This window comes from Lottia gigantea (genome assembly GCF_000327385.1).
Source record: "Lottia gigantea unplaced genomic scaffold LOTGIsca_172, whole genome shotgun sequence".
Lineage (NCBI taxonomy): Eukaryota > Metazoa > Mollusca > Gastropoda > Lottiidae > Lottia > Lottia gigantea.
Window position 1 is genome coordinate 4896 of NW_008708171.1, and position 54632 is coordinate 59527.

At 32.1% G+C, this 54632-nt stretch overlaps 2 protein-coding genes across 2 annotated transcripts; one reads left to right on the forward strand and one right to left on the reverse strand.

Annotated features, from left to right (window-relative positions):
• Nucleotides 1-4772: 4772 nt before the first annotated feature.
• LOTGIDRAFT_141992 (hypothetical protein) lies at nt 4773-33243 on the reverse strand (the record flags this gene model as incomplete). Its single annotated transcript, XM_009051854.1, has 13 exons — nt 4773-4925; nt 5531-5653; nt 5864-6124; nt 8499-8684; nt 9183-9275; nt 10770-10915; nt 12233-12533; nt 13261-13476; nt 13584-13673; nt 14008-14127; nt 14362-14474; nt 14753-14996; nt 33151-33243. The coding sequence occupies 13 exons, from the start codon at nt 33241-33243 to the stop codon at nt 4773-4775; spliced, it is 2139 nt and encodes a 712-aa protein (XP_009050102.1).
• Nucleotides 33244-43739: 10496 nt separating this feature from the next.
• Nucleotides 43740-48627, forward strand: LOTGIDRAFT_238811 (hypothetical protein; the record flags this gene model as incomplete). The annotated part of the gene is made up of 7 exons (XM_009051855.1): nt 43740-43808; nt 45130-45273; nt 45449-45551; nt 46365-46458; nt 46817-46883; nt 47217-47283; nt 47930-48627. 7 exons carry the CDS (start codon nt 43740-43742, stop codon nt 48625-48627), a joined length of 1242 nt encoding a protein of 413 aa, XP_009050103.1.
• Nucleotides 48628-54632: the final 6005 nt, after the last annotated feature.

Sequence of the window (54632 nt, forward strand, 5' to 3'; positions counted from 1 at the left end):
GGTTGCTCATGAAATATGGGTCAAAGTGAAGGATTCATAAAGAAAATCGAAATAAACCAATTTTAATTATTTTGTAGAATATCTGAGGAAACATCTAAGACATTAATTTTTTTTTTCGGTGTTTTAACTTTGACGAAATTCGGTGTTGAATCCTTATATCCACGAAAATAGGTTACACCACTGTAATTTAACTTATTTTAAGATTAGGTGACTAAAACATTGAGATCCTGATAATTTGTCACACCTTTGATTAAATAGTCTTAGATTCAGCACAGAAACAAATGAGGCATGATTTATAAATTAATTTATAAAGCCTTAAAACAATTACATGTTCATTAAATGGGGTGTGTTTCGATTATTAATCGATTATGCCTCTCCGATTATTTCGATTAATCTTTTCATCCGATTGACCATCACTATATGCAATCTGCCCATTTGGACTTAAAGAAAATAATTTTACATAACAAATAAGACCTTTTTCTGCTGTTAAATCTGATTCGATTACCATAATTAATCAAGCGAATCAGATTTAGTCTGCAGGATATATGAAACTGAATATTTTTCAAGATGGCGGCTAACCATTATAAAGAATTAATATATATTGATGTTTTATGCCACTATTATCATTTAAAGTAAAGAAAAAAAGTCATACTGTTGTATTGATGACTCGGGCCTCCAAGTTTATGAGTAACTGAACCAACCCCTGTACAATACAATATTCAAAAAGGCCAAGCATTAAGGTAGGGATTGATTTTTATTATCAGATCAGACTTATGACATTCAAAAATTAAAGGTAACCAATACAGTACATTGTGAAGTAGGAATTACAGTAAAAGGCATAAAAGAGGATGAATAGTTAATATCACAGATTTTAGGATTCTCGCAAGAGTTTGTCAGCAGTGACTGGACAAAGATCTGAAACAAATTTGCTAACAAAGTATCAGGTTCAAATTAGACATTGTTTAAAGCTATCATGTTCTTGCTAAAACAATTGTGAATGGGTGAGTTCATTGTAACCATTGTTGTTTTTTCCAAATCAGGAAATTTCTTTTTCTTTAAAAACATGATGGCTTTATGCTTCCATCTTTTTTTGATCAAAATGTCTATCATCTATAGCCCAATCACCAGTCCATAGTTTGAAAATGTCTAAAAATTGAGGCCCAATCACTATTCCTTAGTTGATCATGTCTAAAACAAATGAAGCCCAATCACTATTCCTTAGTTTGAACATAATTATTTCAAATTAAAGCCCAATCAACACTCCAAAGTTCAAACAATCTTTCATTATTAACATATATAATCCAATAAACAGTCCTTAATTTGAACACATCTGAATAATAAAACCCAGGCAACAGTGCTTAAAACATGTCCTACAAATAAAGCCAATCCATGATAGGCCTATATAGACAAATTATTTGACATGTTAAACATACAGCTTAGGTTTGAGGATGTCAATCAAATAAAGTCGAATCAACAACCCTTGATAATTTGTTAATTAAAACATGGAAAACCATTAGTTAGCCTCTAAAGATCAATAGAAGCAATAAAGGAAAACACATTGAATAGTATGGAATGCTGAACATATAACTGTTTAAAGCTTTCAATTTTAAATCATAAACACTTAAAATATTTACAATTCAAAGGATTGGGGTTGAATCATAAAGCATTTATTTAACCCACTAATAAGATCACATACACAATGAAATTTGTGTATCATGTGAAAGATGTATAGATAACATGTCATAAATTAAAAACAAATCGTATCCAAGATGTAACTTCATCTACAGATTACAAAAGCAGCATCATAACAATTTCTTTAATTTCTATTAAACAATTTTATAGTATGGTACATTAATTTGAAAGCTCTGAGCTCCCTTGTGTATCCTACTTTCCAATGGCGACAAGAAGATTTATCCCTTTCACTGCAAAAATAATTAGAATCATACTAATTGAAATCCATGAATGGTACTGATAAGAAAACTAAAAGCTAATACTATCTAATAAAAAAATTTCCTGCAAGTAGACTTAGGATAAGAAAATGTAATATAAAAAGAATAAATTAAATATTTAAAACGTTGTGACTTCAAATTAATATCAATAATAATATGCCCGTTTTTATGTCAGTTGGATTTCTGGCAAACGTTGATAGATGTGTCTAAAATTATTGCTGTATTAACAATTCAAAGGAAATAACAAGTGTTCTGCTCTATACAGAAGTTAGTGTAGAAAGTTTCCCCATCAAATTACCATCATATTTCAAAGAAGTTTTCAATATTTTGAAAGTGAATTGTGGAGACTTGTGTAACATCCTTCTGATCCCCTCAAATCTTCAGTAGTAAACACAATCTATAATGATTCCATTCAAGAGTTTTGAGATAGTGACATCATAATCTGCTTACAATTTAATAAACAATATTGATTGCAAAAACCTTCAAATCATGTACAAAAATTTTAAAATTGTTAAAAACAAATCTTAAACAACCCTGATGCAAGCTGTAACAAATGTGCAGACAAAACAATTGAACACAAAAATATGAACTAAAACTTAAATTAAATGCTCTATATTACAAAATGAATGAGGTATTGATAAAACACCAAGGTATCAATTTTATTGTCCACCAAATGAAAAACTACTTGGCTTTGTAATTCATGTGCACTCCAATTAACCAGATAGATCTGATGTTGGAAATATTCAGATATCATAAATTTCAATTTGTAAGTGAAAAAGAACTCAAAAAAAGATCCAGTGTACTTTAACCTAATCTATTTATTAGCACCCTTTCTATCTGGGACATCTTGAAAGTTATACTTGATTCTAAGTAGTATCTAATTGTATGACATTCCCTATAAAGGTTATGATATAAATATATACAAAAGATTATATGTTTATTCTAAAGCTTTCTAAAGGGGAAATCACTTGTCAAAGATTGTCATAGCCTTCTACTTACAAGAAAATGCAAAATAAAATAAAATTCTGTGAAACACGAAAGTGTTACTTTAAAAGAAATTGTGACTTGTAAATTGTGGCCTCTAAAATATTGAGCCGAGTCATTGCTTCAAATCAGATAAGTGTGATACATCGTCTGTCTGTAATATGCTCTGATACCTATCTTCGGAGGTGTGGAAAATCCCCATTTAACAGGGTCTTTTTTTTTAACTATTCCAGCTAACAACTGTCAAAATATTTATCAGAGGTTGGAATAAAGGCAGATGTTTTAGACCTAAATAAGGTAACAATTCTAGACAGATAGCCTAAAACATTACTCTATAAACTAAATAGTTGAATAAAAAATATGAAATATGATAAAACAAGGCAAAATCATAATTCAATAAATATATACTCATTGAGTATTACTCAACAAAATATGCAAACACTATTTTTAGGGCAAGCCTGTTCAAAATGAATAACATGAAACAATTCATAAATACTTTTAATTAAGGTTTAAATTCTCTGTTTTTTTTTTTTTGCAGACAATATGCTTTAGAGGGAATAACTTTATCATTTAAACTTGTCAAATATTCAACCCATTAAAAAGAATTACATAAATCACACATGTCAAACTGCATAAAAATTAATTGCTTTAATATGTAGAATATTTCACTAGATTACCCTCTCCTACAAATTAAATTTCTGTCTGAGATAAAAAAAAAAATCATGTCTTTACATTTTTAAGTTAAAAGCCTAGTTGTATATAAAGGGAGTTTTGAAGTTTATTTGTATTTGAAACAATACTGACAGAAAAATTCCAAGAGTCATTCCAAGCAAGGTTTTAAAATCAACAACACTGTGAACTGACTGAATTAAAACAAATCACTAACCATTTAAAACACGGTATTGCACCTTCCGAATATGAATATCAAAACTCAAAAAAAAAAAAAATACTGCACTTTAAATATAAATACATCTACTTAAAAAAACTAAGTCAAACACAGAAATCTGCTCCAAATTCTGACATCTACAAATAGAATATTATGTCCGTCTTCTAATTTTATAGCTATTATAGCTATAAGATATTTTTCTAAAATTTTTGTCAACTTTGTTTAGGCAGTTGGAACAAGTCAAACAGCTGAAATTTCGAGCAAGCTAAAATATTAGTTTCTCTACAAACAGTTTAATCTTGGTTATTAAGTACTTCATGTGTTGTAACCTACAAATCAACAAGTCTTTCTGACTAAATTAAATCACTTGATTCTCAATTCTCTTTTTTCAGAAATAATGATTTTGAACAGGTATTTCAAGCAGATTGGTTGGCTTCAACATAAAAGTCTAAGCTAAAAGAAATTTTTCGTAAAATTGCCACATTCCAAACATTTAGCATAAAATCTATAAAAAGTTGCTGCACCCTGGATGACCCAGTTGAAGTTTGTCATGAACAATGTATATTACGACTGAGTGATGCACTTCGGTAGATATCAGAATGTGGAGATAGACCAGAATCTGTATCTGAGCCACTAGATCTCATATCAAACTGAGCTGGACTTCTGTATCTCAGTGATAAGGAACTTGGAGATGATCTGTAGTCAATATTATACTGAAATTAAAATGAAAACCTTGTGATTACTTTTTATCTAATTGGACATGTGAGGATATTATACACATAGGGAAAATTCTTTCAGAACTCCATTCTAACAACTATTTATTATATAAGGTTCTAAGGATTTTCAATGCACTCAGTCAGGAACACTAAAAGCTTCTTTCAATAAGTAGTCACGCACACAAGCATAAAATTCACTTTAGTGTACACAGTATAGACTTGGTGCAGATCAATGACTTACTCAAAGCGAGTTTCATTCCTTTTATATGTATGGTTCCAATATAGTTTTGTTAATTTGGTGCTTACCTTAGTTGCACAGATAAAACATGTTGTGACTATTTTAGCTATAATGTTCATTAAATTTTTAGTTTCTTGGATAGTGCTGTCAACCTAAAAAATATGTTAAGAAAGAAATTCAGTTTATTACAGTGACTTGTGGTACAACAATTAACAATATTTAAATACATCAATATTAAGGAGACTATTTATAACCACCAGGCCTCTTGGGCCTATAAGTCACTTTAATAGAGAACATTATAATCTTGTTAATGAATGTTTCTGACATAATTATAATGAATTGAAATTATTCAATAAAAGGCAAAGGTTTATGTGAACACGCAAAATGATGTTTTACTCTCAATTCAAATGCACTGTTATAAATCGCACATATAATCTTGGAAATTAGAACAGCGTAATTTAGTATCATCCTCCAGATAGTTGAAACCATTAACATTCAACTTACTTCAAAAATGTTAAGTGTTTTCTGTTTAAAGCAACAATAAGTGGCATCAATGTGATAAAAGAATCATGACCTGTAACTCAATTATATTGTGAACATATTCCTACAAAAGATATTCACAAGACACTAAAAGTAGATGTATAAATTCTTGAAAAGGTGCGCATTATATTCACAATTATACAGTAAACTGCGCTATAAATAAAACATTGATTTCAATAATAGAGTCTCAACTAAAACATGGAGTTTCCAAACTCACCTTATTAAAAGTTGGTGTTTTGCCAAATGTGGATGATTTCAGATTAAACAGTATCTGTTGACAACAGACAGGAATGCGTTCTAAATACGTTAATAATTCTTCTTTAACAGGACACACTGGAACCTGAGGGTAAATAATTTTCATGATGTCATAAGTATACAGTGTCTCCACTTTCTGTCATTCGATGATATTTAGAATTTGAAATTAATTGAAAACACAAATTTACAAGGGATAAGTAAACAGAAATATGGCAAAAATGTCCAATGTCCTAAAAACAAACCCCAAAAAAACAACATTAATCAGAATATCATTTAATAACCCCACCCAACTTACCCTCTGAGAAAAATCACGGACAGTTTTATAAAGTTTATTTCCCTCTTCAGCAAAAAATTCAGCTTGAACGAAGAGGTCTTGGGTAGTTCGTAGCGCACCCTCACCACGAGTAAAGAGGTACATAGAGAAGGCCATACTGGACATATTTTTAGCTCTCTTGACAATTTCATTATCTGGTTCCTCCCATTTATCTGTTTCTGCATCCATTTCTGATGTTATTAACTTCATTTCCAATCCTAATTTAGCAATCTTTGCTTGCTCCTGAAAATCATACAATCTCAAATGAAACAAAATATTGGCTATCAAAAGGTGAATTTTATTAATGCTAAGCAAAAACATCAGCTAAGTTCCCCACAAATTTCCTTTCCTTATGATTCGTTTCTGATTTTATCAAATATCGAGTTCTATAAAGTTCTTTTTGCAACACTTTTTTATATCAAGCAATATTTTTAGCAAAATATAGTGGAAAAATTTCATAAAAAATTATTAACAACTCCTAACACAATAAATCCAGTTGTATTACCTCAGCATCCAATCTAGCTGGACGTAATGATCGTGATGTGGTACCATGTTTCTGAAATAAGAAAAATCTCTTTTTGAAGCTCGAGCACACTATTCACTATCCAATCTTAGTAAAAGTGGTGGATGTTTCTCATAAAACAGCATGCTGATACTTAAGGACATCTGGACCTTTCAGAGAACCCACAGAGCAAATGGAGTTGTTTTGCTATCATATTAACATTCTGGATGCTTAATGCCATCATTGCATTGTCATTTTAATTAACACAATCAAAGAGCATAGCATGTTCTTAGAAACTTTATCAAAGTATCTGCTTATGAATAAGAGTTGAAGGAATATAACATTCCATTTCTTTCCCTCATCTGATATTTCACATTTATTATATTTTAAGTTTATATAAGTTTTCAGAAAACAAATAAATGGTGCAAATCTTAAAACATTGTACAATACAAAATATAATGAAAACATGAAATTTGAATGTGTCAGATAATTAAAAGAAATACAATAGATTCATCAGATAAAAAAAAAACATGACAAAAATAGTGGTATACTCATAAAATGGAAGTGCTTGAAAATGACTTAAAGAAAAAAAAGGTAATGCCAAGCCTTATCTATATGTTTATAACAGATCAGCTTTCAGGAAAATGAAATGAAATGGAGTCTTGCGTCCTTCTTTTCTGCACCATGGAAGTTTTGCCAGGACAGTGGCATTAGCCTGCTCTTGTTCGATTTCCATTTTAAGGAGTCTGTAGTACACAGGGCCTCAGTTTATTGTCCCATCCAAACAACTTGATGCCTTTCCCTTTCATGAAAAATCCGAAGGGATCATCTTGACCCATGCCGAGATTGATTCCTGGACTTTCAGGTTAGCGAGCAAGCGTCTAGCTCACTGAGCCACTGCGGCTCCCGTCGGCTTTCAGGAATCATAGAATTCAATATTATGATTCTAAAAATTCTAGATTTCATTAAATCCTTTGTTCCTTCAGGAGAAAAAATTACTTTTATGTAAGCTGAAAACAAGTCTTGAGTCGGTTGTAGAAAGGTGTACAACTTTTGATTCTTAGCAACTCTAAGAAATCTGATGGGGCATTATCAACACTGTAATAATTTTAACCAATCAGCATTCTAATTACTGTACAATATCTTAAAAACAACAATCTCCTGATCTGCTATAAAAATGTAGAAAAAAGCATGGTATTGTCTTTTAACATAGACAAACAACAAAATATGTTGATATTGTGGTTATAACTTACAGAAGATGTTAAGCTCGATACCTAAGATTAAGCAAACATAAAATAAAATACACTATGAAATTCTACTGTTACAAAAACAGATATTAGCTCTTAGGTAAGAACTGTTTCTTTTCTATGGTCACATTCACCAATACCACCAGTCATAACTTACTTAAATATACTTGTACTGCATTCATTAAGATAATGCCAAACCTATAGCCTGAGACCTTTTTTATGCAAATCAAGTTTGACAGATAATATTTGTGTTAATTGGAATGCCATCTTTAAAATAGAACAGATCGTTTAGGAATTGATTAGATGTAAATTTTAGTCAGATTTAAAAAGTACATATTTTTGTATATATACAATTTATGTCCCTTAGAGAACATTCTGATAATAGGCTGAATTTTGTAAATATAAAATATTTCCATTTGTGATATGTCAACTTAAGTAGAGTTGTAATAAATGCAAAATTCTTTAACCAATAGAGTAACCTCTTTCAAACCAATGAGACAAGGAACTACATTTGTAGAGAAAGATTTTTCAACAAGAGCAAAAAAAATGATGTTTACATATGAACATTGCATTATAATAGCAGTATTGATACATTTGGATGTTCCTTCAAAAATATCTCAAACTAGGAATTTTTTTTTCAATTTCTATATATGTCTTTTCAATATATGGCAGGATCTCAAAAAAAGACGACTCGTCTTTTTAACTTTCAAACGTGATTAATTCTGGACAAACATGAATTTGTAGGCTGAAATTTCCATGGTGAGCTGTGAACACTATTACTAAAACTTGGCATTAACTTGTGAAATTATTATACTAGTGATGTAGGCCCACTCATTTGCTCCCTAGATTTGGTTGAAATTATGCTTACCCCGGGTCTTGGTAGTGACAAATAGACGAGTTTATCCATTTTACCCAAACAGACGTCATTGACTTCTTTGACTAGTATGGAGAGATCATTGATCTGGGATTCCCATGCATCGGCAAAAACATCTAAATTCTCTCGAGCTATTTTACTATTGGGATACTGGGCTAATGTCTGTGCTGAATATAATGTCTGAAATTTAAGATCAGAAGAATTTGAAACCATTTTTTCAGAAATTTTTTCAGTACAAAAGACTAATGGTGTTTCTACAGGGGGGCCATCATGTCCAAACCACACCCCTAATCGTCACACTTCCTCAGGGTCATGGTAATACAAGTGAGGAAAATTACGTATCCATAGATAAATATTGTCCAATTAAAATTGGGCCTGGAATCTTTGTAGGAAATCTCAGCCAAACAAATTTAACCACTCATTATGACAATATGTTCGCGAACGTAAACAAAACAAAAGCAGCGTGTCATCAAATGTTTTTATTAATATGAACGATACAGAATAAAGTAAGATGTTCAGTAAAGAATTGAAGCTGAGAGAAAATAAAACCTTTAGAAAGTGGATACAACGTAATCCTATCTCTTCAAACGACTGGTGCCAAATCAATTATGTATTCAGGACATATGACATATTTTCCTTACAATTTGAAGATTAAGACTTAAAAGAATTCTTACTTACCAAAGGACCAATACTATGTATAAATGTATCATTATGCTCTGCTGTTATCACTAGTGGCTCTGTTGTAGCCATGTGTCGAAATAACTTACACACCTGAAACGTATTAGTCAGCAATGGTGAATTCAAAATGTTATCGATTGTTTCGACATTAAAGTGGTTATTCGAGGGTAAACGAATAATGAATATATCTGAAATATCATTCCTAGAGTTCCTTATTTTCTGTAGGAATCAAAATAAATGATTGATAAGATGATTCCATTTTGTATGCTAAATAAATCAAAGACCTTGAAATTAAGCAGAAAATTTTACTAGCAGAGGCAACACAAGATTTTGACTGCAGACAAAATAAACACGACAAAAGAAGAATAAGAATATTAAGAATCAATAGAAAGGAAAATTGTTTATTATATTGTTTCTACAGCACAATGCTAAGTTTAATGGAAATTCCACTGCCATATGTCACATTGCATCATATTTCACATTTCAATTAATGAAATTTTGATGTGAATTGAGATGTCACTAAATTTTCGTGAAAAATTTGCTCAAAATATGACAAGATTTCAGGGGTTTTGGGGAGAAATTTCTGGGGATTTGGGGTGAAATTTCTGTGATATTTTGATAAATTTCACTGAAAAAATTAGTCATAGTTTATTCGAAAAATAAAATCCTACATGATATAGTTGTTCGTGGTCGACTTGACCCCACCGATGATGTAGAGTGATCTAACAGAATTAAATATTCTCATTTTATTAACTGTCTTTGTACTTTATAGTATATAATAGTCTAAAACAATTTACTTTATATACCTGCAGCCATTAATCGCTTTTCTTCATCATTCCAGAAATTTGAAGCAGTCAGAGTTTTTATGATTCTGTATTTTCCACAGACAATTGTCCCAATAATGTTATTTCCGTAAATGTAGTTTACAAGTATTATGAATTTCTTTGTTAGGTCAAAGAAGATTTATAGGATAACCGTTATGATCATCTTTGATTTAGTTCATTGCATATTAGCATCACAATTATTGTAAACATAACTTTAACCCTGTGCCAGTGCCTTATATTGAATAGTAACTTGTTACTCTTCCATCACCCTAATCACTGATATTTCAGTAAAATTTTAATAAAATTTCATTGAAATTTCACTGTCATTTTCACTGGGGAGACAGTGTCAGGGCACAATGTTTTAAGCATTTGAGCAAGCCCAAAATTAACCCCATTTCAATTTGTCTTCAATGGCCTCAGCGTTAATCAAGATTGGTTGAGATTCGATTTCATGATATATTTATATTAAGCTATACATTGATTGTTGGTGCACTGATCTCACATGAGAATATATTACAGTATGCATACTCTATGAATTCTGGCATCTGAGTATTGCATCAATCTGAGATCTTTCTTTTTAGTCCAGATTGACTTCCTTCTTAAGTCAGTAAAAAACCTCTGAGTACTACGACACACTGTATATTCATATTCCCACACAAATAAGACGAAATATTCTGTATAATCAGACATTGATAATCCAACATCAAAGTACATGAAAACAACAAATCATTTGTTTCAATTCTGATGATTAAAAATTTCTTACCTCCTCTATCTGCTCCTGATGTTCATCAAATTTAATAGTTAACTCATCAACATACTCCACCTCACCATTAATACCAGCTCTCTGTAATCCACGTAATAATTCATGATCTTCATTCATTTTAAAAAGGTCTGATGCTTGTTCCATTGCTGTATCTAACAACTAAAATATAGAGTATTTATGTATAATATTTATCTTCTGTTAAGAAATATTACAATGTACACTATTTTTTATTTAAATAATTTTCGGCATATCTATAACATTGACCATTGCACATTTTTCCTAAAATGATAGTTTGTATCTGGATTTGCTTTTAACTGAATAATAATTTTTCTTTGCATTTAAACACAATTAGACACATTTTCAATGTTAGAATTTCAGGAAGAAGGAAATAGGTTGAAACACCTGAATAACATCTTCTTAGATCCAATCTGAGACTTAATCTTATTCCAATAAATTGGGCAAGTGCACAGACAAATAGGTCAAATTTTATTACAGGTGCTAAACCAGAAATATTCAAAGATACAAAGTATGTGGTGCCAATACCAACCTGTTTTCTGAGAGTTTTAGAGGATTCTATTGTTTTTAATATTGCTGTTTCTAATTCTGGTGTACATGACTGACTTCCTTTTGGACTCTACAACATAATCATTACAAATTCATTATAAAGATAAAAAGGTAAATATTCTAATTGTATGAATTAGTCCTAGTAGTTCTAGAAAGCCCACACTCTATTAATGATAATAGCCTTGTGAGCTTTATGAGAGGGCTGTTGAAGGTTGAAGACACAATATTCTATATCAAGATAGTAATAAAATGTTAAAATAATGCTTAGAAGCATGTTTCAATAATTATCTAGTTTAATGGATATATCGTCTAATATAGAGGTTCTATTCTTTAGTCATGGCACCTGGCAAGTCCAACTAATGAATATGTTGACCAAGTTTGAAAATTTTATGTCCATTCTTCGATTCTTTAAATTTTATCCTTTGGCAACAGCTGCTTCATAGGCTGGTCTGGAATTTATCACACAGTTATTCAACTGTTAGAGCAACCGCTGAAGGCCAGACTCAATAACAGATTTTAGTACAGATAAATTACTTTAGTTAATATTTTTACTTTCTGGGACTATCACTTTAACTAAAAGATTATCAACAAAACAAGAGTATATAATTTTGTTTTATTTGTTTCAAATGTCTGATGTACGTGTCATGTTTAGGTGACAGTGTCATGAGCCTCGTGCCACTGTTTACCAGTATCAAATAATCTTACTATTGACATTACAGCCACCCTTAAACTTTAGTCAACTTATCTTATGTCAATACTGATTTTCTATTTGATTGTAAACATACAAATCTTCATCTTTAAGTTCAAAATAAGATAATTAGGCAATCACTGCATTTTAGACTTTGTTTTGGGAGAAATTCAAAATACAATAGAATATTTTCAACAATATTCTTCAATACAAATGAGCTTTATACATTTATACATTTCTTTCCTGAAATTTTGTTGGGATATTCCGCTGACAGCAGAGTAAAAATTGAGCTTGTAAAATATTCTTACCATATTATGGCCAGTTTTTAATAAAGCTTTGAGTTGATTGCGTAGACTGTCGGTTAAGGTGACTATTTTCTCTCTGTTATCATGTGAGGTATAGGGAGAATCTGTGAAGTCTTGGACACCTTCTACCACTGCATCAATTCCAGCCTGGAGCTTCTCTTCTGTTGCTGGTCCAATTAGCGTGATCCTTGTTAACTCTACTTGATCCTACAAAACAGATTTCCATTGGTGCATCAAAACAAGTTTTGCTTCTTTTCAGTCAGTTCACTTTGCAACAGTAGTATTCCATCTTACACTCCCATGCCATATACACATATTATGTGTTAGCATATGTTCACCACTCAGATACTGCCAGGTCATTGTCAAATTCAGGTCTTTCTTCATTCATTGTATTTCTAAATGCAATTACCATAAAAATTGGAATCAAGGAAATGGTATAGTTTATAACCATTTTAGAATGTCCCTTCACTGTAGATGTGAGTCCACACCTAATCAACAGATTTGCTGAACTAAATTAAAGATGGGTTCCCTTATTTTCATTTATGAATTGAAAATGCTATTACTGATATGAATAGAAATTAGAGGTATTCTAATGACTTGGAAGTTTGTCTACATGTCCATAATTAATTCATAATTAGCTAAATTAGAGGAGAATTACCAGCAGAATTCCAATGGGTGACCGATCAAGAAAGGTCCAAAAAGGTTTTTTTTTGTTTATCCAGACTGTACATACATTTATGATTAGTTAAAACACTTAATTATATTATGCAATAAGAACAAAATGATATGATTAAGAATACATGATAATTTATTAGAAACCAAACTAATAGTTTGCTTAATTTGACACTAAAAATTGAGGAAACCCATCTTTAAAGGGATTAGGGGCAAACTAATTGTCATATAAAATCACGTACAATATTTATCTTGTACTAACCTCAAAATCTTTAAAAGCACGACTGGCAGTAGGTTGAGAAGTGTTTAAAGCAATACCAGAATCACCATTAGCTGTAGGAGAGGAGTTTCCATTCATGAAAAAACCTGTACCGTCAGTTACTATATGTTGTAATAAGTCTAAAGCTCTTTTCATTTGTATAAAAACACCATCCCGATTCCGTCTGGCTGCTTGACAATCAGGGTGACGTAGGCAAGTCTAAAATAAAAGAATTGTGAATATATATGAGGTTAATATTTAGAAAATCACAGACTAAGAAGCTAAACAAATATAGCAATCTAACAGCAGCAGTAAATATTTCCTACCTTAGAAGCTGTTAATAACATCATGGTAGATTTTTCTAAAATGGCTCTAGCTGATCCCATCTGGGCACGATGTTTCTCACTTTTTAAATCCTGTAATAAAAACATTAAACACATGAGATTATTATTGTTAAATACATGTCTAATGTCTGCTGCATGACAATAATAAAATCAGTTAGAATCGGAATACATTAGATTCCTGATGTAAAATTAATAATACCATAATCTAATAGGGTTCATTATATATAAATATATTTATATATCCTATTTTTTTTTAAATCTTGAACATTGTATAGAAACTTGGAATGGTTCAAACTGAAATAATACACACACAAATGACACACAAATCAAGAGTACAATCTTTTGTTCAATTCTAAAGTGTTTTCTTCTTATCAAAATTTGTGTGTAGCAGTTAACAGATACTTACATTTTGTCGATCACCAGAGAGATGTGCCAGTTGAACCATGTCGGTACCAAACTGACTGAATGATTTAACAAACTCTGTAAAGCTATTGACTGACTCTACCACTAATAAACTTTGTAGTACCTAAATAGATAGAAATAAATAAAAACATGCAATTACTTTGTAGATTTTTTTTGTCACATTAAAAATGTAAATTTGATATATTTTGTAGTTTGTTCACAAAAATGATATGAAAATACAAAACAACTCTCTTCTAAATTAAAAATGCTTTTGGTTAGTGACTTTTCCTGTATGATACTTGGTGAAAAATAAGTCTTAAAAGGTATGGTAGGGAAAATAAAGGAGCATGCATTATACCTTATCTTTAGCTTGTAACAACTGTTTGACTACAATTCTATCAGCTAACAATAATACTTTAGTAATGGCTGACAATAATTGGCGAGCAGAACGTATCATAGCTGACTTGTCTGCTAAATGTTTAGCTAAAGCATCCATACCATTCTGAATAGGGTGATCTAATCTGGTGGCACTCTCTATGTTACATCCTACAAACAAATAAAAAAAACATTTATATCATGTTGTTAACTTAAACCACCAAAATATTACCATGGAAGTTATTTTTAGCAAAATCTACATTTTCAACATATTCCTTTTTTTTTTCCATGTCATTTTTCTTCAACTACAGATGAAATGATCCAGATACCAGAACTTCATTTTGGAAAGTGTTATTCTTTGTGGTCCTAGCAACATATACTGATTAAATAGACACAAATCTTAATTTGTACACTATTTTCATACTTACCTGCCATTTTAGCTTCAAGGCAAGCATCCAGCATGTCATCTCGTATTTCCACATTTTCATCAGCTATTGACTCTCCTACTACTACAAATCTTTCTACAGCTATATTCACTAACTGTCCAACTTTAACTAAGGCTCGCTGTGACTTCTCACTTACTTTCGTCTTGTCTTTATGATTCACTAAGGTGGTGATCTGAAAAAATATAAGCCAAATCTAATTAAACTGTTGAAAGAAAGTTGGTTGTAATAATTTCAGACAAAATATAATCAATAATAAAATCTTGCAGAGTAATAAAAATCATCCTTGAACATAATTAATGAAAAGCTTCAAAGATTAAATCATATCAGTAGACAATCTGATCTGCTCTGGCAATTTTCTAGTTTGTTACAATTGGTATGCCATCAAAGTTTATAAAACTTCTGGTAAGACATAACTAAATCAATCTAAGATAAACAACTGAGACTATTACAGGAATCTTACATTACATAAATACAACCAAGCAACAAGCAAAAAATACAAGCTGTTTCATTCAAACATTCATTAAGAATGACCTAATCCCAAATGTATAAATTTTCAAGGTATAAAGCAACTCTTTCAAAGCTTTTGTCATTGCAACAAATATTTTCCTAGATCTGCAAAATTCAAAAAAGAAAATCACCAGTGATCTTGGCCTTCCTAAAACCATATCCAAAATTCATAACACCAGATACATAAACAATGAATCACCGATTGAACTCAATCAGTAAGGTGGAAAGTCGGCTTGCAGACTGAGAATCAGAGATACGAGACAATTCCACTGGCACCAAAGAATGAATCATTGTCATAGAATTAACCCTTAAGCTGCCAGTATTGAATAATACAGAGTACAGTCATCAGTTTCACTATCAACATACCCAGAGTCAATTCAAATTAACACAAGGTTAACACAACAGTAAAGTGGTTAATGCAAGGTCCATGCACTCTTTCAAGATAGATAATTTGGCTGTTTTTGACAGTCTGATTGGAGCATTGAAATAAGCAAAGTTAAAAATTTGACTTTAACAGTTCTGCAAAGGTTGGTGTCTTAATATTAATAACAGAATGTTGATTTGACTATCGTTAACAGTTACTCATATTTCTCAGATATCATAACAGTAATAGGCAAAAATGGTCTACTTCACTATCTGTTGGGAAAATAAAACCACAGGTCCCACAATTGCTACACATATTAAACAGACAGACAATACGAATACAACTGTCCTGGTCAATTCCCTCATTGTACATGGTTTAATTGACTACCAGATTGCTAACTTAAGGAGAAAAGGTGAAAGAGTAGATTTTGAATATAGAATCCAAGCTAGTACCAAGGTGTTTCATCAGAGTCATCTCTTTACTCTCTCCTATAATGTCATGATGTCCTTAGACCATAATAATCATATTCTACTAGAAAATAAGTCAATCAGAAAAAAAATCAATTTTTGTCCTGGGATATAATTCTGAATAATATTCACTTGATTTATTCAGAGTATGGTAATCTTTGGCTGTCAGAACCAGGAATATTGTAAATGACAACTGTTCCTTTTGAAACAAACACTAATGATTTCATGCACATAAGAAAAGCAAGAAGGTCTTTATTGTTTTTCAATTCTTTCAATACATGTCAACTTGTTCGGTTGGGTTATCGGAAGAAATTTCTAAATTCTGAAAAGAGTAAGCTCACTCTGCCTTAGCTGACTTGATAAGAAACAATGAGTTGGAGTACCAACTATGTTGTCGGGTCCTGCAGGATTAATGATTAATGATTCTTTATCCTTTTATATGATAATCTTATCAAAAGCAGATTATCACAAAAATCAATGAGGTCAATAAAAGAAGGCAGCTTAAGCACAGGATGACCACATTGATTGTTGATAATACCCATACAACAAGGAGATATAACATAAAGACGTGAGTAAACAAGGTAAGGTGTCCAGTGCAATGTGTCTGACTATATAGATAGTTTCTATGGAATGCATATTTGTGCAGACTACTTAACTAGCCTGTTTTTTTAAGTTAATCCATCATAAAGTGATTCAAGAACCGTGGACCATCTTCAAAAATAGGTAATGCTTAGTATTCTTAAAAGCAATAGGAACACCTGATAAGATCTATATTGATTCCTTAGAAAACCAAATAACAGATCCTTAAAAATTTGAAGAAAAAACTGCAGTGATAACCAACTGAAAGAAGAAGAGAAGACATAGCCATTAAATGTTTTCCGGATTTGGTGATCTCTAGAAATGAAGGAAGAAAGACAATGATTGATTGAATGTAGTTTTATTCTCAAGACATTTAACGTAAGGCCACAAAATATCTTAACTTCGTTGCTCGTCCTGCTTCCAGACAAGAAGACAGCCTAAACAAATATCTGCATTATAACATGACATTACTTACATCCACAAAATAATCAAACAACTTTATCCTTGTCAAGACTAAAGACTTACTCCATTTTGATCACTCAACATAAACAAATCATTAACTAACTTCACTCTAACCAAGATAAAACAGTCCTTATATAATTTCTGGCAGACAAAAGTAATTATTTTTATTTTCTTAATAGATGAAAATTCTCATTGTGTCTTATATCATTGCTCTTTATTTATTCAATCGTGAATTACAGACTTCAAATTTCCAATTGTAATTGTAATGGAAATTTGTCTTGTCATTGAGAAAATTCTGGAGAAGTAATATGTACTTCCTAATGGCTATAGAATTTTTGGTTCACATGTGTATACTTATGTTTGAAATGTCAAGAGACGTAAAACTAGACCCTGACTTAAAATAATCAGTTACAGAGTGTATAAGCCAATCATGTCCCAGTTGAGCTCAAAGTGATCAGTTAGCCATGTTAATGTTAACAAAAAGTTTCAAAGACAATTTGATATCTGTCAATGTCCAGTAGAATCATTCCGCAGTCAGGTAGATTAAGATGTAAATCAGGTGTAAATTTCTATAGGTGGTGAAAAACGTTTGGTGTTCGAACATAAACACCTTAGTCATGTTTATTTCTGATAAATATTTACAGGTTACAGGTTAACTAGAGTCTAAACACATTTCTTTCATCAGCAACAGAAGGCAGGCAGATGAGACTTACCCCAGTTAGCAGCACTTCTGTAAAGGAGACTGGAAAACTTTAAATTGTTTGCCTTGGGAATGAGCAGAAGTGGAAAAGAAAAATTGATCCATTTTTCAGTACAAAATTAGGGAGGTTTATTATCTCCAAGTGGGGATATTCATATTGATATCAATTAGAAATGTCAGAATAGGGCCAACTTTCCAAAGTTTTCTGTTTAAACAAAGCAAAACCCACTTGATTTCTTGAAAGCAGATATGACACAAATGAGGCCAGTCTCATTTTATATATATATTATAATAGTGGCCATTCACTGATCTTCTGATTTTGAGAATGAAAACAAACAAGGAAAATGTGCTATTACTATTGAAAAATAAACAGAGAGTGTTACTATACTACAAGATAAACATGTTAGAATTGTAGAGTACATGTTGTATAAACAAACACTCTGCTAGACAGACTGGCAGCAATCAATTTTCATAAATAAACTACAACAATAACTTAATGAGCTTTAAATGCATAGGTTCCTTATTTTTGGGAGTAAGCCTCACCTTGGTCTCAAAAACAGAAATTGTTCAGTTTAACTAAACAGTAATAGTATTCACAGCTTACAGGCGAAATGTTAGTGTTTCTATCCATACTTATCCATAATTAACCATGTTTGAAAGTTATTTTATCAAGTTAACTTTTTAAGAGCCTCCATTTTAAACTACAATAAAGACTTTATAAATGAAAAATTATTTTACAGAAATGCCATTGGTATTTTCTCTTGTAAACTTTATCAACAAAATATACAACTTTCAGATACCACAATTTTCAGCATTGGGATAAGCTTGTAATCGAAATTTATATAAAGATAGCTTGCCAGGCAAGATAAGATTATGCCCACTACCAGTTGTCAGAAATAATAACAAAGTTTTTAGTGGCTAAATAATTAAATAATGATTTTCAAATAATGTCTCATAGATACATAACTCTGAAACTGTTCATCCAATTATATCCAATTTCGAAATAAACCGTTATCTCATCAATATATAAATTATTACCAAGTTACCAAGATTTGATCAAATCTGTAGTTTCTATCGTGCCTACAAGCTAAATTTGACGCTTTTACTAAGTCAAGGGCAATAACTCTGAACCGTTCACTCTGAGATTGTTACAAATTTCGAATTTGACCGAGATCTCATCAATATATACAAGCATACCATGTTTCATCAAGATCAGATAAAAACTGTAGACTCTATCGTGCCTTTAAGCCTAGGACAATAATTCTGAAACCATTCATCCAACTATTATCAATTTTGAACTTGACCAAGATCTCATCAATATATAAATACGTACCAAGTTTCATCAAGATCACATAAAAACTGTGGTCTCTATTGTACCTACAAGAAATGTGAACGGACAGACGGCTGAAAGTGAAATTTCATAGTAAAGGCCCAAATCAATAAAGATGAAATATAAGAAATGAATAATACCAAATGTCTTAACAGATGTATATAGTAATTAAAATCTATTCTAATGAAATATTTACTATTAATATAACATAGCTACTAACACCTGTTGGTTAATACATCATTAACATATGCCTTAATATCCTGTCTGATACCTTGACCTGCAAATCTTGAGGGCTGGGTATGAGACTGATCAATAATCACAATTATGAATTCATAGCAATTCATGATCATCATCATTATTTTAGTGATAGTGATCTGTGAGCTATCCATACCAATTTACTTTTCTCCCAGTGATCAACTATGGTAAATTATTGTGGGTGATTATTATACTGATGAAATATGATCAACAAAGTTTATAATTAGCTCATGCCAAAAACACTTCACTTGTTTACACAATGTTATCCAATTTATGACTTGCCAAAAATAATATCATTTATTAATATTGACAACTTATCTATTTATAATTACATTGAAATACAGAACTAAAAATAGCATGCACTTATCAATTTGAAATCTTAACTCAAAGCAAAACTTAATACTCATACTCTTATGAGTAAAAACTTTTTTAGCCAAAGTAAATAGATTCAGACAAATGAATTTGTTCCAGAAAAAATCTATCAAAGCAATTAAATGATTCAATGCCTAGGATTCAAGGACAAATAAAGAATTTATAACCAATTTATTCCAATATAGCATTTAATACTTTACACACATTCTAAATGCAGATAGCTATGATACAGTTTCTATGGTAAGCTGTGAACACTATTACTGAATAGCTAACCATGTTCTTTCAAGACCAAATTTCAATGGATCACACAGATTGTGAAGATGTCCCTTTCAGGAACAAATATTTGACCTTAGTCCATGTATGCTAAAAAGCTAAAAGAGACCTATGTCATAGTTAGATATGCCTGGGATGAAATAAGAAATTTACATCTGAAAAGAAGGGAGAAACACAATTCTAAAGTAGTATAGTAAGATTGAAACAGACCTATTATTACTATCCACTTCTAGTGACAAATGACATGTCTATTAAGCCTCATTAAACCATCCACTGACCTCAACAAATCATCATTACTAAGATTAACAACATTTTGCCACAGTTGGATGTTTTATAAAGTGTATACTGTAACTGGCAACTGAATTTGAATTTGTTTTCGAAAGATTTTTTAGTAAATTAGTATATTGCACAGATAATGACCATTTTTGTAGTCTTATTAGGTTGTATTTGGGATTAGGATTATTGATATTGTACATCATCCAGGGAACTACTGCAAATATTTTGAAGAGTGCAAGGTTATGATGTCCACCACTGTAAAATGCTGAAATAGGGTGGCAAAGGCAAATTTGGCTGACAACAGCATCTGTTTGGATATAAAGCAGAAAAACTTTCGGCTTTATATCAATGAAATATTTAATGACCAACTGTGGTCATCTGGTTTTTTTCTAAAATCTCTTCTCAACATTCAATTCCAATTAACTGTAAGCATGGTATTGAATTAAACATTTCAAATGCCATCGACTTTTTATCAAACTACTAACTTCAACAAATTTAATAGATTGAAATCAAAGACTTGTTACAAACTATTTAGATATTTAAAGAAACATGCACCATCTCTTCTACCATTTGGCATCTGCAATTCCTGGAACATGGATTGAATGTATTTGCACTAGTTGGCAAAAATCTAGTTTTCCTGAAACTATATCTCTGACGGGCAATCAAAATAATATTGCTATAAATTGTCTGTGATATACATACAAGGCAATCATACACCATTATAAAATTTAACAGGAGCAAATATACTAACTTCAGTAGAAACCCACCTTTAAAGACATGACAAACTGGGCAAGAAATTAAAACTCTGTAAGATGGAAATCAAGTCAAGATTGAGAAAAATCTTCCAAATTAAGATGAAGCGATTTCCGTTTTGATCAAGGAATATTTCCTGATAATTTAACCAACTCCTGACAACTCACAAGTTAATCAACCAATTTCTCACTTCTGATTCAATTCCTGCGAGACAGAAGCCATTTCAGGATTTCAACAAGAGATTAATGGCCATGAATTTAAAGATTGACATTTTTAAAAGGATAAAAGTCAAATCAGGGAAATTTTAAAACACCTTAATGAATTGTAAACAATCTTCCGTGGTAGGTTTTTAAAAAGCTTTTGAGTGGTGTTTTGTACTTTACCATTCTCAGTAAGTCTCAAACCAGCTGCAGAAACTACTTTCATTTTTAACAATATATATATTGTAGTACAGTATATCCTGCTCACGCGACCACCTTTATTAAGCAATCACCTTCAATATGCGACCACAATAAAATCCCCCCTACGAGTTTTCAATGTAATTAACGTCTGATAAGCGACCACCTTCATTACGCGACCACCGACCGTGTATTTACACTCCCGTGTAATCATATTGAGTCAATTAAGCGACCATGACACTTATTAACTCCCTTGATTAAACATCACGTTGCTTCACACATCGGTGAGATTAATCGAGATTATCGCTAATCGGTCTAAGGATTAATTTTATAGCTTGTTAATGATTAATGTCAGTCTATTATGTATATAAAGATAGCTTGCGTATGGCCCACTGGCAGCTGTCAGAAATAATAAAACAGAAATTATTTATGCTGAATAATTCCACAAAATTTTTTAAAATCAATATCAATAACCCAAATACAACAAACAATTAAATCACACAGCTCTAATCAAGGGCAAAAAACAACTTTTGACGCGTGTTTACAAAGTCAAGGGCAATAACTTAAAAAATGTTCATCAAAAATATCTCTTGTTAGAACTTGTCTGAGATCTTATCAATTCCAATGATCACACCAAGTTTCATCAGAATCGGTTGAAAACTGTGATCAATGATCACACCAAGTTTCATCAGAATCGGTTGAAAACTGTAGCTTCTATTGTGCTCATGAATAAATTTTGACGCGTTTTTACAAAGTCAAGGGCAATAACTCGAAAACCGTACATCAAAAATGCATCAAGTTAGAACTTGTCCGAGATCTTATCAATTCCAATGATCACAACAAGTTTCATCAGAATCGGTTGAAAACTGTAGCTTCAATCCTGCTCACAAACTATTTCCATGCATTTTAACAAAGTCAAGGGCAATAACTCAAATAGAGAAAAACGTCAAGTCAGACACGATATTTCGTTGAAAAATTATCCGATCATCATGAAAATTAATAGGGATCATCTTTATAATGACATTGACACACAAAATAAAAATCAAAAGAATCTGTAAAAAATTGTAGCCTGTAGAGTGAGCACGAGTTGCACAATATAGCTAATAGAGAAAAACGTCAAGTCAGACACGATATTTCGGTGAAAAATTATCCGATCATCACGAAAATCAATAGGGATCATCTTCATAATGACATTGACACACAAAATAAAAATCAAAAGAATCTGTAAAAAATTGTAGCCTGTAGAGTGAGCACGAGTTGCACAATATAGCTAATAGAGAAAAACGTCAAGTCAGACACGATATTTCGGTGAAAAATTATCCGATCATCACGAAAATCAATAGGGATCATCTCCATAACAACATTGACATACAAAATAAAAATCAAAAGAATCCATAAAGAATTGTTGCATGTAGAGTGAGCACGAGCCAAATGTGAAAGGACCGACGGGGTGATTACAATATACGCCCATCTTGCGTGTGGGCGTATAAAAAGGCAGCTAAGCAAGAGCCATTCATTTTCAAAATGCCGAAGCCTACACGTAAAGTTTTAACATTAAATGAAAGGGTCAAGGTCATCAACTTGGCGAAAACCAGGAAAAGTGATCGGAAACGTGTGAAGCGGTTCACCGGCAATGAAGAAATCAACAAATTAACTTGGGAGTTTTTGAAAGATTGTCGCGCCCGGAATGCCGTAGTAAATAGACCATTGTTTAAGGCCAAGGCTTTAAAATTGATACTTTTTGCAATAGAGTTAAAAGGTATGCAGAGGAAAATTCAGAGTTAGGGATGCTGCATACAATTATGGATTTAAAAGATATAACAGTTAATAAAAAAATTAATAGAAGTAACTGACAAACTTCTATACAAGATTTCCTAATTAAAAAAAATGTAAATAATATCTATAATGTTATATTGTTATTTTGTATATTTCTAATACATAGAATGAAATAAAGGAAATAAATGAAATTGTTTCAGATCACTCAATTCTCTCATAAGAGAACACTTCCATTAACAGACCGTTTTTGAATTTTCCCCTGCGTGGTCTCTTAATACAGTTTTTACTGTATATCAATCTTGAATTGGAATGGTGGTTTCACTTTGCATTGTCAATATTCAAATATACTAAAATAATTTCACTGCAAAGTCTTCAGTACTATTTTGATGTTCAAATTCCAATTCTTATATCAAATAACAAATTTTACCTCTAAAGCAAGAAAACAGTAGACTTGGTAATTCCTGCAATATTCCTATAAAGCAATTATTTTCTGGTCAAAAAAATGAAACAGTTAACCATGCATACCATGAGTTAGAATGAAGTTTGAAGGCTTAATGAGGTTTAAATTAAGATAAAAGAAATTGTTCTAAAAGATTCCACAAATTCTCCTTACTTGAAGATAATGTAGTTTTTACTGAAACAACTCTCTAGTCTGTCATAGTAATTATCTCTACTATGTTTTACTATATTAACTATTTATAACTTTAACATAGATTTTTTACAACTCATGTATTAAAGAAAATGTACACCATTTTCTTACAAAATAACCTTTAGAGAAACTGCAACGAAGTGAGGCCCACAAAATGTACACATCGTAATGAGAGTGTATAAAATTCACAATTGGCCTGAAATCTAGATGCCTGAAATCTAGATGCCTATCAAATTAGCTATCCAGACCACAAATTAAGATTCACAGGGCAACAAAATAATTCCAATAGACATAATTACCCCTTGATTTGAATCTTAAGATTAGGTTGATCTAGAAATTACCAAATAATAAAGGAAAAATTTATTTCACAAATCAAGTATAAAATGACATCAGGTGTATCAAAAGAGTGAGCATGTTCATAAACAACTTTATATGTATAAAAGTTCTTGTTCCATGGCCAGTTACAGGGCTTCTAACCACAATGATGAAGAAACTGGAAACACTACTTTAATAATGATGTAAGAAACTAATGACTATGTGAAGAGTTGTTGGTTTATGTGTTTCATGTCATGTTGTTACATATACCAAGGTTGAGATGACATAATTCATAATTCAATACTAATGGGATAATGGTGAAAACAATTCCTACAACTTATAAATAACAAATGAATATTACTATGTTTGTAGATTCAGGGTGAACATACCATTCACATTCAGTGGATCAAAAACCGTCAGTCATACATTTGGTTTAGTAAGTGTATGGGACCAGGTTTTATAGTCCAAACTAATGACAGGATTCTGCAAATATTTTGCACTGAACAATAAATAGGTATTCCCCATTTACAGCATAATGTCAACAAGGCCTTTAGCTATAGGTTACTTTGACTTGATTATATAATAGAGCCAGTGAAAAGAGTTCCAATATAAATATACACACTCCACAGTATATCTATTGAGTAATTAGTTGGTTTAGTAAGGGTAAGCAATGTTATGCAGCGTACACTGGGAGAAATTTGGCCTACTCTTTTTTAATTTTTAACTTCAGGAATCCTTTGTGCAGAAAGCCTGTTGTGTATGGGACCTGGTTTTATAGTCCAGTCTAATGACAGGATTCTGCAAATATTTTTCACAGAACAATAAATAGGTATTCCCCATTTACAGCATAATGTCAACAAGGCCTTTAGCTATAGGTTACTTTGACTTGATTATATAATAGAGCCAGTGAAAAGAGTTCCAATATAAATATACACACTTCACAGTATATCTATTGAGTAATTAGCTCTGTGATAACCCAGTTCTCATCTGAACAATTACAGTCCCGGTTGAATTTGATTTATAAAATAAACAACTAGTCATTCAGTCTGTACAGGATTTTGGCTTGAAAATACAATGGCATTATTTGTAATTATGGCATCATAATCTTGCTGGATCACATGAACCACAGATTCCGACATAGAAATATCAAACACTTATATGCATGAGTATCTAGACTTTTTGAGTGACAAAAGTATTTGACTGGTTGTTTCAATTCAGTTATATTTGATCAAAATATCCGAAAAACAAATAAAAGAATAGAGTCAAAAATCAAAACAAAGTAAAGCTTCAGAGAAAACCCATACCATAGGGATATCCCAATTTATACATGAAACTGATCGTTCATCATTAATTTAATAAGAAACATAAAATATATTAACATCAAACACCATTTATAACATATTAAACACCTCAAGCGTCAAACAGCTTATACACCTATAAATCTATATTATCTTTAATAATCTATTTAATTTACAGAGAGACCTGCTTCATTAATATCTTATAATTATTTTACTTTCAGAGAATCAAAGTTCTATATCCTTTTTCTGCACTCATACAAATTGCATTCTTTCAGATAAATCACTTCCCGATATCAATGTCTCCTAAATGACAAAATATATGTTTCATATCTCAAGTCTTTAGTGCAGCCAATATACAAGAAGACTATTTAAAATGTCCATGAACCAAATAAAAAAAATAAGCTGTGTAGAGACTATTGGAAAGAGTGGAAGAGTTGACAAATTCATTTGCAGAGTAAACATGCCATCACAAAACTCAAAATAGTGAAGCTCATCACTTTGTTTATATCACTGTTTTAGTATTTGCAGGATCGAGTTGAACTTGGCTGGTAACTAATATTATCGATATCCCCGTTTTAATTTATTGAGTAAGTAAGAAATAGCCAAAATGTTTTTTTTACCTATCTTCAGCTCTACTATGATTATCTGCATCATGATGATATATGATATCTCAATCAACGAATGGAATCATGACCTGTACATGCGTTTGGATAACATCAAGTCTATTAAAAAGTAAACACCAAACTGTGATATCAGTGTTATCATAATTTACAAGGTGTTTTCTAGCTCCAATATCACAGTTATCAGACTAATGAAATCATAATGTGATAACCACACAGTAATTCTATATGTAGAGATCCAGTTAGAAATTGAGATGATAAACTCTGCAAGCACTGGCCATGACATATCTTACGAATTTAGATGTGTTCTTTTTCTCAAGTATCAGAGATATTCAGTTTAGTGTGATAATCACACAGTAATTCATTTTATATAGATCAAGTCAGAAGTTTTGGTGATAAGTTTAGCAAGTGCTGGCAAAGGTACATGTATGATAGTATACATCATAATTTTTATCCTTATATGACATGATAAACCTTCTCAAGCATTGATCAGGCACTTGTCAAATACCTTTTTGAGTATCTTTTTTTATATCCCAGTGTATTACCTCTTACCATCATTGGAAAGAATTAATTCTAAAATATTTAAAGTGCATGAGCAGCTAAAATATATTTAAACTGCATGAGCAGCTTCCATTTAAGTTAAATTGCAAATGAAAAAATAATGCCACCAGGGCAACAAAGACATACAAAACCAATTCATCAATCATTTCAATATAGTTTAACCCAAATATCCACATTGCTCTAGTTTTTGTTGCTGATTACCATACTTAAGTAAAGTAAGGCACTAGTCTAGCAGAATGGTATCATTAGCAGTCGTTAAACAAAGCTTTGTATGAGAAATCAGACACTTGGTGAGATTATTCTGAGTAAATACAACCCAGCTGCTAGTGGCCTCCTATTTGTGGACTAATAAGAGTTTCATAACATTAAATACTTCAACATCTTACAAGGAATTTTAACAATTTGAGGTGATACAAATTCTTAGTTTTAGATTCAAAAATTTGTTACAAAATATTCAAACTTATAGAAAATATTTTCCAAATTTGTATCATTATTTTCAAGACAAAATAATGTATAATATATATAATATCAATGTAAGCCCACATTTTAACTTCATCATTTTTAACTTTTTCAGGTCTAGCTGGTATAGTACCTCTGATACAGTTGAGCTAAGATATTTTGATAATAAATAACACCTCCCACCAAGAGACCAGTGTCGACCATCAGGTAACAATTTAAACCACTGATGAAAACAACTAGTAAAATAGAGGTGAATCTTGCTCATTTTTGATTCACATGGCAATAAAAGAGCACACAATTCTTAAGTTCTCCTCAGCAAACATTTGTTCTGATGCAAAAAAGTACCATTCTATCATATTTTTACATTTGAAAATATGCAAAGGATGTACATTATAATATCAGCATATAGGGGTAGAGATCACATTAAATAGAAGAACACAATTTTATGCTATATAGATATATCTGCAGGCAATTTCTTGCTTTAAGTCCAGATCCAACTGTACACTTTCAGGTCAGTAAGACAGAATCTAACTCACTGAGGCATTTTCATGATAAATGATGAAACTATGTCCATGTCAAACATTATACTGCATATATCTGCACCAATAATGACAGGAACGATTAACGATTTAATCATGTAAGAAGGAATTCAACACGCTGAGCTTGGAATTATAACAGCTGCATGACTCTTGGAACAGTTCCAATAAAAAACTTCATTTCACTCAATTTTTTCAAGAACATTTTCTGTAAAAGTGATCACAGACAGTTCAGCAGTAGGTTTTCTGTAGCTAGGAGTGGTTGGTAAAGGTAAATAATGATCTGTCTGTAGGTTTTATCTCTATTACTCAATGAAAGCCTGAAGGCTATGGTTAATAAACCATACTTTTGGTTTTAACAGTATTTATAGCAAAACAATGTACAACAAATATACACTTCACAAAAATAAATTTGGCAATGATTCACAGGCAAGCATAAAGTCTGTCTCCATTGTAGTTATTTCTAAATTTGTTTATGAAAAAGAGTAATAATTGCAGGTTATTTAATATCCATAATTTTGGATTGTCATTTTGTATAGCAATTACTAGTGAGCTCATCCTCCAGTTTTGAGTAACCTGTAAAAATCTTTTGTTGAATCACAAACTGTGATCAAAAAATATAGTTTGAATTGTACAAGCAACAACAATAGTTTATAAGCTAACTGAGCCATCCTGGTTCAATGAGATGAGATAAAAAGTACACAAGACGATATCAAAACAAAAGTTGTATGCATGGAATGATGAAGTCATAAATACTTGATTAAAGATAGCTTGCCAGGCAAGGTAACATATGCCCACTACCGGCTGTCGGAAATGATAGTGGCCTTATAATGAATTTTCAAATGATCTTATAACTTAATATTAAAGATCTTAAATATTTTTATGTCAAGGCAAAACTTCAAAAACAGTATCCCATATTATAATCAAATTCATGAACAAGGTCTCATGAAAAAGGGCAATGACTCCATAACAGGTCATTCGATTGAGATCTGTACTGAGATCTCATCAATAAAAAGATGCAAACTAAGTTTCATCAAGATGGGTTAAAAACTGAATACCTACAAGCCAAATTTAACACGTTTTTTTATTTAGTAAAGGACAATTACTCCAAAACCGTTCATCCAATTGTTACTAATTTCGAACTTGACCAAGATATCAAATACATGCATACCAAGTATCATCAAGATTATATGAAAACTGTAGTCTCTATTGTGCCTACAAGAAATGTGAATGGACGGACCAAGGGACTGGGGCAACAGCAATATAGTTCCACATTTCCATGAGTAGATGACTATTTAGTACTAATTACACTATAGAAATTAGAAAAAAATTCTAAAAGACAAGCTGGTTGGTAAAAGAGAGTCTTCAAAGAGTTTCTTACATTTTAGATATTCTTAGATGTTATTAGTTGATATACCTTTAGAAAGAGACAATTGTAGCTTATTGAAAACTGATAGTCCCATGGAGGTTTTTAAAATTTTTTCCTTAATTTTCTTGCAGATACACGGACATTACAGTCCATCAATACAACAGAGCAATACTCGGATGGGTCACAGTCCACCAATATAACAGTCTAACAGAGCAATAGTCACAGTCCATCCATATAACAGAGTACTACTCAGATGGGTCACAGTCTATCAATCAACAGAACAATACTAGTTTGGTCATGGAAGGATTGAAAGTTAATTGATGTGAGAATAGATTACAAGAAGTTTTCAAAACAGGTTTGTTCACCTCTAATTAAGGTCAATGATATGAAATTAATTATCAATAATTAATCCACTACTGTTGGCACCAGCATTATGATTCCATTTTCAATAGAGGTTATCAAGATTTAATTCAGATTGAAAGTAAATTGTGGTTATAATCTAAATCTAACATGTTTAATGACAGACCACTGACAGCAAACAATAGCATAGACCAATAATAATTATAATTGACATTCACAATATAAAAGATATCATGCGAAGCTAATAATCACTGTATGTATTTCTCTATAAATGAATGAATATTTTCAACAACATTAAACCAGAACAAGTTGTAGTTTCAGCTTTACTAAGGGAAATTACAAAATGGCAATTATTTTCATATAATCTATCATTATTAGTTTTGTATGGCAATATTGATCAATACAAAAAGTAGCAGTTCAAAAAAAGGCTTTTAAGCATATTATGCAGGGGCACTTCAAGCTTCTTCTTGCACAATTCTGATTACCCAACCAATATTTTGTGTTCTTATGTACAAGAAAAGACCACCAAATAATAACAGTTATAACATACCCTGCCTTACCATTTAAAGCAAATAGTATATATTTGATCTTGATGCAAATAAACGATACAAGAAGTGACATTGATACATATACTACAAGCCCTTGATGTTCTGTCAATATTAATAAAATATTGGCAATGGGGAAAAAATAGTGTCAATGTATGTAAAAAAAAGATGGCACGACAGGCACAATGTAAACAAAGCTGTTTATCAGTTTGTGAAAGACTTCTGCTTTACTTTTGTGTTGTTTTTGAACGAAGGACTGTTACTTATGACTCGATGTACTTTTTACTGGAAATCAATAAATCAGTACTAGATAAAAACCACATTTGTCTTTTTTTTGAAAATAGTCAACTTCCATGAGCAAAACATCAGTCCACTGCATAAGTGTTATGGCATTTTCCTCATGGAAGTTGCCTATTTTCCAAATTTTCCGTATTTATGACTATTTATATATATTCTCGACCCCCTAATATGGTGCACTCTTCACTTTAACATGTATCAATGAAAATTTAGAACTGATCCTAAAGACTTCGACTTTGTGTCTCTATTTTTGGAGACCTACATATTGCATAGTTATATGGAATGACCTATCAGGTTATATGCCTGAAAGAACAACTATATAATTATTATATGAAAACATGATCTATATCAAACAATTGATTGATTTACCAACAAACAATAATTGATAATACATGTACCATTAACAATTAATAAATCATGCTTGATTGATACCTGTCAATATGATAGAGATACAGCTAGAGTTGTGGATAAAGAAGAGATCCAGTTTACATATATCTTAAACCAATAACTGATCAATATATTTACTCCACAAGAAAATTCAGAGGCCAATTTTGCCTTTACAGTGCAAGAGCATTGGCAATAAATCATCCATATTGGTAGGTCAATAACCCCAAATCAGAAAAACTTGTTGATGTAAAATCACCAAATTTCCAACACAAGCAAAATCATGGAACTTTACAAAAATTTAGCTGTTTTATTAGTTCCTTAGTAAATATATTTCAGTCTATTCTTCCAAGTTTGAATGTTATTTACTTCCAATCTATCATAAATATGACCTATATTTTCAAAAGGAAATTTCTAATCCATTAACAATAAAATGTTTGCAACAAAGTCATACAAATTCTTCCATTAAAATCCATTTACAGATAATCCTATTGACAGATAATTAGTCTTTTTAAACCAGTATATTTCAATCAAAAAACAATGAGGTATTTAGATTTATGGTGTTTTGCTTGTTTCTGATCCTTTCTTATGGACAAACCAATCAACAATATCGTGACTTTGGAATCTTCCAAGATTTATCAAATAAATGCATCACTGCCACAAAAACTATTTCATTATTTCTTGATGAACCTGGAGTCACAATATCAGAGAGAAGAACTGAATGGTGCAAATAGAACTAGTCCCTGAAGTGACCCTGATAAATATAAAGACACTAAGAAATCTTAGTAAATACCTTTTTTTAATGATGAGAATTCCAGAGACAAAATCTGAAAATTTAAGAAACTATGGATTGAATACTTTTTCGTTAAAGAGGCATTTCAGTTTTTCTTTCTAGGTAAAAAAAATTGTTTCGCTCCAAATTGTGAAAAATTTACACCAAAATTTAGAGAAATATGTCATGTCTCTTATCATATCTGAAAGTTTTTACTTAAAAAATCCAACCATTAATTAACGCCAAAACTATTTCAAAGTTTATGTAAGTTTAAAGTTAGCACACTTTCTGTAAACCCTGATACAGTACTCGAGATTGGTTGGTGCTTCATATTACCAGTAATTAAGGCAATCTTAATATTTAAGTAGTGTTTGACTAATTATCAAACTTATCTAATGTTACATATCATATAAACAACAGGGTTAAGAATTCACCAATTTCAATTCGAGAAAGAATTTTACACATCGATGCGACAAAAATGATCAGAATATTGACGAGCCTTTCAACATTTCTTTTCCTATTTTAGTGACTTACAGTATCACAGCTTGTACTAATTTGCAACTATCAATCAAAGAGACTAAGGGATGAAATACCCTAATTTTTGACTTAAAATAACTGACTGATAAATTTTTCACTATCAAAGCAGGCTTATAAAATGAAGTTTAGTCATAGCACATACTTATTCAAAATCAAGGGAATATTTTGGTATACCCATATATAATAGGCTATTGTTTTAAATAGTAAAAAACAAAAAGGGTTTCAATCCAAATCATTCTTGTATATAGCCGCACTTCAAAATCATTTCAAATAGAACACATTTTCAAATCTGACTTATGTGTTAAGTATTGTGACTGATTGATAAAATCTATACCTACTACAATCACCAACCTATATACTATTATAGTCACTATGATTGAAGATAATGGCCCCAGATAACTGGCCTGTATTTAATGTAATCTACCTCACTTATTACAAAGTGTCAACTTACTGTGGTATTTACCAGAAATGTGTTATCTTGACCAACAGTTTGCTCATTTCATTAATGGCCAAAAATTAGGAGATGCCTAGGCTAAATGGCTTACAGTGGTTTCCCCCCTTTACAAGTTCCTCCCATAGTGGATGTCAACTAAATAGGCATTCCCCTAATCTTAATATTAATCAAAATATTTGTATCATATATTAAAATTACTTAATAAACCTGTCCTTTTTTTTATCTTATATAACACATTAAATGTGCAGGTAGTTAAAAATATTTGTAAAGATCTGCATATATCAAGACAATTGCCAATGCTACCATACAGAAATCTAAACTAGGGATGTTTCAATAATGAAAGAATAACAATGAAAAAGGTTCATTCGGTACAACAATGAACTGAATTGTAGGTGGAGAAAATTGACGCAAACTGTTTATAAAATTAAAAACTATGAAAATCTTACTTTCAAATTAAAATACTGCTGCAAAAGTATCCTTCACCACAAAAATTATTACATTATAAACATGTAACCACTATGGCAAAACCAAAATGTCAACGCCGAGCAACATTACCACATCATTATCATGGATTAAAATAAAGAATTAAAATTAAAATATGAAATCATGAATGAATTTTCGTGAAAATTTCACAGAATTTTTAAAATAAATCACTTACCTGGCTGACCAAAGGAATTAAAGTTTGCTCCACAGATTTAGTCCGAATTTCTAATGTAATGTTGGAATCATTTTTAGACAGTGAGCCTGCCATTTTGCGATGAGGCCAGCCTCACTCTGACAACCATGTGTTGAAACATCGCTTATGAAATTGTTGTCGAAATTTTAGAAAATCTAAAAGTAGGAACGTCATCCCTTTAAATTTGCATTTTAATAAATAAAATCAATAAATTTCAAGTTGACATTCGTTACATTCAATAAATCTATTGAAGAAAACCAATTTGCAACATTGTTTTAAATTGTTTTACTTTGTATGGATATAAGCGACTATATATGACTTTTTACTACCGAAAAATAATATGATTGCCAAATGCCAATTTAAAGGAGGTTGATTTCAAATTGTCAATAAAAAATAAAAGATCTCTCAATGAGATCATTGTTCCAGGAAAACGCATTGTTTTCTGATTTGAATTGAAATACTATTAGGTATTGCAACATTGATCATTCCGCTTATCTATGATATATGATATAGCTTCATGTCATTGTAAAACATTCAAGGGACGGATGTGGTATTTTGGGGGGTTGGTTTTAGTCTTGAAAATATGTAAATAGTCTTCAGGAGTACTAGAAATGTACGAAAATCGCATAATTAATTCAAGAATATCTCAAAATAGGAATTTTACTCACTATTTTCATATTACGTCTTTTCTACATAATTATCACCGAGCATGTTCCGTCATTTTAACATTCAAATGCGGATAATTCTGGACAGACATGGATTTGAAGGCTCAAATTTGAGCGGTGAGCTGTGAACACTACTAATGATTGTTAAAAATTCCCATTTCTGAGACTAAAGTATAATTAAAGTGTAAATATCAGATCAGCATTGACCCTATTAACACATCCAACAAGTTTATTGTAGATGAAAATATTATAAACAACATTTAAGCTATTTCCTTCTATATATATCTATATAAAGCAGGTCTTTATTAGACTATAACTTATTTTATGCTATCGACGCCTATTTCGGATGCAAATCCTCTTCTATACGGTACTTTTGGTAAAAAGCAAGCGACCTAGCTGTTTATGCGTAAAAATGATAATGTGTGAGACCAATCAGTGACCCTTTTCAGTGCTTTATATCCATAGCAGATGTAAAGTGACACTGTATGTATTGATGATGTGTGGGATAGTCTATGGGAAAGGGAAGTGGGTCAGTGGTCAAGGGATGTATGGAATGACCGCACACATGTTAATGGAAACAAACTCCGGTCATACCGCATGTACAAAACTGAATTCGGAACAGAACCGTATGTCAAAATTATTAAAAATAGAGCTCACAGACGCGTGTTGTCCAAACTTAGAGCGGGTTCACTCCCTTTGAGAATTGAAACTGGAAGATTTGTTAGACCTCCCGAACCTCTCTGCTTAAGGAAGTGTCTTTTATGTCATAATGGAGAAATTGAAAATGAGGAGCATTTTATTTTTAACTGTAAATTATACACTGATATAAGAAAAGTTTTATGTACCGAAGCCTGTTTTATTAATCCAGATTTTTTATTTTATAATAATGTAAATAAATTGTGTTTTTTAATGACAAACGAACGAATTTTACCATATTTTGCCTCATGTATTTTTAAAATGTTTGAACGTAGAAAACAGACTGTGATACCCTGAGCCTTTTTATTTATCATAATGTTTATTTTACTTGTATATTTGTGTTTTACCTGTCTCATTGAATGTAGTTTTATGATATAATTCTAAGGTGTCTCATAAGTCGAAGCCGGCTGGCGTCCATTTTATAATGCTGTAATTATTTTATTGTTGTTATTCTCTGTATATATGGACGGTGACACTTAAATAAAAAAAAATTTATTATTATTATTATTATTGTAAAATGGATAAAAGAAGAACTTGACAGAAGAAGAACGAAGTGTCCAGACACAGAAGACGACACATCTAGAAGAAGAAGAAAATACTAGGAAAAAAGGCTAGATCGTGTCTTTAATTTCCAACTAGTCGGCGCTTTCTGCAATCTTCGGTAGTCAAAAGTCATTTGGTCGGCGGTGACATCAAAGGTGAAAGTTCATCGATCCATGACCGAGTAAAGACGGGTACACACGACTGTTCAACACCTGTCAAAATCTCGACAGGCAACACGGCAATTATTATTAAAAATGGATTTATTAAAAATTGAGCGATGAAATAAGATGCTGTGGTCAGGGGAAAGGAAATCCTCCTCGAGCCTGACAGACGTTATTCCTAAGAAGGTGAGTAACAGCGAGAATTTATTTATGCGTTGAATTTATTAAAGCGCTCTGCAAATGTTGTCATATTTGCGTAACATTAAAAGAACAAATATAACCTTTTTTTTGTTTTCTACTGACTTAAGACATAGATTTTGCGAGATAAATAGAAATTCTTATGCCGTTTTGTTTTTTATTCAGCTGTCAAAATGTTAATTCATGTACAGTGTATCATTTTGAACTGTATTTTGTAACATCATATGGGGGCGTTTCTCGGTTGCCAGCCATAAAAAGTCTATGAAGTAAATGATAAGTCAACGTTCAGAGAGGCCAGTGGCTGGTACTGTGTGGCTGGTCAATGTAGTTGTTTTGAGTTGTGACTATTGTCTTCTTCTTGATATTTTGTAGTTATTTGTGTCAATATAGATAAAGAAATGATCAAAGAGTTTTGTTTGAGTAATTGTCAAGTTTAGAATAGAAAAATATGGAGGAACCATAAAAGGGCACTTGTCATCACCATAGACCTTGATATGCTTGAATATTTTCTTGCTCTGGCAAACTGCGTTTTCAATGACCTTTAAGGACAGAAGCAGACAGATTGCGAGTGTTAAAACATTGACAGTAAAATCTCTCTCATTTGATAAAACAAGAACCCTGTCATAAGCATAAGGAATGGTGGAAACTAATTATGTCAAGTTGTTCTATAAACCAGGTAGCCTATATGATATATCACATATTGTTATAGAAATATGACACATGAATAATTACTGTATAGACTTTCAAATAAGATTTATAATTTGATTATACACTGCTAATTTTGCAATTTTTGCATTGATTTTTAAAGGAAACCTCACCCAAAAAATTTCTGGCAAAACTATTTGTTACAAGACAGTTTCTAGGAAAAACTTTCTAGGAAATCTAGTTGAGGGCCGAGCAGGGGCCACAAAATTTTCCATAGGGGGTCACAATGTAAATTGATAACAATAGAGAAAGTAGGTGGGCCAAAGCCAAAAATGTATCAAAATCTATATTTTTTTTATTTTGTACAAAGCCTAGCACTGTAAATGAATCTGCTGAACTGAGAAGGTTTTGCTGGGCTTAATTCTCGCTTGCTTCACCCTAATGACGGAGCTGCATACAGATAATAATATATCTCTGAGGCTATTCTCAAGTCAAGTCCGAGTCAATGTTAAGCTTTAAATTATAATGTATATCTCATTTGAACAGGCAGAGGGGCACCAAAGACACTAGTATAACCATATAAAAGGAGATAAAAGTAACTTATAGCAGTACCGTATCTTTAAGACATGATTTTTTGTCCAGGGGTATAAGCTGTTAATTATGATTAAATCATACTGACATTTTTTAGACATATAAGGTTACATACAAAGGTTACCTCATTTCTTATATATATTGTATAATTTGTGTAATAAATAATAAATAAGTGAAAATGGCTTTTGGATTAGTGTTTTTCATGATGCTGCATTGATTGGTGTATAATAAATAGTTATTTGAGAATATGCTGTTAATTAAATTCCACAGCTGGCCGATGCCGAGAGTAATGGCCAGTTGGAGTGTTGTGGGAGAAGCGTGGTTGGTGGCGTAGAAGCTGGCATTGGTTTGAGCAAGTTCTGTTTGTGGAGTCAGCCCTCAGTTTATTAGCTTGAAATATCCATAGGGTATCTTCTGAGGGTATAGTATTGGATGAAGCCAAGGGCATGTTATTGGTTGTCTGCCCCTGAAGAGTTCACTCAAGAACAAAACCGGTCGGGCTACCATACCTAAGAAAGGGTTTTTTAAGGAAGTCACTATTTCCATCTTAAAATATATCTATATCTTTATATTTCGACATGGAATTCTACAATCTAATACACAATTCTTTTTTTTATGAAACTTCTTCTGGATAGGTTTTTGTGTTTAAGAAGAAATAAGAGAAGCTTATGAAAATAAAGATGCCTAAAATGATAACATGTTAGGTAAGACTTGACCTTGAAATTACTGACAAGGCCTTATTTCATGCTGACATGAAAAGGTACAAATTCTCATCAGGGCCTCCCAACTAAGGCAAGTGAGCAAGATGTGCAAACTCAAAAGATTATTTTGTAATTTCACGAACGTATATGAATAAACAGAATTTGACATCATTTCTATTTCTAAATCGCCAGATTTTCTTATTGGGTGGGAATTCATCTTTAAAATAGCTCTAAATAGTACACATATAATATACACACATATATAATGTTTCTTGCATGCTTTCTTGACTATTCAATTCAAGTGGTTATTTATAGGTTTTGAAAATTGATATGAATATTCGTATAGACTCAATCAGTTTATTTACAGATCTTCTTTTCTTCTTTATGTCAATACAGAAATAATGTAGTGAAATAGGTCTCTATAGATTACTGTAATAAATACTATATAAAATATTTTAAATCTACCCAGGGTTGTGGATATAATAATATTAATTGTAAAATTTGTGATGAGGTATATTTGAAGGATTATTTTATCTTAGATATTTAACTTGTACGTAAGATGTAAGTTTGAGGCTTGGCATGATGTTGTCCAGACGGGTCAATAAACCATGGTGCTTATGTGGTCGCCTGTTTTACGTTAAAGATGCCTCAGCAGTATGAAATAGAAAAAGAGTAGCTTATGCTACTCTCCAAAAATCTTCATCAATGTATACTACTGCATGACATTGCCCTGCATGGGGAGCTGCGGTGGCTCAGTGAGTTAGACGCTTGATCGCTAACCTGAAGGTCCAGGGTTCAATCCTTGCATAGGTCGAGATAATACCTTTGGATTTTTCAACTCGGTTTCCTGCTGTCAGTGATGCAGGTAAGAGGGGCTGACATGATGCAGAAAAGTAGGCCGTAAAACTCATTTCATTTTCATTTCATTGCCCTGCCATCATGAGCTGATCAGCTGTAGAACAGTATGATATAAAATTCATGATAGAAATTAATTTTTACCCTGAAACATAAATAGAAGCCAATATATTTATAGGATGTGACTATATATAATCAGTGTAATTGATAAGTTATCTAGTAAGAAGAAAGTAAAGCATTATAATTAATTATCTATAGGAGATAAGAGTATCCTAGTCCGAAACTACCTTCACATGATAAACACATTACATAAGTAAAGCAACTGTTCACATTTGTGTGAGGATTATTCAAAAAAAAAATTTACAAGAAGAAAGTACCTAACCATTAAATACCATCACTTTGATACAATTCAAGGTTCCAGAGGCCCAAACTTTGGTTCAGTTTTATTTGAGCTTCTATTTTAAATATAGCCACTCCAGTTAGGAAGTAAAGGTTGTAACTTTGTACTAATGACAAAGTTATGAAAGCAAAGGCACAGGACTTAAAAGTCTTAAGTTCTTCAATTTGAATAAACAAAATGTGTGTTAATAATTTAATATTTGTTCTGTAAACTGTAGATAATCTGGCCCATGGAATGTTGAACAAAGAAAACAAAGGAAAGTATTTTGAAGAGAAACGATAAATTGATTTCGGCAATCTATTATTAAAAATAAAAGCTAATGAAAAAAAGGTACTATGGTTTGGTCTAATTTTAATTGATTTTCTTCAACAAAGATGACACTTGTGTAGTGACTTTATACTGAAACCATTAAACAAAATCTTTTTCTTAGGCTCAAATGTTCTATGTTTGAATGAATTAAGCTAGAAATTTTGTGAGCTCTTTTCTTGTCTTAAACTTTTTGACTCTTGCTTTGATCTTGGCTGTAAATGTTGACAAATGTCATTAAGGTAGAGTCAGAAAAACAAAAACTGTTTGAGAGAATTTTAGCAACAGGTCTTAATTGCATTAGAGTTTCAGACTACCTCTATCCAAGTATAATGATATGATGATGAAAACAGTTTCATTCTATCATATTATTACCTTTCATTATATTCTATGATGGACTACCTATTACAGGTAATGTTTCTCTCTTCTTTATATTTCCCATCATGTAACAGACAAATTCTCTTTTGTATTTAAATGTACTTTAAAATTGAATCTGGCAAAGTGTTTGCTACAGATAGCTGAAATGGAGCTCTATCAAATCATAAAGCAAATATTTTGATGATTATATCCTGAGTGAAGAAGAAATAAATGAATTAGATGAATGAATAACCAAAGCAAAGCATGACTGATTATTAACTGGTCACATTTGATGTTTTTTGTGTCAAGAATTGTGTTTTATTAGTATTTTTAAGTATATTTCCAGTACATTAAATACTATACAAGTATCTAACTAGTCCTTTAATTGACCACATTATGTTCTTAATGGGACTAGTATTGTTTGTGGACTGAACCAAGATAGATCTACTAACTTAGATTTATGGTTCAGAGCTTTCAGGTTTATCATAATATCAAATAGTAATGGTCATTTAGTGTAGTAGGCCTGCTATAAAAATTTGACACAATATCTTGTCTTTAAGACATAAATTTGGTTTATAAAGACTTTGAGATATTTTGATATTCTGTTTGTTATATAGATTCTGGGGGGTAAATTAAATATGAATGTTTAGAAATATAAGACATAAATAATGTTTTTTATGGTTATTAAGTTTTATCTACTGTATTTCATATACAGGTGAACAATTTCTAAAGAATGCTATTATTATCCATGTATCTACTTGATGAAACTGAATTTTTTTAAAAGTATTAGTTAAAAACTAATTGTTAATTAAGCAGTTTGACCTAGTTTTGGTGTTTTGCTTTATAATGGCTCAATCGATATTTTGTGATACTGTACAAGAAAACTTCATAATGATGTCTAGGTATTAGACCAAGTTTGTAATGCTTTTGATATTGTGAAGATGCCCCTCCGACTTGCACTGGGAAAATAGTCATGTATGCTTTAACATCTGGAATTGTTCTTTGGCAAGTTTTCTTTCTTGATGTTTAAAACATGAGTGCCCTTTAATTTACACTGGTTTTCCTATTTGATATAATGCCAAATATACATATTTAACCAGCCATATTCTGACTCAGATTGATGGTGATATTCATGTAATTGAATATTTCTAGCTGTCAAATATCATGCACCAAGTTACTTTAATGGTTATTATTGTTTTAAACCTTTTAAAATTTAAGTATGTAAAAGGATATAGATCTTGATATCAAGACATTTTGTCTCCTGTTATAATAGGTCAATGTGACATTTAAGTCTGTAATATGTTTTAATTTCTTAATCAGATTTCATCTTAAAACTTTAAGACATTTATTAAATACCAACTGGATCAAAAAATATATTAAGTAAAATATGCCATAAACATTTGCTATGAATTGTTTCAATCAAAACATATTGGAATATACATGTGTAAGCAATTGCATACTTACACTTACATCCCTGCAACTTTCAAAAAAAGAAATTAAGTTTACAATGATCAGAACTGACATTAGGAATTCAGCTAGGAATCCCTACACTTTTCTTTTAATGAATGGATATATTAACGATAGCAAATGACAAATTTTCATCTTGATAAATAATTCAAATATATAATTCCAAACAATTTTTCCCATTGACATTTTTTGGATGTGGATGTAACTTAGAATAATTAAAATTTTCAAAAATGTAATACTGTTGTCTGTTTTATATGTATGTTATATGTTAGTATTATATTTTGAAAAAAAAGGGATTTTGACAGATTAGGACTATTGTTCCTTGTTACATATAATTTGACTGGTTTTAATTGTGCAAAATGTCAATGGTTTATTATAGGATTACAAATAAAGAGATTAAGGGATTAGCATATATTTTTAATCTATTAATTAAGAAAATGGTCTAGTTTTGATTTTTTAAATAAATCATCATTGTCTTTTAAAGTAGATTGGTGTAAGGGGCTGAAGAATGAATACTTGGTTGGTTGTGTACAGTTGCTAAGATGCTTGAAATGTAAGGGGATTAACATTTAAAGCAAATTCAAAAATGTCAATAAACAACTTTTCACTTTTCTGGCTAATAACTTGTGTTTGAAGAACAAAAATTGAAATGTGTGTCTGGATGAAATTTTCTATATCAAAATATATTTTTCAATGAAATTCACTTTCGAATCATGAATTCAGTGTGGAAGAAACTTCCTAAGCCTAAAAGGAAAACAGTAAGCTTTTTCATATCATTCATTTTCTAATTTACTCTTTTATTTCCTTGTGGCATCTTTTTAATCTGCATAGTGTGGGTGGTGCGTTTTATACGCCCACATAAAATGGGGGGGGGGGGGGGGGGAATATTGTTGTCACCCATGTCCGTCCGTCCACAATTGCTCTACAAGACACAATTCTTGATGGATTTTGACAAAACTTGGTATGAGTGATCGTAATCACCCAAGGATGAACCCTATTGAAAATTAGAAGAATCGAAAGGGTATAAGTTATTGCCCTTGTTCTTGAAAACGCTTTCAATTTTTAGCTCGTAAACACTCTAGAAGGAACAATTCTTGATGGATTTTGACGAAAATTGATGTGAGTGTTCATAATCACCCAAGGATGATCCCTATTGAAATTAAGGTTGAATATTTCATACTGGTGAATGTAACTGTACTGCTAAATTTTTTTATTTAAAATGAAAGCTGCCAGTGGGCATATATTACCTTGCCTGGCAAGCTATCTTTTATTAACAAGGAGACTGGGATTGGGATGTATATCTTTTAGAGATTTCGAACAGTCTAACACACATATGATCTTGACACCAAAGTCTTTTATCCATGTTTGTCACTGCATCCTTCGTCACAGAAAGATCCAAACAAATGGTGACCAAATCTCTGCTGGGATGGAATGTCTAGTCTTTACTCAATCTCTCAACCACCACACCTTTCATTAGTCAGACTGGAGTATGTATGTAAATAATGTGATACTGATAATAGATGTAATTATAACATGAAATATGGATGATGTTTAATTAATGATATATGATATTATACCTGAAGCTATAATGTGATTACAGGTACACAGGTAAATTATAATGATTAACTACCAATCGGACATAAAATACCCCCAATTTACCAGTTATAATCAGCTGATAACTGATCTACTTCCCTCTCGACTTATCTCAGTTGTTTTACTATCCTGATTTGTGATTTATGATGGAACTATATTGATCAAGATATGATATCTGGCTAGAATGTGGTACATTTCCAAAATGTGTTTTGGTGATAAGGGTGGTTTGTTATGAAACACTAAGGGAAAGGATAGGAGAAAATCTTGAACAGGATGGTTTCATTTTTCTTGATATATTGGACTATTTTTTTAAATGAATATGACTAATAATTCATTTGGACTCCTTGAAAGGGAAGTCACGGTTTAAGTCCTTTAGGTCCTTGGCATATATTTTGTTCATCATAACAAAGGGCTTTTGTCCAAAATGCATATTTACTGAAAATGTTATATGATTGGAAAAATATATTCCCAGATTTATTTTGTGCAACACTAAAAAAAATTCTTCTTAACTCTCAATTAAGCATACCATTACAATAAAAAATGTCATTGTTTTCTTACCTTTGTAGTGACTTTTGTTAGAAGTTAAGGAAATGAAGTATGATATTGAGAGATTTTGTGTAAAATGATAAAACAATATGATTAGACTATTGTCTTTATTGTATGTTGTTATGACTTTTTTCATAAGGAAATATGACAGCCTACACTTTTGTTAAGTTTGAGGATGTACTCAGGTCTTTTTTTCTTTGTTTTAAAGGTATGTTGTCTCTAAATTTGAATGAAAGTATTTGTTTTGAGTATGCAGGAAAACCTGATATCACTCTGCAACTTTGGCTATGGACGCAACTAACTGAAACCAAATGGAATATTTTTGGTATATTCAAGAAAAAAACTAAAACCTCTTTTACAGCTTCATTGTGTATTCACATAATGTGTGAAGTGGCTTTTAAAACTACTGCTAAAAAAAATTAAGGGAGAACATCACTTTAAATGAAAGTATTGAAGTTGTTTTGTTCTTTCTTTATCTAACCTTTAATTTGCAATGAAATAGGCTTGTACAGGATATTAAATGTGAAGTTCTTGTCATTTTTGACTTGATCTGATAAGATATAGTATGCCTACGTATGTTTTTTATCACTGTATTTGACCTCAGTTTATGGATTGGATACTGAGGGCCTAATCTACATTATTACATCCACTAGAAGGACATGATAAAAATTTAGAACTTCCTAGTTGTGCCTAATGTGTAGATAATTGGTAATTCAATCAAAAGTGAGATAAGTTCCTGTTGTACTGTGATTGAGAAATTTGCTGTAACATGTAGACTTTTAGTACTAGAATTTTAAACTAGTGCCTTACTGGTAAATGAAGCAAATCTTTTAAAAATCTTTTTAAAATGATTTCCGTATTAGTTCAGGCCACTGTAGAACAATTCTGGGGTGATTTGGGTGTTTCACCATATTGGGTAAGGATGAATTTCTAAAGTATTATATAATAACTTTTTTAAATCCTATGACTATATATATATGAAATGTTTGCTAGAAAGGACCTTTTTGTGATAATTTGTTAGATAAAATGTTTTTGCAGTATAAGCTATTGTGTAACCATATTATTGTAGGTGATTTTTTTTAGTTTCAGCATGAAAACATTTATTTGAAAGGAAAATAGTCATCTTAATAATTAATTTGGTATTTAAGGTGTTCATAACATCTATTAAGACTGTCTTGACTTGTAGTTGACATTATTGCATTATTGCAGAATCTTTGTAGTTCTGAAAAAGGGAAATGCTTAGCCAAAATTGAACTCAGTACACCTTTTGGATAAATACTTTGAAATTGACTGAATAGAATAGAGCATGACATCAACAACATATTACAATCAATATGATATTTAGAGCGAACGAACACACAGCATCACAACTATTACTGTATGTTTACTTTGCCTTTGTTCTGCTTATCTCTCTAGTAACAGCTTGTTAATACATTATTTCATTAGCTTTGTGCACATATAATTCAACTCACAACAAAATAAAGAATATAATGTCAACTGAACCATAAATTTCACATCAAAAGTGTATTTTGAATAGATTTCTTGATGTTATGTTATAGTGAAAAGCAAATTGTTTTGAAGAAAATTTGATAGGAATTTGTCATCCTCAGATATATGCTAAACCTGATAGAACTCAATTTTACCTATCTGTAGCTTTATTTAGAAGGCAAATTGTGACTATAATTATTTGAAAACAGTCTTACTTACCTACTGAAGTGGCATCATAGATCCAAACAGCTCAGAAATGGATCTTACAGAGACTTCCTTTGCAATTCCGGATTCAATTCTTTTCCAGATAAGAAGCATGAAACACTTTGCTGTCTATATATGCCTCTCAAAAGTTCCTGAAATGAATTCAATGGTCACTTAAATCTCTGATCTCTGATGATGCAGATATTTCTTAACTAGATAGCTGGTTACAATTGTTAACTCTACTGAGAACTATATCATTAATTATCTGCAGATATAGATATATCAAGTTTTATTTAGGCAATTAATCAATTTTTGAGAAAATAATGACGGACCGTATTTCATTCGTTAGAGTGCTGGAATTTGTTTGTTATTTTGACCTTGTGTGGTCCTTACTACTCTAGACGACCCAGCTGTAAATGGGTACAGACCATTCGGTAAAGATAAATGCCGAGAGATATACCCAAAGATCAGCTTATAAACAACATATATGGGTGGTTTTTTTTTGATAAAGCTGGGTCACTGTTATTTTGTATTTATATTTGCAGCCTCTGATGTTGAAAGGATCTGTAGGAGATGATTTAGAACATCTGGAGAAAGATCGGGCCATTAAAACAGATCCTGATGATAACAGAAAAAGACGCACAATTCGCTTGGTCAAGAAAAATGATTCTTGGGGCTTTGCTCTTCAGGTAAGATTTCGACCTATGACTGAAAATGAAATGGTGTACATCAATGCATTCAGTGACTTAGATACAGTTTGTAAAATTGCTTTACAGATGAAAACCAGAACATATGAGGGAGGTTTTATGAGATTTCCAAAACCATATTCCGACTCTACTTTCAAAATGAAACTATATATTTCAGACGTATGGTGTTAAAAATAAGCGTACCAATGAGATAGAAGTTATGACTTATGTAGATTATGTGGAGTATAATGGACCAGCATGGATTGCTGGTTTACAAAGAGGTAATGTTGGTTTACTTAGTTTCAGCTTATTCTGTTACCAAATAATAAGGTGCCAAAGAACTTTCAAGGTCCTTTATGCCTGTTGAAAGGGCAGTTCGGAAAATTTTCATTATCAAACACATTGAAATTATACTTGAAAACATTTCTTAATTTTCTATTAACATTTATGTATCTACTTGATCAAACTGATTTTGTTTAAGGGATAATGAAGAACAGAGTGTAGTAATTGTTGATTAGCAGTTTGACCTAGTTTTGGTGTAACAACTCAATGTTATTAGTTAAAACCTTCCAAATAAGTACAAGACATATTTCACCACAATTTTGCGTTTAGTTTGCTTAAACCCGTACAGTAGTTTTCTTCCAACTACCAAAACAAAACGTATTACGAACTTACAAACTTTACTCAATGTTTTTAAAAAGTTATGGCGTTTAACAGCAATATTTTTTTAGTCAAAATTTGCAGATATGTTAAGGGACACTTTTTTCTAGATTTTAGTGTATAGTTATCATAAATTTGAGCAAAATAAAAATTCGACCTACAAAAAAGTGGAATGTCCCTATACTGAGGCTTCTTTAAGTCAATTTTTATAAGCTTTTAAACTTCATAAGCTTAATTTGCAAGATTAATTTTCATAAGATTTGTTTACAACTTCTCTATTAAATATGAGTTAACATACTGTGTTATGTTCATGAACAATATTTAAAAGTAGTTGAATGGTACAAATGTCTCAAGTAAGCCTCATGGGGTTCCAAAAGAAAGTTTGAAAAAATACTTCTTTCATCACATCACTATGTAAATCTTTCTTTTTGTAGGAGATATATTTTTATCTATTAATGGTGAACCAGTAGAGGGAGTCACACATAAACAACTTGTTCAGAAAATACGCCAAGCTGGAGATGCTATGAGGTATGTGAATTTTTAAAGTTTTTTGTTGTTTTGCATTGCTATCCTGTATTTATGGAATGTATTAAAATATATTTTTTGCATTTTGTAAATAATTAAATAAATGTTGCAAAGAAATATTTTAACATCAAACAAACATGAGTAGCAAATGTGGTTGAGGACTTTGCACCTACTTATTTGACTTAAAATTTGTTTCATGGTTGTTCTGCAAACCTGGAGGTATTTGGTTCTGTCATAGAGTTTTTTTTAAGAAGATTCCTCCTTTGACATCTGAAACATTTAAGAAATCATTACATTACAATTTAATCCCCCTCGTCCAGATTGTGCTAAAACCTGAATTGACCATTATTATGTTTTGTAGAGTTGTTGTGTTATTTGAAGATTGTTGTCGAAAAGTTGAACTTTATGAAAAATTTATAAAATTAAAGGTAGGAGGAGATCTTTAATAGTAAATTTTTTTGGGCAATGTGCCCAAGCAAGCATGCCAATATTGAAAACAAAAAAACACAAATAGCCAAACCACTATTCAATTAAACCTATTAACAATAGTGTACATAGAGTTAAACAATTGAAAATGGCAAACACAATATTTGTCCTCAAGCTCTGTTACAAGAGATTATCTTGTTAAGGGATATATGTGTGAAACTCGAAACTTCCTTTGGTATAGCAAAATGGATGAAAGTGCTATTATTTATTTTACAAAAGTGTACCAACTATTTGCTCTAGCAATGATCAATATTGTTGACTATAATTTCTTTCAGCAAGTTCTATCTTTCAAACTACAAGAGCTACAACAACTGAAGGTCAAAGAAAATCTATTATTGAAAGGTGGGTTATGAATTTACAGCTCTATCTCATGTCTCTCAGCAGGACTAGTTTACTAGAAGACCAGAACCCAAACCTTTGCTCTAATATTTTCTAGTAGGATCAAGTAAAAATGGTTATAGGTGTTATAGAAGATACTCTCCTATAGAAGCACTGGCCTAGGTCACAACAGAATATGTTTTACTAATTATTCATAGATTATTACTTCTGGAGAAATTACAAGAAAAAATATATTCAACTCAAATTCCAATGCAATTGTTTCAGGGAGATGATGAAAGGGGTTCTAATCTGCCATGAACCAATACATTACTAAAGTTTTTATTTCTTTTATATGCAGTGACCAAACGTTTAGTATAAACTCATATGAATTCATCTTGGAGCTCATAATAAAAGCGTTTGACAATGACAGAGACATTTTTAGCTGTAGTATTGTAGGTGACAATGAATGGTAAAAAATGGTGTAAATTTCAGTTTATTACGAATTATTATGGAAAAGGTCCTATTTTTTGGGCTATAACTTTGCACCATTATCACAAGTCACAATTACAGTCAATATTAATGTGACAAAATACTGTTACTTCTTAAAATCAAAGATATTTGTAAAAAGCAAATTAGAGTTGACATTATTTTGTAATTATCTTTATTTTAGCTGGTGGTTTGAAAAGAATAGAAGAAATACGTTTGAGCACAAGAAGTACCCAGAGTTCTATATCAAGTGATTGGGATAGATATAGTATGGTGGGAAACTCAGTCTCGCTTTCAAACATCCCTACTCATATTCGTGGAAAACGGAAACTCTTAACAGTGACCAACGATTCGCTCAGTGACATTTCATTTGATAACGCAAGTTTCTCTGATAGCGATAGTTGTCTAAATCTTAATTCAAGTGCTACAGACTTATTTCAGACAGCTTTGAAACAGCGCTCAGAAAATATTGATAATGTTTCCGAATACAGTCTGCCTCTTAACACACATGCAAACTTTCAGCTTGGTGGAAAAATGTTACGATTTTCTGAGGACGACATTTCAAGCATAGGTTCATTCGATAATATAGTGCCAAAAAATAAATTACAAACTGTTCAAAGTTGTGACATTAGACACTCAGAAATTACATGTGTCAAAGTTTCAGATATTCAAATTGTGGTTAGCGAATCAGATGATCCTGTTGAGTCAGGTGATGATCTTGTAATATCAGATTGTGAAAGTGAGGGTCAAAGTTCAAGTAAGTTAGCAGAAGACAAATCACATGTTGAAGATCAGGAAGAGACTGAGAGTGTTTCAACAGAAACAGGGAGATTTGAAAATGGCATTATTATCAGTGAGAAAGATGAGCTTACAAAACTGTGATAAATTTTTAATATGCACCAAATCATTGTTATACATGTTAGTAGTATTTTAAACGCAAGCTTGGTGTCCAAGGATATGTGCAGTAGGTGCTATTGCCCAACACGGCTGACTGAAGCTGGAAATACATGGTTGTAATTTGTCGTTTGGTGACTTTTTTATATGGCCACATGAAAGTTATTTCCCTTGTTCTTGAAATACTTGAACACACTAGAAGGTGCAATTCTGGACGGATTTTGAGGAAACTTGGTGTGAGTGTTTCCTATAACCCAAGAATAAACCCTATCGAAAATCAGAAAAATCGAAGAATATTTAGTTTGAGTAATTGCCCTTTTTCTTGAAAATGCGTTCAACTTTAGCTTGTAAACACTCTAGAAGGTTCAATTATTGACTGATTTTGAAAAAACTTGGTATAAATGTTTGCTATCACCCAGGAATGAAACCTGTCGAAAATCAGAACAATTAGTTTGAATTTGACAATATTTTGTTTTTTTAGGAATTGTTGTTGACTATTAAAAGGTGTCATATTTGATGAAATTTGAAAGATTAATATGTACGTTCATGAGACTTCGTTCTATGTTTGAATTTGATGATCATTGGCATTTGAAGTATTGCCTGAACTTAAAAATTATCTTTTAACATGTAAGACATGAGAACAGTGTTTTTATGATATTATGTATTTTGGTTATTGCTAATGAATTTTGTGGAAAATGTCAGCATAACAGACAGTAAATTGATGAGATATTACTAATGTGTTATGAAGATATGTATTAAGAAAATTTTTATTAATAGGATGATCATTGATACGAAAAATTTAAAGATTATATCATTTCTGACATCTGCTTGTGGGAGTATGTTACCTTGCCTGACAAGCTGTCTTTATATATAATCAGTATCAGTTAGGATTTCCCATGCCTTACTATGTCTGCATATTTTAACATGTGTTATTACTCAATGACCAATTAATCAAACATTATCTAAATTTCACTATGAGTAATACATTAGCCCATTAAAATTGCCCATGTTAAGTGGGAAAACTGAATGCATTGTGCGTATTTTAATTTAACTGTGATTTCTATTCTTGGGGATGCCATCATATGTAAACTTCATTTCAATATTATATTCGGTTCTGCAAATTTCAAACTGAAGAGCCATAAGGTCATACCAAAGATTACCAGAGAACATGAAGCACAAATCTACAATCTAAAGCTAATCTTATGTTTTCGAATTATTTGTTATTGATATACAACTGTGAATATACATGTATTTATTGTTTATGATTAATATTATTGTATATTTTGTATATTAATTTTATTATTCTTGTATAGGCTATTATAATTGTTATAAACTATACAGAAATAAAAGCATAATCCAAATTAATTGTACATTGTTGTATACCTAGCATTGGAATTCATTGAAATAACATACAAGTTAAAAACATTTTTCTATGGACAGTATCATTTATATAAAAAACTGTATATACTATTTTGAATCCACAATAAACTTGACCGAAGTTATTCAAAACGGCTGGGACTATCTGCTACACATTTTAATATATTACACATTACGTAGGCTACTCTATATTATAAGTTTTGCTATTTTCGTTAAATAACAATTTCTTAATAAGGCAACGCTCTGAAATTTGGAAATTTGTATGATCCGATATATATTTAACGTATTGGAAGAATTTCATTCGAATCAATCTGATAGTTGCGCCATGAGGCGTACGGTACCACGTACGTTTGATTAAGTAAGGGAGGTAACTCAAAAATCTATGACAGGAATTGATTCAAATTACATATACTTGATAAACAAAAGATAGTATGAGTGTAGACCGAGTTCGAATTCGAATCATAACTGTTCAGTGAAAGGTCTGCCACGCATTTTAAAATATTACACATTACTACTCTATATTGTATTAACAATTAACTCTCAACAAGGCAACGCTTTGTTATATGGAGCTGTGAGTTACCTACCCCTACAATACGTCAAATCGGAACATACACATTTATAGCGAAATGAAACTATTTTATACAGAAATGGAAATATATCGAAATGTGTTGAACATGCAAAATTTGGCTGATTCCAATAATCCCAACTTTATTCCTGCTAGAATGCACATTTGATTCCAGATATATAACCATATATTGGTTTATTGCCTTTAAAATATTGTTGAAAGAAGAAAAGGCCTTGTTAAATAACACTTTTTTGTGTTTCTCAAATTTGGTTTCCTCTTGCTTCATAATCTTATTTCTTTCTTATCATTACACAGAGATCTGCTAATTTTGCCCCACAATCAGTTACAACACCCATCAGCATAAATAATTTTGAGCGCCATGACTGTATCGGGAAATAGGCCTACCTTAGAAGATTTCGGACCCATCATTTTATCATAACAAGTAATTAACAACAGATTAAATTAATTCCATTTGCAATTCCACATTAATTCCACACTGAGATTATTGTAGTATTGTATACGAAATCATATAGTGTGATTAGTACGTACAAATCTATGCTTATAGAATCCCTAAAGTTGTTTGGCGATACAATTTAGTGAAGGGTTTGTATATCAAAGTACCTAAAAATCCTAGACACAGCTTTACTTTGGATGTCTCAGTAGTCTTGGACTTTAGAGTCGCTGAACTTTAAGACTATATGTCTCTTGTGGCCGTGGCCTTGTCCCGTCTTCATTAGCCCACATCGTGCAGAAAAGTAGGACGTAAAACTCCATTAATTCCATTTTCTTAACATTTTCTTGTGGCCTTGTCTACAGCTGCTTGTGCACACTTGAGTAGCTTTGAAATTATCAAATATGGTAAGGTTTCATTTTCTGATTTCTAAACAAGCTAAAGCTAATTCTCTTGACAAACTGTACTACTCAAATGGGACTATTTGTTCTATGCATACAAACTGACCTGTTTCACTTCAAACATATAGGGCAGTAACAACCAGTACTGTACCGTTGCTATAGACTTGTGCTTACTGAATCAGGTGTTGATTCTTCTATTTTTTGTGCTCATTACTTTCACAGTGCCTCTACATTCAAGGCGGTAGCCGCGGTGGCTCGGTGAGTTTGACGGTTGCTCGCTAACCCGAAGGTCAAAGGTTCAGTCTCGGCATAGGTCGAGATACCTTCGGACCTTTCAACTCGGTTTCTCTCTGTCAGTGACGCAGACATGGAAAATCGTCTATTCGTTCAACAATTTGGCCACTTACACAAGCAAACTGTCTTAATATTATAAATTTTGACGACATGCTTTTAGCTTTTTAGCTCTTTCTACAGTTAAAGGGACAGGTAGGCCATTCTTTTTGACAAATCATACTTTAGCCTCGGAAACGGGAATTTTTTAGTTAAGCCAATCAGTAATAGTCTTCACAGCTCACCGTAGAAATTTGAGCCATGTGTGTCCAGAATTAATTGTGTTTGAATGTTAAGATGACGATATATAGAAAATACTTATCTAGAAATAGTGAGTATAATATTTAGTATAAAGTTATTGCCCTTGTTCTTGAAATGTCCGTAAACACTAGCCACAAAAGGTGCAATCTTGGTGGATTTTGACTAAACTTGGCGTGGGTGTTGGTAATTATGAAAGGATTAACCCTATTGAAAATCGGTAATATCGAAAAATAATTAGTATGAGTTATTGCCCTTGTTCTTGAAAACACTTTCAATTTAGCTTGTAAATACTCCAGAAGGTTCAATTATTGACAGATTTTGACGAAACTTGGTGTGAGTGTTAGTTATCACCCGAGGATGAACCCTATTGAAACTAGTTTAGTATAAGATATTGCTCTTGTTCTTGAAATCTTTTTAATTTATAGTAAAATTGTTTATTATAACCAATGGATGAATCCTCTTGAAAATAAAAAAATCAAAAAATGTTTTATAGAAATTATTGACCTTCTTGAATACGCTTTCAATTTTTAGCTCAATCAATTCTACCTCACCCGTCACTCCGTCAGTGAGTTCGTCACTCCGTCAATGAGTTCGCCACTCACGTCAGTGATTCCGTCATAACGTCGATCGTCAATGCTATCGAACAAAAAATGTAATATTAATGAATTATAATCACAAAACGAAATCAAAATAAAATTTTTAGAAAGACGTACGTCGATGCTACCTTACAAAATGATGAATACTAACGTTTCTTAAAATAAAACGAAAGAATATGCCAGTCCGTCAGTGGCGAACTCATTGACGTAATGACGTATGAAGTAGTCCAGGGCTGATACACAGCTAATTCATCCATCACTGCGTTAATGCGTTATTGGCTCAATCCGTCATTGACGTCAGTCCGCAAATCATCCCAGTGACGGATTGACGTAGTTACGTATAACATAATCCAGGGCTTATACACACCTTATACATCCGTCAATGATTCCGTCACTCCGTCATTGGCGTCAGTCCGTCAATCATCCAAGTGACGGAGTGGCGAACTCCTTGTCGGAGTGGCGAACTCATTGACGGAGTGGCGAACTCATTGACGGAGTGGCAAACTCATTGACGGAGTGGCGAACTCATTGACGGAGTGACGAACTCTTTGACGGAGTGACGAACTCACTGACGGAGTGACGTATGAGGTAGCCCTAGACAGGGGAAAACATTTCATCCGTCATTCGTCGATGCTACCTTACAAAATTACAGGGCTCTATGTAGGGCGCTTCTTCATGCGTCGCTCCGGCATTGGTGTCAATGGATCCATCATTCCCGTCAGTCCGTCATTAGCTTTATCCGTCATTGGCGTCAGTCCGTCAATCATCCAAGTGACGGAGTGGCGAACTCATTGACGGAGTGGCGAACTCTTTGACGGAGTGACGAACTCATTGACGGAGTGACGAATTCACTGACGTACTGACGTATGAGGTAGCCCCTAGACATACACGCCTTATTCATCCGTCACTCCGTCAATGAATCGGTAGCTCCGTTATTCATTGCCATTGGCTTAATCCGTCATTTGCGTCAGTCCGTCAATCATCCAAGTGACGTAGTGGCGAACTCATTGACGTAGTGGCGAACTCACTGACGGAGTGACGAACTCATTGACGGAGTGACGAACTCATTGACGGAGTGACGAACTCATTGACGGAGTGACGAACTCACTGACGTACTGACGTATGAGGTAGCCCTGAAGCATACACGCCTTATTCATCCGTCACTCCGTCAATGAATCGGAAGCTCCGTCATTCATTGCCATTGGCTTAATCCGTCATTTGCGTCAGTCCGTCAATCATCCAAGTGACGGAGTGGCGAACTCATTGACGGAGTGGCGAACTCACTGACGGAGTGACGAACTCATTGACGGAGTGACGAACTCATTGACGGAGTGACGAACTCACTGACGTACTGACGTATGAGGTAGCCCTGAAGCATACACGCCTTATTCATCCGTCACTCCGTCAATGAATCGGTAGCTCCGTCATTCATTGCCATTGGCTTAATCCGTCATTTGCGTCAGTCCGTCAATCATCCAAGTGACGGAGTGGCGAACTCATTGACGTAGCGGCGAACTCACTGACGGAGTGACGAACTCATTGACGGAATGATGAACTCACTGACGTATGAGGTAGCCCTGAAACATACACGCCTTATTCATCCGTCACTCCGTCAATGAATCGGTAGCTCCGTCATTCATTGCCATTAGCTTAATCCGTCATTGACGTCAGTCCGTCAATCATCCAAGTGACGTAGTGGCGAACTCATTGACGGAGTGGCGAACTCATTGACGGAGTGACGAACTCATTGACGGAGTGGCGAACTCATTGACGGAGTGACGAACTCACTGACGGAGTGACGTATGAGGTAGCCCTAGACAGGGGAAAACATTTCATCCGTCATTCGTCGATGCTACCTTACAGAATACGAAACACCAATATTTACAAAAGAAAACGAAAAATTAAATGCAGCATTGATTAAGTCAGTATAATTCAGCCATTTCGCTAAACTAAAGGAATGCATCAGAGACGCACTGATGTCCGTCAGTAAGTCAATATTTTCGTCGAGCCCG